Source organism: Microtus pennsylvanicus, chromosome 19 (assembly GCF_037038515.1).
Source record: "Microtus pennsylvanicus isolate mMicPen1 chromosome 19, mMicPen1.hap1, whole genome shotgun sequence".
Lineage (NCBI taxonomy): Eukaryota > Metazoa > Chordata > Mammalia > Rodentia > Cricetidae > Microtus > Microtus pennsylvanicus.
Window position 1 is genome coordinate 40472858 of NC_134597.1, and position 72089 is coordinate 40544946.

The following is a 72089-nucleotide window of genomic DNA, read 5'->3' on the forward strand; positions in this document are numbered from 1 at the left end:
TGTTCAGTTCAGTGCCCCATTTTTTAATTGGGTTAATTAGCATTTTAAAGTCTGAGTTCTCTATATATTTTGGAGATCAGACCTTTGTCTGTTGCAGGGTGGGTGAAGATCTTCTCCCAGTCAGTAGGTTGCCTTTTTGTCTTAGTGACAGTGTCCTTTGCTTTACAGAAGCTTCTCAGTTTTAGTAGATCCCATTTATTCAATGTTGCCCTTGATGTCTGTGCTGCTGGGGTTACACATAGGAAGCGATCTTCTGTGCCCATCTGTTGGAGGGTACTTCCCACTTTCTCTTCTATCAAGTTCAGTGTGTTCAGACAGATATTGAGGTCTTCAATCCATTTGGACTTGAGTTTTGTGCATGGTGATAGATATGGGTCTATTTTCATTCTTCTACAGGTTGACATCCAGTTGTGCCAGCACCATTTGTTGAAGATGCTTTCTTTCTTCCATTGTATACTTTTAGCTCTTTTATCGAAAATGAGGTGATCATAGGTTTGTGGATTAAAATTCGGGTCTTCTATACGAATCCATTGGTCGACTTCTCTGTTTTTATGCCAGTCCCACACTGTTTTCGTTACTGTAGCTCTGTAATAGAGTTTGAAGTCAGGGATGGTAATGCCTCCGGAAATCCTTTATTGTACAGGATTGTTTTGGCTATCCTGGGTTTTTTGTTTTTCCATATAAAGTTGATTATTGTCCTCTCAAGATCTGTGAAGAATTTTGAAGGGACCTTGATGATTGCATTGAATTTATAAATTGCCGTTGGTAGAATTGCCATTTTTACTGTGTTGATCCTCCCAATCCAAGAGCAAGGGAGGTCCTTCCATTTTCTGGTATCTTCTTCAATTTCTTTCTTCAATGCCTTAAAGTTCTTGTCAAATAGATCCTTCACTTCCTTGGTTAGAGTTACCCCAAGATATTTTATGCTGTTTGTGGCTATTGTGAAAGGTGAAGCTTCTCTGATTTCCCTCTCTGCTTCCATATCCTTTGTGTATAAGAGGGCAACTGATTTTTTGGAGTTGCCCTTGTATCTTGCCACATTACTAAAGGTGTTTATCAGTTGTAAAAGTTCTTTGGTGGAGTTTTGGGGGTCGCTTATGTACACTATCATATCATCTGCAAATAACGAAAGTTTAACTTCTTCCTTTCCAATTCGAATCCCCTTGATCCCATTATGTTGTCTTATTGCTATTGCTAGAACTTCAAGCACTATATTGAAGAGGTATGGCGAGAGTGGACAGCTTTGTCATGTTCCTGAGTTTAATGGAATAGCTTTGAGTTTCTCTCCATTTAATTTGATGTTAGCTGTCGGCTTGCTGTATATAGCTTTTATTATATATAGGTATGACCCTTGTATCCCTAATCTCTCCAATACTTTTATCATAAAGGGATGTTTTATTTTGTCAAATGCTTTTTCAGCATCTAATGAAATGATCATATGGTTTTTTTTCTTTCAGTTTATTTATATGATGGATTACATTAATAGATTTTCGTATGTTGAACCAGCCCTGCATCTCTGGGATGAAGCCTACTTGATCATAATGGATATTTTTTCTAATGTGTTCTTGGATTCGGTTTGCCAATATTTTGTTAAGGATTTTTGAGTCGATGTTCATGAGTGAGATTGGCCTGTAATTCTCTTTCCTGGTTGAGTCTTTGTGTGGTTTTGGTATCAGAGTAACTGTAGCTTCATAAAGGGAATTTGGTAATGACTCTTGGGTTTCTATGTTGTGAAATACATTAAGGAGTACAGGTATTAGGTTTTCTTGGAAGTTCTGATAGAATTCTGCATTGAAACCATCTGGTCCTGGGCTTTTTTTGGTAGGGAGGTTTTTGATAACAGCTTCTAATTCTTCATGACTAACAGGTCTATTTAGATTGTTCACCTGGTCCTGGTTCAGCTTTGGTATATGGTACTTATCTAAAAAAGTGTCCATTTCTTTTACATCTTCCAGTTTTGTGGCATACAGGCTTTTGTAGTAAGATCTAATGATTCTCTGAATTTCCTCTGTGTCTGTGGTTATGTCCCCCTTTTCATTTCTGATCTTATTAATTTGCATATTCTCTCTCTGCCGTTTGATTAGTTTGGATAGGAGTTTATCAATCTTGTTGATTTTCTCCAGGAACCAGCTTTTTGTTTCATTGATTCTTTGGATTGTTTTCTGTGTTTCTATTTTGTTGATTTCAGCCCTCGGTTTGATTATTTCCAGTCTTCTACTCCTCCTAGGTGAGTCTGCTTCTTTTTTTCCTAGAGCTTTCAGGTGGGCTGTTAAGTCTCCAATATGTGCTTTCTCTGTTTTCTTTAAGTGGGCACTTAGTGCGATGAACTTTCCTCTTAGGACTGATTTCATAGTGTCCCATAAGTTTGAGTATGTTGTTTGTTTATTTTCATTGAATTCCAGGAAGACTTTAATTTCTTTCTTTCTTTCTTCCTTAATCCAGGTATGGCTCAGTAGTTGACTGTTCAGTTTCCATGAGTTTGTAGGCTTTCTGGGGGTAGCATTGTTGTTGAATTCTAACTTTAATCCATGGTGATCTGATAAGACACAGTTGGTTACTAATATTTTTTTGTAACTGTGGAAGTTTGCTTTGTTACCGAGTATGTGGTCAATTTTTGAGAAGGTTCCATGAGCTGCAGAGAAGAGGTTATATTCTTTCCTATTTCGGTGGAATATTCTATAGATGTCTGTTAAGTCCAATTGATTCATTACCTCTATTAATTCTCTAATTTCTCTGTTAGGTTTCTGTCTGATTGACCTGTCCATTGGTGAGAGAGGAGTGTTGAAGTCTCCTACTATTAGTGTGTGCGGTTTGATGGCTGCCTTGAGTTTTAGTAATGTTTCTTTTACGTATGTGGGTGCTTTTATATTAGGGGCATAGATATTCAGGATTGAGACTTCATCCTGATGAATTGTTCCTGTTATGAGTATAAAATGTCCCTCTCCATCTCTTCTGATTGATTTAAGTTTGAAGTCAACTTTGTTAGAAATTAGTATGGCCACACCTGCTTGTTTCTTAGGTCCATTTGCTTGATAAGCCTTTTCCCAGCCCTTTACTCTGAGTAGGTGCCTGTCTTTGTGGTTGAGGTGTGTTTCTTGTAAACAGCAGAATGTTGGATCCTGTTTTCGTATCCAATCTCTTAGCCTGTGCCTTTTTATAGGTGAGTTGAACCCATTGACATTAAGTGATATGAATGACCAGTGGTTGTTAACTCCGGTCACTTTTTTAGTAGTAGAGTTTGTGTGTTTCCCTTCTTTGAGTTGCGCTGGTGAAGGGTCTCTAGATGTCTGAGTTATTGTGGTCATTGTTGGACTCCTCGGTTAGTGATTTTTCTTCTATTACATTCTGTAAGGCTGGATTTGTGGCTATGTATTGTTTAAATTTGTTTTTATCCTGGAAAATTTTGTTTTCTCCATTTATAGTGAACGAAAGCTTGGCTGGGTATAGTAGTCTGGGCTTGCATCCATGGTCTCTTAGTTTTTGCAGTACATCTATCCAGGACCTTCTAGCTTTCATGGTTTCCATAGAGAAGTCAGGTGTAAGTCTGATAGGTTTACCTTTATAAGTAACTTGGCCTTTTTCCTTTGCGGCTCTTAATATTCTTTCTTTATTCTGTATGCTTTGTGTTTTGATTATTATATGGCGAGGGGATGTTTTTTTTTTTTGATCCAGCCTCTTCGGTGTTCTGTATGCTTCTTGAACCTTCATAGGTACATCTTTCTTTAGGTTGGGAAAGTTTTCTTCTTTAATTTTATTAAATATATTTTCTGGACCGTTGAGCTGCACTTCTTCTCCTTCTTCTACTCCAATTATACTTAGGTTTGGTCTTTTTATTGTGTCCCATATTTCATGAATGTTTTGTGATGAGAGTTTGTTGGACTCGCTGTTTTCTTTGATCAGGACATTTATTTTCTCTATGTTATCTTCAGAATCTGAGATTCTTTCTTCTATCTCTTGTATTCTGCTGGTTATGCTTGTTTCTGTAGTCTCTATTTGTTTACCTAGATTTTCCATGTGCAGCTGGCCCTCTGTTTGTGTTTTCTTCTTTGCCTCCATTTTAGTTTTCAAGTCTTGAACTGTTTCCATTATCTGTTTGATTGTTTTTCCTTGGTTTCCTAGGGTAGCATTCACTGATTTATTCAATTCTTCAAACTTTCTGTTATACTTCTCATCCATTTCTATAAGGGCTTTTTTTACATGCTGTTTAAGGGCCTCTATCACTTTCATAAAGTCAATTTTTTCTACTTCTTCTTGATTAAGGTGTTCCTGTCCTCCTGTTGTGAGGTCTCTGGGTTCTGGTGGTTTCATGTTGTTTTTCAGATTGTTGGGTGAATTCTTGCACTGGTGCCTGCCCATCTCTTCCTCCGAATGCTCCCCTATGGATCTTCTTTTACAGGATCAGGTCTCCTTGCCCACTGATGTACCTTCCCATTGATGTCACTCCCCAGTGATGGCTTTCCTGGTGCCTAGATCAGATCTCTGTGCTGCTTGGATAGCTCGTAAACAAAGGGCCTACCTTGCTTGCTGCAGGCAGGCTATTGAAACAAAGGAACTGCTGCCCTCCCGGTTGCCCTCCCGATTCAGATTCGGTCCCAGCACCCGAACAGGCTGAGCTGGGAGATGTTATGTGGCCAAAGAGGGGAGGGAGGCAAACAGGGTGGGGAGGGTTCTGGATGCAAGCTGGGTGGGATAGAAAGAGAGAGGAGGTATTGGGCAGTATAGCCCCTGCAGGATGACCAGGAAGTGTAGGAGGGATGAGGAACATCTGAGTTCCCTGTTCCGGGCTGCTGCTGCACTCACTTACCCCAATGATGGCTCTCCTGGAGCCCAGATCAGATCTCCGTGCTGCTTGGGTAGCTCGTAAACAAAGGCTAGTCTGGAATTCTTAGGGGTGTGCTTTTGAAACATTTAAATTGGAATTGAGTGTACAAATAATGAGATTCATGGTGACTTTTTAAAAACTTAACTACATTTTTATTCATTAGAGAAGGGTTCGGGCCAACTGTACATATGGTTACCAGAGGACAACCTGTGGGAATTGATTCTCACCTTCCACCACATGGGTCCTGCGCATCAATTTGGTTTGGCAATCTTGGTGGCAAGCACCTTTACACACTGGCCCAACTGCTGGGAGTTGAATCCAAGTTCTCCTCTTAACCAGCGAGTCAACTCTTCAGCTTCTGGTCACACTCAGTCCAGTTACCTTCACTGTGGGTTCTTCAGTATCTGACCCTAAACCCCACAGCCCTTGGCTGTTGTACCACCCGGGGTAGCCAGGTCTGCGTGAGTGTGTGGTCCCTTATGCAGATTGTTCTGAGGGGAGGGCACTGGCACAAGCAGTTGTAGAGCACGATGACCCCGAGTTCCGGAGCCAAGGCCACAGCAGTTCCTGTGCAATCGTGGCCAGGGTGGTCAAGAGCCCCACTGTCAGGCAGGTGAGAAGCAGAGCTTGCACTTTGTTCTTCACAGCTGATTCTCTTCGTGCCCTTGAGGGCCTGGCTGGCAGCACCTATGCAGGGTGGAGTCTGCTGCCTGCTGGCCTGACACCTAGGGCCATTGCAGGTGGTTGCCCAGAGTGACCCTCAGGCTTGGAAAACTTCTTTGCTCTAGTCTGAATAGGCTTGGGTAGTTTTGACAAGGAGTAGGTTTTAGTTTTCCTGTTCCATCCTGCTGCCTCCTTATTTCCTACAGAGGGTCCCCAGACCCAGTGGTGCATGAGAATGAACCACGACACAACCCCCACTGTGCTCCTTGCCTTTCTTGTACCTGACAGCTGGGCATCCACTGCTGCTGGTGGTGCAGCTGCTGTTTGTGAGCTTTGTAGACTTAGGCCAGGGAGAAGTCAGTGTCTCCTGAAGTCCAGAGTAACCTGTGTAGAAGTCAGCGCATCCTGAGAGTGCCATAGGAAGTCGGTCGCCAGCCCCTCCACAGCACACGCAAACACACACCCATCGAGATGGCAGTCCAGCACGTGTGCCGTTAATTCCCATGTCTGATGAACGTAGCTGTCCACTGTTTGACTCTCCCGTGTTCGCAGTCTCAAAACTCCTGCTTCTCTGTCTGACCTTTAAGCAAATGCATCAAAGGTCAAGTGGCCTGACCTCTGACTGTCTGTTTACATAACAGGCTTCTGCATCTGCTGGAGGGAAGTCACCAGAGGGAAGAAAGCCCAGCACATTGCAGAAGGTCAAAGGTGAGTCCTGGCTAGGGTTGGAAGGGTGGGACTCTGGCAGCAGGGAAGGAGCTGCCAGGCCTCCCTCAGGGCAATCAGGACAACCCATCACAGACTGTCCACAGTCCAGCCTGATCCAAAAGTCCCTCAATTCCCCGGTGATCCTAGATTGTGCCAGGTTGTGAGTGAAAACTTAGCATTAAGGGTCTCTGTCAGAAAGGATGTGGTTCAAGTGTGTGATGAGAGCATAGGCAGAGTGTCTGAGGCCCAACCATATGTCCACGGAACTACTTGCGGATCCAGGAGCTGCTACTTGCTGTCAGTTTAGGATGCTACAGAAATTATAACCAATGGGGTGCCTGACATTTGGACACTTGGGAGGTGGTGGCAAGATCAGAAGTTCAAAGTCATCCTTGGCCACGTGGGCTCCATTGAACCAGGGTGTGCATGAGACCCTATCTCAAAACACAGGAACAAAAATTTCTCTGTTCCCAGGCGGGGATGAGAGCAGCACATGGGCCTGGCTAGGGTATTCTCATGTGCGGCGTGAGCACCTCCTGAAGACGGGCCAGTCAGGAGTCAGGACCTGCCTGGCCTAAACAGGTGCTCACCAAAAGGGACTGACTAGGGTTAGGGTGTATGCAGACATTTTATTTGGATTTTGGCTTCTGATGGATGAACCACAGCTGCCGGTTGGCCCTTGGTGCACAGGATGCCCCTGGCTAGCATCTAGTTGGCCCAGAGGTCTGCAGTACCAAAGCTGAGGAATGTTGTTTGTTGGTTTTTGTTTTTGTCATTTTGTTGTCATTGGTTCTTGTTCCTGATGCCTTGGCACATTTGATGTCCGAGGACAACTCTGGAGTTCTCTCCCTCCAGCTTCCTGCGAGTTCAGGGATCGAGTGCGTCATCGGGCTTGCTAGGCAAGGAAGCATCTTTATGGGCTCAGCCAGCCAAACCATCCCATTTTTTTGACACAGGGCCTCATGTACCCTTGACTGGCCCAAAAGGAACGACACACCTTCCCCAGAAAAGACAGGTGAGCACTGGGGAGCAGACGGTGGGTAGGTCTGACTCCCGGCAGCCAGTCCTCCAGGATGGAGGCTAGGGCTGTGGTGTCCATGGGTCCTTGCTCAGGTCAGTGTGCCCATATACTGAGTGGGGAGACACCCATACACTTCTGGGCAAGGTGTGACCTGACTCCATCCTCAGCCCCGCGGACACCATTTGAACCTATAAAGTGCACAGAGGTTGGGGTTCTGCCATGCCCGGAAGAGCCAGGTCAACATGGCTTACTGGGAATTGAACAGCAGGACCCTTGCAGGATCTACAGGAGACCATGGACATGATGGAGTCGCAGACACTGCTGCTGACCCTGCTGTCTGTGAAGGTGAGCTTAACTGGGACTCACAAAACAGCGTGTGTCCTCTGTCACCTCCCCCACCCCACCTGAGTTGGTCTTGCGACCCACAGATGGAAAACAACCTGACTGTGCTGGAGGAGAAGGCTGAGAAGGACTTGGTGGCCTTATGCCATGAGAAGGAGCGTCTACAGCAGCGGGTGCTGGAGCTGCGGCGCCAGCTGCTGCTCCAGCAGAAGCATCAGGAGCTGGCTACCATCCTGGATGCCCAGGTGGGTTTGAGCATGCTCCTGAGGCTAGGGGTGCATGAGGGAGCCAGGATCAGGATGCCACCACTTACATTCTGCCCGCCCTGCTTAGGCTCCTGATACGAATGTAGTACTCTGTATGGGACACCTGTCTCTGCCACACAGTCTGCAGAATACTTGGCACCTGCCAGCATTGATGTATCCCACCGTGGAGCTTAGCATAGCAACAGGGCCCCATCCAGGGCAGGTCAGAGGGGGTCCTGTTACCTGGAAGCTGGCCCTTCTTGTGCGAGTGAGCGGTGTGTCTCACAGTGTCCCCTTCTGCCTGCAGATGGAGGTGCTGGGCCCTCTCGAGGCTGTAGTAAAGCGCTTCAAGGAGCAATACAAGACATTGGCCACAGCTTTGGACGCCACACGACATGAGCTTCCCGTGCAGGGCATCCACATGCAGGGAAGTGGGCAGGAACTCCTAGGTAAGAACAGCCTTGCTGTGTGGCATTGCCTCAGCAGGAAGGAGCCTCAAGTCTCACATGCACCATATTCTAGGTGCCTCTACCCTGGGGTGGTGTTGGAACCCGTGTGGACCAAGTAGGACACAGGCAGCTGAGTCACGATTCCAACCCCACGCTGGACCTCTCAGCTGGAAGACTCTGGGGGCAGGGTGACCTATCTACCGGCCCTGAGTCCTCTGGGAGCAGGGTGACCTATCTACCGGCCCTGAGCCCTGGGCCCTACCAACAGGGTGGAGGTGTTGAGAGGTCATTTGAGGGATTCTCTGGAGCAGACATCCTCCTTAGGACTTTTTAGCTGCACAGGGTTTACTCTGCCTGGGCTACGTAACAAATGAAAAAGGTATGGTGACCTACATTTATTGTCTGACTCTTGGGAGGCTGTGAGTTCCAGGCCAGCCTGAGCTACAACACAGTGAGACCCTGGCTCCATAAAAGAGCATAGTGTTGACCTGGAAGCTGTAGCGATCCTCCTAGCAAACTGCCCCTCGCAAGTCTGTACCCAGCAAAACCCCAGCACTGACGGTGAGGTGAGGACACGACACAGCAGGAACAGGTCCTTTAACCCTCATGACCTTGCTGGGTTGTGTGTGGTGCAGGTCTGTGCCTGGGACACACAGCTGCTACAGATACCAGAACCTCAGCTCTTTAGATCCGGAGGCCAGGAAGTGCAGGTCCAAGCCACATCTGGCAGGTGCATCCTGCTTGTCGCTCGTAGTGGAAGGACAGAGGATGAGAGAACAGAGCAGCGGCTTGCAGCCTGAAGCCCCAGCTCCCCTGGTCCACAGGAGTCTCCTGGGCAGCAGTCACAGAAGCACCTGTGCGCTCCCCACTGGGTTTGCCTTCCCAGCATGCACTTGGCACCCACACTCCAGGGACGAGTGAGATCTCCTAAGATCCCTCCCTTTGGCCCTGTTCCCTGAGTGTGAGAGAAGAGCCAACGCTGCACAGCTTAAACAGCTGCTGCTTTGGGCACCGGAGTTCTGCTAACAGCCTGTATCTCCACAGATGATCTGGAGCCGGCCCTAAAGACCACCCTGCAGCTCCTGGGCGAGCTGGGCATCTCCTCCCCGGACGCCAGCGGGCAGGTGCCAGACACCAGCGCGCAGGTGTCACACCTGCTGGAGGAACTCAGGGACTTGATTACCAAGAAGGACCAAGAGCTCTACAGGTGTGGGTCAGGCCTCCCCCTTTCCCCTCCATCCCTTCCCTCCTCTCTCCATCATCCCTTTCTTTTTAGTTGGGTTGCTGGAGGTGGAACCCCACCCAGCTGCTCTCTCAGGTGAAGACTGTTTGGGCTTTTGAGGACTCAGCTATTGAGTGCCTCACTACTACAGCACTGTTCCACTCCTAGCCCACTTCTGAGTTCTGAGACACTGGGACCTTGGGTGCAGTGAAGCCATCAATTCATACTGTGCCAGAGTCCAGCAGAGTAGGACTGGGGACCGTAGAGACCTGAGGTCACCACGGGCAAGGAAAGCATCCCACACTCAGTCTCATGCCCTAGATAGGGCAGCTCCAGGTCAGCAGGGGACAGAGAGAGCCTTTTCTGAGCCGGACAGTTGCTCAACACATGTTAAACGTCATTCAGAAGTCAGTCTTAGCAGGATGTTTGGGGGTTTCTTTTTGTATGTTTTGTTTTGTTTCTAGACAGAGTTTCTCACTCTGGAACTCGCTCTGTAGATCAGGCTGGTCTCGAACTCAGAGATTCGCCAGCCTCTGCCTGCCAAGAGCTGGGAGTGAAGCTGCACACCATCACTGCCTAGCCAGTCTCGTGGTTTCTTGAGGGACATTGTTGTTTTGTGTGTTTTCTAAGACAAGGTCTCAATCTGTAACACCGAGTGTGGCTTTGAACGTGCAGAAATCCTCCCACCTCAGCTTGCAGAGTTCTAGAATGGCAGGTGTGAACATCACACGTGTTGGGGTTTTGTTTTTGTTTTTTTACGTATTTTTATGTTTGGGCATGTGCATGCCAAGGCATGAGTGTAAAGGTCAGAGGACGGCTTTGGGGTCTGTTCTCTCTTTCCACTTTGTGGGCCCTAGGGATCAGACTGAGGTCATCAGGCAGGCTTGGCCATTTTGGCCACCTCCAAAAAAATGCATTTAAGGAGATGCCCATAGGAGTTCTCAGGGATTCTGAAGCGCCGTACCCAGCGCTGGCCTACAGAATGGGTCAGCCATCACTCATATGGAGCATAGACTGAGGATGTCTCCCTGTGCTTGTGACCACTGTATGGCCACAAGTTTTCCCAGTCAGTATCTGAGCAGTACAGATGTACCTGGTATTCACTCTTGGACACATGCCCTCCGTCATCTAGGGGCTCTTAAATTCTTCAGACACCTGGCCTTTGACCATGTGGTAATGGCTGAATCTCACATCTAGCTTGGCACCAACAAGGTCTCCTCACATCAAATTTGCCCACTGTTGAGGGTGTGGGGCACTGAGGTCCCAGGTGAACAGGAGGATGAAGGATGCATTCAAGGCTCACCACACAGCTCTTTCCTGCTAGGCCTCGGGGCACAGATCTGTCAGCTGTCTCAGATGCTTGGGGGCTGAGGCAGGAGGGTCATCAGTTTAGGGTCAGCCTAGGAATCTTAGGTGCTGTCTCCTTCAAAAGAGGGAGAGCTGGGGACGGAGGGAACTCAGTATACACAGGCCCTGCTTCTGTTTGCAGCACCATATGGACACATGCACACTTGCCCCCAAGTTGGCAGCCACCCTTGTTGACTTCCAAAGACACCATTAGGGTCCTGAGATCAGCCAGCAAGGAAAGTCTGGTGTCCTGAGTTCAGTCCCCAGGATCTGTATGGAAGGAGAGAACCTATTTCTCTAACAAGTTTGTTTTTCTAAGATCTCCTTTAGAGTTCTTGGCCAGAGGCGAAGTTGTCCCTTCTCTTTCTTCTGCCCACAGGATCTTCAGTCTGGCCATGGAGCTTTCTTCCCAGGCCAGCAAGGAGGCAGCCTTGATGAACCAGGAAGTCTGGGAAGAGGCCCAAGGCACCCCTTCGTGCAGCCAGTGGTACTTCGGTCCATAGGCAGCAGACATCACCAATGTCCACACTCCTGGTGGTGGGGTGTAGGGATAAGCCCAGCCCATTAGGGGGCGTGTTCGCCTTGGGCTAATGTTACCTATAAATCTGGCGAGCATGAGCCCCACAGCTCTCTTTGTCTGTATTTCCTGCTCATCACTGGATGGCTGGTGTTGTAAGTTCATTAAAATTTGCTGTTTCATATTAAGCTAGCCTGGTTATTATGCCGCCTACAGTGGGGGGCAATGAATGGAGAGGCTAGGCAGATTTGGATGGTCACTGAACACCCTTGGAGTCCCCACACCCAGTAAGGTCCACAAGGAAGTTCTGAAGATACTGCAGGGCCAGCAAGCCTGATCACCAAGTAAAGCTGATTGCTGCCATACCTACCCCAAGTTTCATCCCTGGAACCCACATGCACATGGAAGGAGAGGACTCACCCCTGCAAGTTGTCCTCCGGTCTTCACAATTGGGCTGGCTCACACACCCTGGACAGACATTTCCTAAAATACACAGCATCCTAGGCCAGCAATCAATCCCTGGCCTTTAAGGACAGCAGCAAATGCAGGCAAACACTCATACACATAAATATATGAAACGACAAGTATTGATGAGGCTGTAAAGAGACTGAAATCCTCTTCCATTGCTGGTAGAACTATAAGATGATAAACCCACCGTGAACATGTTCAACATCTTTAGCCATCAGGAAAATGAATATCAAAACTACTTTGAGATTTTATCTTACACCTGTTGATTTCTTAAGCTCCATAATACAAGGGACTGTTAATGCTGGTAAGGATATGTGGCAAGGACATGTACAAGTGCAAACTTGTACAGCCAATGTGGAAATCAACATGCAGTCCTCAGGAAGTTGTGAGTCAATTCACCTCAAGACCCAGCTATACCACTCTTGGACATATATCCAAAAGATCCTACCACAAGGACATTTGCTCAACTGTGTTCAGAGTGACGTGGTTCATAAAAGACACAGACTGCTGTATCTGGGAGAGATTGTGTTGATGATTGACGTGGGAAAGTTCCTCCAATGAGGGTGGCAATATCCCTAAGAAAGTGGGCTTGGGCTACAAAAGGGAGCTATCTTAGCATGAATGAAGGAGTGACTGGGCAAGAGAGAAAGCCAGGAAACAATCTTTGTCCATGGATTTTTGCATTCAACTATTAACATGATTTCCTATCCTAAGCTCTAAAAATGATGAAGTCAAATTACCCCACTCATTGTCTGAGCTGATTTTGGTTAGGGGATTTAATCAGAGCAACATAAATGTAAGTTAGGACAAAAAAATGGAAAACCAAAAGTAATATTGTTGCTAGGCAGAACCTGGGAATGATGTCTCTTGAAACAGTGTAGAAGATATCTAGATTTTAGGTGGTGAAAAAAATATAGAAATTAGTATACAGAACTAAATTGGCTGTTCTTATAGGACCAGGAATATGGAAATGTTAAGAAGAATGTCAGAAAGTAGAGATTGAGATCATAGCATTTCAGTTGGAAATGATACACTCCATAACCGATTAAGTTAGAGGTCATTTGTGTGATATTTTGGCTCCAAAATCTTCCTTTTATTTTCTTATTGAGTGTGGTTGAAAAGGTACTTACAAGGGTTTTGATTCTGTGGTTGTTTGAATCAAAATGGCCCCGAAAGTCTCATGGAGAGTGGCACTATTAGGAGGTGTGGCCTTGTTGAAGTATTTCATAGTCACTTTCTGCTGCCTGCTGATCTGGATGGAGATCTCTCAGCTCTTTCTCCAGCACCATTTCTGCTTGCATCCACCATGCTTTCTGCCATGTTGATAATGGACTAAATCCTCTGAAACTGTAAGCTTGCCTAAATCAAATGTTTTCCTTTATAAGTGTTGCTGTGGTCATGGTGTCTCTTCACAGCAATAGAAGCTTTAACTAAGATACCCAAAAGGCAGCCAAACAGACACGTCTCCATCTAGTATGTACAATGGCTCTCCCATAGCTGCATATGTGGAGCTTACCTTCTCTCTACTCTTCCACCGCTCATATGCTTTCCATTACAATACATTTCTCAGTGAACGTAGAAAGTAAGCCCGATAGCACTCAAGGTAAATCCCCACTTTTAAAAATGGCTTTCTCATAGGTGCATACAAAGAATGTACATCCTCCCAAGTCTTTTCCAGGCTGTGTACTCTAGTTCATCTCTGAAACCAGAAGGTCACATGTCATTAGGCATGATTTGCATATAGGTGACTGGAAAAGAGGCTGTGTACTCAGATGGAGGGGATACTTTCTTTCATGATGGAATATTAACAGTCAGCAAACCCGGTGGTGGTCATCCTTGGTAAGCAGTCACAAGTGATCACAGGAAGGTACCAATTGTTTGTCTTTAGATAGTGCTGAGTAACAACAAAAGAAATCTGAATAGAAACTGTATATGATAATGTAATAAATTAGTATTTCCTAGGTATAAACTGTTCAACTAAACCTTAGATAAAACACAATACATTATTCATATGATACTTGGCATTACTACTGAAAGACCCCCAGTTCTTGGGAGACTCTCACTCAAGTCTTGGGATAACACGACACCCCCCATAGTAACTCACAAAGGACCATCTTTGCTGCAATCACAGGAGGCTTTAATCAATGAGATGGGAACCAGTACACTGGGGCCAAGACTCATAACCCATGCAGGGGAAGAGTTTGACCCTGAGTGACTGGGAGAAGGAGTTTTTAAGGGAAGAAACCATAGCCCAGTAATCCAAAAGTGTCATAGAAAATTTCAAATTCCAGTGTTGGTCACAAGGGGGCAACTCCCTGCCTCTCAAGATCACTTCCAAGATTACAATCTAACTTTATCTTCAGCTAGTTCTTGAAACACAGTCACTGAACTGGCTAATCCTAGATTCTTGATTCTTCTTTTCTTGCTTAGATTTTTGGCTATTTTCTTCCTGCTGGGAGGGTCTGGATTTAACCAGGTATTTCACCACTATAACCATGCTTTTGGGTTTTAATGTATGTAGTTGATACCAAGAAACAGCAAACACATAACAAAATATCATGGAATTGATCCAGTCCAACACAACTAAGAAATCCCTCTTAAAACTGTGATGCTCCAGCTTACTCTAGAGAGTTACACAGGCAGACTCTCTATCCTTTCTATGGGTGAGTATCTCATTTGCTTTTTTCACTACAGACATGTATACAAAAAAGTTAAATAAACATTTACATCTTTGCATCCAAATCTCTAATAGTTCTGATTAACATACTACTTGTCTTTGGGTGTATTTCAAAGGCAGCCCTCCCTCAGCTAAATTCTATATTGTGTGGCTTACTCTCTAAGCATTGGTCAATCCTTTATATCACCAATTCTACATTGCGACTGAGTAGTAGAGTACTACACAGTACATGAGACCCCATTTACAACGTCCACAAATTAACTCCAAATGGACCTTACACCTAAATGTCAAGTGCTAAGTGCAGAACTTCTAGAAAATACTTGAAACTAGGCCTCTCTGACTTTGGCAACCCGCCTAGGCTTTGGGAGGTTTCCTTAAGGCAATGATGTATAGAGCAACAACAGAGCTCTGTCTCTGATCTCAGGAATACGCTTGGGTGGGAGAGCTGGCAAAGATGTGGGGACAGGGCCTTTGGAAAAGGGTTGTTTCAGATCCTCAGAACCCAAACCTTTACACAGAAGGGTGAAAGCTGTGGTTATCAGTTCCAACACCACTGTGGACTTTGTTTATAATGTTCTTGGTTTACCCAATGTTCTTCTCGTGCAACTTTTTCTGATTAGCCTCTTTCTGAATTTGTATACTTCCTTTTAAAACCAAACCCATTGATTTACATTAGCAAAAGACTTGCTGTTGAACTTGACTTAGATCTCCAACCAATCTGGGATTTGTTTCTGTAGATTAGCCGCCAGTGCTGGGAATGCTGTGCTGTGTCCCTTCTGCTTACCTGCTTCTGTCACTCAGACCTTACTAGCCAATGAGAGCCTCCACCAGTCAAATGGGAGGGTTCTTCCAGGAGCCAGACTTCCAGTTTAGCACTTCCTGAAGAAATCACAGTCTCTCTCATGCACTGCGCCTTGTGATCCCTTGTGGGGTTAAAGCTTGTCAGCTAGGCAGCTGCACCATGGTGAGTGAATGGTTGCTCTCCCGAATGGGAGGAGAGGCAAGCCAAGGAGAGCAAGGGGCCAATGTCCCCAGGTGGGGAGGAGTTGCTGGCCTTGGTGCACGTGGTTGCTCTTCCCACGTGTGGAGGAGTGGCTGGGCTTGGTGGGTTTGGGACTGCTGTCCCCAAACTAGGTGGAGCGGACTGCTGAGGCTCGTGGCTGATGTGATGCATCTTCACCTGGCTGGGCGGGAGCCAGTGGACAAACACAGAGTTTAGTGTGTTCCTGCCTCATCCTAAGTAGCCCTAAGTGATCCTTGCAACTCCCTGTGGCAGACTCTGAATAACTTCACTGCCTGGGTGGGTTGTGTCTGCACAGAGCAGAGCTTTGGGAGCTGCAAATGGTGGTGCCTGTAGTGCTTATGTTGTCGCATGTGGAGAGATATCACCAAATTTTCCAAACTCAGAGCCTACTGGTCTCTCCAGTATCTACAGAAGTTCTGCACTTTTAACATTTATGTTTAGGATCCATCTGTAGTTAATTTTGTGGAGCTCATAAATGGTTTCTCCTGTGTAGAGGCACTCCGCTGCTAAACTGTGAAGTAGGAGAGCATAATTGAGTATAGAATTAATAGTTTAAGGATTTGCCAGTTCTTAAGAGACATTAAGTCACACAAAGTAGAATTTAAGTGAGGGAGTACTGCATCCCAAATTCCCCAAAGATAAGTAGTATGCTGGCCATGCCTGTTAGAGATTAGTATCATGAGATGCAAATGTTTGTTCACCAGGATTAATAAGCGAGTAAGGTACATTTCTATAATAAATGAGACAACCATGATTTACAACCAGCCAAAAGACCCACTTCCCCATCAAAGACCTCTAACATGCTGCCCAAGGGGCCATTACAGGGTCACAACCTGTGTGCCATGAAAGTATAATAATTCTAGAACAGCTGCATTTTTCAGTTTTTAAAAAAGCAGTTTATAGTCAATGTCCCCTATACTGTTTGAGGTGGACTTGAATCCTGTCTGTAGCCCCACAGAGCGTTACCCTTGCTATCCTCTTGGTTAACTGCCATAAATTTTTGGATTAAAAGTATGCTGCACCACAGAGTTCTAAAATTACCACTTTGAGTCTTATCGTGGTGGTGTCCATTGCAATAACAATAAAAGGATTTGTGTGTGGAGCATGGCTTCTCCCTTCAGACCCGAAGTGTAGGAACAGTATACTGTGTACACTGGAAGGGGGAAAAACTGGACAATAACTAGATCACAGAATGAAGTTTAAGGGAGTGAGCTTCAGGGGTATCCATTACAAAGAAGGACCTGATAGACATAGTGTGTGACTTTTGGTGTGATTTCCCATCATACATTAATTTCTTGCATGTGAATGAAGACAGACACCAGTGGGTGTGCAGTTTAAGGAGGATAGCTTGAACAACTACATATTTAGTTTCCAATTAGTGAACTCTCCCATGCAGGTATATTTAATCCTGGTTGACACCGTGAATTCAGCTCAGATGTTTGAGACACAGGCCATTGGCTGTAACTCCATGTGTCAGCTTACAGCACTCAGAAGCTAACATTTTACATGGAACAAAGTCATGCTTTCTCTCACTAATGGCATTCTCCCTACCAGGGAAGTGCCTACTCTGTTTCAAAGTCATTATAACTTATCGAAAATCCAAAAAACAAAAAAAAAAAAAGAAAAACAAAGTCAGTATAACTAAGTGTTCAATTATTTTTTATTATTTTAAGAAATCAATTAATGGTTGTCATATTTTAGATTTCATTTTCTTCAAAGGCATAACTGCTATAATCTTGTATTTTCTAATGTTTCCCAGGTTTTGAATTTAATTTTAAGAGCTGTTTATTTATTCATCTTTTTATTTATTTCAGATTATAGCAGTGATTCTCAACCTGGTGGGTTATGACTCATTTTGGTGGATCAAATGAACCTATCACAGGACAGGCCTAAGACCATCAAAAAGTACAGATATTTATATTATGATTCATAACAGCAAAAATATAGTTATGAAGTAGTAGTGAAAATTGTTTTATAGGTGGGGAGAATACTACATCATGAGTAACTGTATTAAAGAGTCATAGCACTAGGAAGATTGCGAAAAACTGGTTTAGATCAGTGTCTCCTGTAGCTCGGGCTTGCATCATACTATGTAACTGAGAATTGCTATGAACTCCTAATCCTGCCTCTGCTACCTAGTGCTGCAAAAACAGTCCAGCAACTCCTACCATGCTGGACCTTGACTGGTCTGTGTGAAGGAGAAATAGATCAGTGAATGAGTATACTCCAACTTCTTTAGATTTTATTGTGAATTTACAAGTGAAGTAGGACCTGTGTAATAACTGAGTTCACGGACCAATTCTAAAGCCAGTATCGTCACATCAGAAAAAGGGATGGGAAAGAAGGAAGGTAAAAGCTTTCCTACTGTGACAATAGTTGGCATTTGCAGTGAGTAGTGAGGTAATCAATTTTAAATGTTCCATAAATGTGCTGACTGGCCATTTCATGGGTCCACAGACCATGCATACAAGAATCTATATAAAGAAATTAACTTATCATTAAACCAAATTACTGTAGTTACAGTAGTTCAAGTAAAATAGAAGAGCTGGATAAAATGGTGTGGCCCTGCCTACCATGATTTATTTTCTAGGTTTAAGATGTATACTGTGAGAGAAATGATGTGAGTAGCACTTCGTGTGCTCTGATACAAATCCCTGGTCTCTGGGGCACATGACCATAAAATCTGTTTCAACTTTTTAACAGAATTTTTCAGGATTATAAATACATTATTTCCACTATCTCTTTCCTGCCTCTAAGCCCTCCCATAGACCCTTTGTTGTGTTCTAATTCTCATGGCTTCTTTTTGTTTAATAACAATTACTGTTTGTGGCCTGTGTTTGTTTGCAAGACCTCCCAGCTATGAAGTAAGGGGTTGGCTACTCTGGACCTTGAGTGTGTAATGGAAAGTGTACATATAGGACCATGTGCCTTGGAGGAGGAACAGGAAGTGCTCTGGGAAAATGGAAGATTTTACTAAACTACAAAATTTCCAGATTAGTATCTTGTCTGACCATAGTGTGGAAGGACAAACCTGGAGGATTTTTGCTTTCTAAGACATTTGATTTCTGCTCTCCCAGTAGGGTAACTGCCAATGTCTGGAAGCCCAGCTGGGTGGTCCTAGCTAATGAGGGACTCTGGTTGGCAATTAGGAGCACCAGCAGGAGATAGTTTACAGGTTCTTTCCAGTATTGTATCCACATTCTCTTGCCTGTTCCCAAGACTTACCACAATCCCTCAGTGTCTTCTAATTCATGGCCCACTTGTCTTTAATAGCAGTTGTAAATGTGACCTGTGTTTGGCTGCAAGATTTCCCAGGTATGAGGCAATGTGTTGGCTGCAGTGCACATTGAGTGTGTAATAGGATGTGCACACAAAAGACCCTGTGCTTTGGATGAGGAACAGGATATGCTCTTTGAAAGTGGAGGATTATCTACTAAATTACTAACTTTCTATGTAGGGCCCTGACCACTGGGCTGGAAGGACAGAACAGGAAGTACTGTGCTATCTGAGTCATTTGATCTTTGATCACCCAGTAGGGGAGCTGACAATATTCTGAGGCCAAGATGAATGGCCCTAGCCAAGGAGAGATTCTTGAAAGTCTTAGCAATCAGGTATAATAGTGGCAGGTTTCTTGCAGGTTCTTTTCAGGATTCTTTTCTACTTTTATTGAAGTGAGTTTTTTTAACTATACTATTTTGTTTTTTAAAGATTTATTTATTTTTATTTTGCATACAAAAATCTGCCTCCATGTATGCCCACATGTCAGAAGAGGGCACCAGATCTCATTACAGATGGTTGTGAGCCACCATGTGGTTGCTGGGAATTGAACTCAGGACCTCTGGAAAAGCAGTCAGTGCTCTTAACCACTGAGCCATCTCTCCAGCCCTAGGAATACCACAAGCTATGCCATGGTGAGTATAGGGTGTTCAGAGAAGGTCTGTTGAACTGTCATTTCTGCTGGGATTTGGATGGACCATGAGCCAGGCTGTGGTTCTGTTGCCCTATGTAATGACCTGGGCAGTGGTTGTTGTCCTCTGTGCCTCCCTGTATATGGATTTCCTGGGAAGAGGGACACTCTGCAGCCCCGGCAAGGTAGAATATTATACTTGTAATATCACTGTCCAGTGTACACACAGAGTCATGCTTTTGGTGTGCAGTGGGAAGACAGATTTGAAAACTTATAGTTTTATTTCTAGAAGTTCTGAATATTACATTCTACTTTCAAGTTTGTCTTATAAATGTTTCAAATAATTTAAAAGCTGGCAGAACTATGGTGATGTTGACTGTCTTTTAGCAATACATGATTAAAATGTTTCTAATTTGTCTGATACTACTAGCCACAATGATGTCATTCAGTGATATTTAGTTCCAGGTGACAAAAAGAGTTTCTGAGCTGCAGAGGTTTCTTAGGTGTGTATGGTGTTGGGCAGGTAGATAGGGCAGAATCTATATCTTGTGCCATAATCCATGTGACAGGAAGCAGAAATTATACTATATTGCTTTGGTATTGGGCATCAGTGAGACTGGGTTTACCTGAAAACATAACAAGACCGAAGGAGAGGTCTCTAGAGCATGGGGCCTCGCTGTTTGGAACAAATACCAGTAGCTGTAGGGTCAGAAAGAAGAGTTTATGGGTCATTTTGAGGTAGTTTTGTGAAAATTGTGAAGTCTTTATTTATTTAATTTCTCTACACATAGAATCATAGGTAGGTGAGTAACATTTTTTAAGATCACATGTCTTCTAAGTTTTCTTTGGTCTTTTTATTAATAGTTAATGATATTTTTCTGCCTATTCTCTCTTCTTTTTCTCTCCATCTCCTTTATTCTTTCTCAAATATTGTACACATTCTTGATTGTTGTTGCTTTTTCCCCCCAAGACAGGGTTTCTCTGTAGCTTTGGAGCCTGTCCTGGAACTTGCTCTGTAGACCATCTGACTTTGAACTCACAAAGATCCACGTGTCTCTGCCTCCCGTGTGCTGAGATTAAAGTGTGCATCACCACAACCCAGCAAGAATTCATATTATGTCAATTTGTGTACTATTTTTTCATAATCCCACTGATTACTCTGGGTGTTTCCACTATGAATATAACTTTGTAATCAGTTTTCCTGTTATAAATTGTTTTGCATTGTCATTTTAATGTATTTATCATGCAAATTTACCACACACATCATCTTAATTTTGATGCATCATGTTTCCAAGGGTCATTTATTTACTTCTTTATTTATTTTGGTTTTGTTGCTATTATCGTTAATCTGAGAGACTTTTGGTTTATTTGATAAAAGCCATTATGGATGTTGGCAGATGGCTCATCACATACTCATTTTGGAGAAGACCTATGTTCAGATACCTAACGCAAGTTGTTAGGCTCATAACTCTTCCATTTCAGATCCAAAGCATCTGAACCCTTCTTTTTTGTATGTCACCTGCATACATATGGAAGATATTCTAACTCATGTAAAATATATGCAAAAAATAACAATAAACTTGTTTTCAAAAGTACTTTTGACTTATAAAGCAATTAAAGTAAAACAAGTTGCTTTAGGTGTACACTGATTCTTTAAAAAATCTGTTATCTTGCATTTTGTTTAAAAATGTTTTCATTTCCTCACTCTGATTGCAGACTTACAGGCAATTATCAATCATGGGATACAAATAGTGTCTAAGTGACCCTAGGAGACATCCTATTCCTTACTATAAGATAATGAGATCCTTTTAGTAGTCAAAACTATTTTCTACGAAGTTAAGACATGAGAAGGTTTCAAGGGAATCTCTCCAATTTTGGTGGAACATCCCTCCTCACCCAAGCCATTTTTTGTTATTGTTAAAGGAGAGAGAACTGAAGTCTATAGGATGAGTGCTGGTCAGTGATTTCTTAGAGTTTGATTTTGGTTAAAATCTTGTAGTTTTTATTTAAAGGAGCACAATATGTCTTTGTGTCTTTGTCATCTATGTTATTGATTTTATTAATTGTTATTTAAGAATATTCTTCATTTCTGGAAAATAATGGTCTCACTAACTTTGTATTCAAAAAATTTCTCATGTTATTAGTTCCTTGAGTTTTTATTGGTTTGGGAAGTTTCTGTGGAGAGACAGTACTAGTTTTTTCTTCTTTATCTTATATGTTTGCCATTTTCCATTTTCTGGCATATCTATCTTCATGTTTGTGTTTTTGCTGGTCAAGTGACTGATGCTATTAGTACATTGCCTTTAGATCTTTAAAATATTTTTGTATAATATTGTCTTTTTCTCTTAATTAGCCTCAGCTATCAGCATGACATAGCTTAGAGTGATCTGAGAAAACACCAATTAGGGCATTCCTAGATCAGAATGTCTGATTAAATTGTCTGAGAGAGATTGTGTTGGTTTTGATTGATATGGGAAGGTTTTTCCACTGTGTTGGCAATATCCCTGAGCAAGCAGCTCTGGGATAGATAGAAGAGCTAGCTAAGCACAAGACAGTGACAAAACAAGAGAGAAAGCCAGAAAATAATGGTTCCACATGTTTTGCCTTTAGCTATTATTTTTAGCTTGAGTATCCGCTTTAAGCTCCCATAATTAAGAATTGTGAAATAGGGTTAACAACCAAATAAACTTACTCATTACCTGAGTTGCTTTTGATTAGATAATGTAATAGCAGCAACAGAGAAGAAAGTTGGAACAAAAATGGGACTCAAGTGCTGCAAAAGACTTTGGAATGTTGACTGTTATAAGAATGCTACAGATATCATAAAACTGAACAAAAAGCCTAATCAGCTGTTCTTTTGGGACCTAGAAGATGGAAATGTTGAGAGTAATGGCAGAGAGTGGAGGTCAAAGTCATAAAATTTTTGTGGGTTGTAAGCTCTGCAGGGAACCATGGAGTTGGCCTGACCTAACTTCCTTGAGAGACCTGTGTCATAGGTTTTTCAGGTTAAAGTAAGCCCATGGTTCCTGGGTCACAATATACCTCCCAGTTCCAGTTGAATTCCCTCAGATAGTGAAACGTTCAGGCTGATTTGTGTTTCTTTGTATGATCCCTTAGTAGTCAAGGAATCATGAAAGTTTAACATGACAATTCAATTTAAACATTAATCTTGTGTACACTGTATAGCTTGCAAATTTTATTATATCCTGGTGTATACAGATGCCTAGGCTTGCAATAATTATAAAAATTATTTTAATTACAAGACTGCTTAGCCAATAGCTTAGGCTTTTTATTAAGTAACTCTTACATCTAAAATTAACCTATTTCTATTAATCTTTGTGTCATCACATGACTGTGGCCTACCAGTAAGGTTCCATCCAGCATCTTTCTCCTTCGGCAGCTACATGGCATCTCCCTGACTCTGTCTTCTTTTATCCTTTATCTCTGCTTGGAATTTCCACTTGTTCTATTCTGTGAAGCCATAAGCCCAAAGTAGCTTCTTTATTAACCAATGGTAATAAAACATCTTCATAGCATACAGGAGGAATCGCACATCACCTCCTATTTTCTGTCTAAATAAAAAGGAAGGTTTCGATTTTGACATAGCAAGATTACATATAATGAAACCATTATCCAGCAAGAATTAGAGTTACAATATTTAGTCCCTTTACACTTGGCAAGTTAAGAAAAATACTATATCATCTATTCCATCTTTTTGAGTCTAAGGTTTTATGTCTAATCTATTTTTTTATAATTATAAAACTGTCTCTTTCTTCAACTCCATCAAAGAATCCAGAAGGATATACTACTACCTAAGTAAACAGGAAGTACGTTGTAAGCAACTTCTAAAACTCTAGAATTGACAAAGACATCTTGCTGCCTGGACAGTCACCCAAAGTTCTTCTGTAACAGTGGGACGTCCATCTCCAGCCTATAGGCCCATAGTGTCTGGCAGGCTTTTCCATGAAGCAGGAAATTTCAAAGACAGTTCTGCCTATATTGGCAGTTTGTTAGTCACCTTTTTTTGTGGATCCTGCAGAATGTCTGGCAGACTCTTGCATGGAGCAGGAACTTTGAATGACTTTCTCACCTTCTTTAGGCAACTTTAGCAGTCATTTTTCTGTGGGTCCTGAGTGTCCAGTTTATAAAACATACCATGAAGCAATTCCAGCAGAAGTTTCTTGCCCAAATGGCTAGTCACATTGAAGGCAAATTCCATAATGAGATTCTTTAATGCCCATCAACCTCTCTGAAATAATATGTGCTGCCAGAGGCAGATGTGGCTCACTGTCATGAAAAGTCCTAAGTTTTTAAAACATTTTAAATGCCATATTATGTATGTCTCCATATTATATTATATTATATATAATATATTATATATATTATGTAAGTCTCCAATGTTTGCTTTCTCCATTTTCTTTAAGTGGGTATTTAGTGCTATGAACTTTCCTCTTAGCATTGCTTTCATAGTGTCCCATAGGTTTGAGTATGTTGAAAGCCTCTAGAAGACACATTTATTAAAACACTATGCTTGCCTGGCCTCCCTTGCCTACTCAGGCATCATCTGGCCTTTCTGTTGTGTGTATGCATCACTGCCTGTGGGCTGTATAGGTAGAGGCAGGTTTGGGGTTTCCTGGAATAAGCCTTAAATCAGTAGAGGCTTAGACTGATCATCTTCTCTAAGTCCATGATGAGGAAAGGGCTTCTCAGAGTGTTGCCACCTCACCTCCTGTTCCCCAGCAGCTGCCACCGGAGCCTGAACCCCTCCCTCCTCTTCATCCCCTTATGATGGCAGTGCTTTCTCTAAGCTTTCCAAGCTGTGACTGTCCAACTGGAACATGAGTAATAAAATCTTGGAGAAATTGGGGATATTATATTATATTATATTATATTATATTATATTATATTATATTATATTATATTATATTCCTTTCTAGGACTGGTTTCTATAGCAGCTAGTATGGCTACTGGGATTAAAGGTGTGTGTTACCACTGCCTGGTCAGTAAGACTGACCAGTGGGGCTGTTTTACTCTTTGAACTTCAGGCAAGCTTTATATATTACAACATAAATGAAATGCCACTACATCCAATACAGGATGAGCCTGTCTTCCCAAAACTACTTCAACTGCCTGCAGCTGTTCCTGGGGTAGGCTTTTATGTCAATGAGCTGTGTGTCTGGGAAGAACTTTTGTCACAGGAACATAGTCTAGGCTTGTATCCATGGTCTCTTAGTGTCTGCAGTACACCTATCTAGGACCTTCTGACTTTCATGGTTTCCATAGAGAAGTCAGGTGTAAGTCAAATAGGTTTACCTTTATAAGTAACTTGACCTTTTTCCTTTGCAGCTCTTAATATTCTTTTTTTATTCTGTATGTTTTGAGTTTTAATTCTTATATGGAGATTTTTTTTATCCAGTCTATTTCTCTATGCTTCTTGAACCTTTATTTTATTTTATTTTATTTCTTTATTTTATTTCTTTATTCTGTATGTTTTGAGTTTTAATTCTCATATGGAGATTTTTTTATCCAGTCTATTTCTCTATGCTTCTTGAACCTTCATAGGAATAACTTTCTTTAGGTTGGGAAAGTTTTCTTCTATAATTTTATTAAATATATTTTCTGGACCGTTAATCTGTACTTCTTCTACCCCTATTATTCTTTGATTTGGTCATTTTATTGTGACCCAGATTTCCTGAATGTTTTGTGATGCGAATTTGTTGGATTTGCTGTTTTCTTTGATCAGTGCATTTATTTTCTCTGTGGTATCATCAGTGTCTGAGATTCTTTCTTCTATCTCTTGTATTCTGTTGGTAATACTTGTCTTAGTAGTTCCTGTTCGTTTACCCAGATTTTCCATCTCCTGCCTTCCTTGGTTTGGTTTTCTTCATTACCTCCATTTCATTCTTCAAGTCTTGAACCGTTTCCCTTACCTGTTTGATTGCTTTTTCTTGTTTCTCTTGTTTTTCTTGGGTATCTTGGAGAGATTTATTCATTTCCTCTACCTTTTTGTTTGTCATCTCTATTTCTTTAGGGCAGTTTTTCACCTCCTGTTTAAAGTCCTCTATTATTTTCATATAGTTCCATTTAAAGTCGATTTCTTCTATTTCTTCTGGAGTAGGGTGTTCAGTTCTTCTTGTTTTGCGATCCCTGGATTCTGGTGATGTCATGTTGCCTTTCAGGTTGTTGGAGGAATTCTTGCATTGGTGCCTGCCCATCACTTCCTTCAAATGGAGCCAGGAGAGGCCTGGTGTCTTGGTTCAGTCTTTGCTGTGACTGAATCTCTGGGTGGATCTCCTCAGTGTAGAAGCAGGAACTGTTCCTGTCTGTATGGAACTCCTCAGCACTGAAACAGGGAAGCCTGGTAGCCTAAAGACCCACGGACAGAAGGGCTAACGTGGGAAGCAGGGCGGGGTCGAGTAGAACACAGGAGACCCTGCAGCACAAGGTGAAAGTGCCCTCGCTCCCTTGCAGGGGACCTTCAGGCCTGCCTGATAGGCAGGCATTCACCCCTCTGGGTGGGTAGCCTTGGTGCAGGAGCAGGAAACTATTCCTGAGCCAAGGACCTTGCAGACAACAGGGCAGGCTTGGGGGGGGGTCTAATTTTTATTGCATCTTTAAATGAGCTGCACAAATATAATACCTTAAACAAGAACATATATATATATATATATATATATATATATATATATATATATATATAACAAAATTGACCTTAAATTTTTATCAATAGGTCAAAATCTATGCAAATGCAAAGTATTATCTCTATTTCATGGCTCCTTTAAATGTAAACAAATGTTTATAAACAATATTTCGGAATTTGGTAGTAGTTCTCTCCATACTCCTTCCTACTTTTTGTTTGTAGGGATTTCTGCATGGGCTTGCATCAGCCCCTGAAAGAAGCCTCTTTAATAACAATTAAGCTAAACAGCAATCTATGATAATAGCAGAAAATAGTTATGAATCATTTCATTGATATTTTTTCTTGGTCAACTGTATTTGGTTCTACCCTTGTTCTCTGAGCCATTCAAGTTCCAGCTCCTGGCCATGTAGGCAGTGTCAGTTATGGACTTCCTCTCACAGTATGAGCTTCAAGTTAGACCAGTCATCTATTGGCCACTAAGCAAGTTCTGAGTCACCAGTGCCCCAGCGTATCTTGCAGGTAGTACAAGTGTGGGTTGAATGTTTTGTGGTTGGCTTGGTGTCGCAGTTCCACTGGTAGCCTTATGTGGTTACAGAAGATGGCTAGTTCAACCTCCTCTTGCATACTAGGAGTCCTCACTAGGGTTACCTTTATAGGTTCCAGAAAGTTTTCGCTACACTGTTTCCACATCCCCTGTTAAAAGTTCCCCTATTCCAGTTATCTCTCCCTGTCTTCTCCCCACCTGTCTTTTCTTCACTCACCTGATCCTTCCTGATCCCATCCCCACCTGCCTCCAGTGCACCCATAAAATCTGTTTTATTTCTTCTTACCAACGAGATGCATTCATCTCCCGTAGAGCTGTTCTTGTTACTTAGCCTTTCTGTGTCTATGGAGTGTACTGTGATTAACTGTGATTACTGTGATTATACTTTAACTGGTAATATCCACCCATAAGTAAATACATGCCATGTTTATCTATGTGATTCTGTGTTTCCTCACCTAGGATATTAAAGAACTCAAGAAACTAGACAACAACAAACCAAATAATCCAATTATAATGGGGAACACCTCTAAACAGAATTCTCAGTAAAGGAATCTAAAGTGACTGAGAAACACCTGAAGACATGTTCAACATCCTTAGCCATTAGGGAAATGAATATCAAAACTACTTTGAGATTTCATCTTACAAGTCTTAGAACTGTTAAGATCCATAACACAAGTGACAGCTAATGCTGGCAAGGGGATTCATTGCTGTTGCAAGTGCAAACTTGTACAGCCAATGTGGAAATTAATATGCAGTCCTCAGGAAATTGGGAGTCAATCTACCTCAAGACCAATGTATACCACTCTTGAACATATACCCAAAAGATCCTACCATAAGGACATTTGCTCAACTGTGTTCATGGTGGCTTTGTTCATAAAAGCCATAAACTACTATATCTGGGAGACAGTGTGTTGATTGATGATTGATGTGTGATGGCTCCTCCACTGTGGGTTGCAATATCTCTAAGAAAGTGGGCTTGGGATACAAAAGGCACCAATCTGACTAGGCAAGAGAGAAAGCCAGGAAACAATCTTTGTCCATGTATTTTTGCCTTCAACTATTAGCTTGCTTTTCTATCCTAGGCTCCCAAAATGATGAAGCCAAAATACCCCCACTCATTGCCTGAGCTGCTTTTCATTAAAAGATTTAATCAGAGCAACATAAATGCAAGTTAGAACAAAAAATGGAAAACCAAAAGTAATATTGTTGCTAGGCAGAACCTGGGAATGATGTCCCTTGGAAGAGTATAGAAGATATCAAAACTTTAGGTGGCAAAAAAATAGAAAGTAGTACACAGAATTAATTAGCTTTTCTTGTAGGATCAGAAAGATGGAAATGTTAAGAGAAATGATAGAAAGTGGAGATTGAAATCATAGAATTTCAGTTGAAATTGATTAAGGTAGAGGTCGTTTGTGTGATATTTTGGCTCCAAAATATGTCTTTTTCTGCCTGTGACCTGGAAATTTAGTAAAGCAGAATTTAAAAATATGAGCTAATTTCTTAAATGGAATATTGAATGTGGTGGATGGTTATTACTGATGATTCATTCAAGACCATAGTGGAAAAAAAACAAGTGGGGCAGAAATAAATGAAAATGAAAAGGCAGTTTCTTATGGCAGTCAATTACTGGAACAGGCTGGGATTTTCAAGGATTTTATCACCATTATAGAGAAGGACCTTGCTATGGAATGGAAGCCTAGCAAGGTGCTCTAAGGGTAAGACTCCATTCACATAAGCATTCAACTTATGGAAGGCGTAAGCAAAGTGATTCCCAACTGTAACCCTAAATGCATTTTTCTTCATTGGTGACCATGAGCCTATAGTGACCCAGGTCAGGATGTAATTGATTGAATAAAAACCTCCCATATAGGAAGATGTATTTGAACATGTCTCTTTTCTTGGCAACTTTCATTTGATTGCTTGTGAATCCAGTAGGAGGATGAGCCTTTCTGGATGAAATTCCTCATTGGACACGTGATATGAGTTTCTATAGCCTCAACCCATTCCCTGTTCTTTGTGCCTGCTATGTTGTGGTTGAAACTAATTGGTCAGCTTTCTTCTTTTGCTGTCATGACTTCCCTACCATTATAAACTCTATCACTAAATCACATTAGATTCAGTAGAATTACCTGCTATTTGATGCTAAGACAGTTTGGTAGCCTACAGTTTTCATTTTTGTTTGTTTATTTCTGAATACAAGATTTGTCTGTGTAGCCCTAGATGTCCTGAAAGTTGCTCTATATACCAGGCTGGCTTCAAACTCAGAGATCCCCTGAACCTGATTCCCAAGTACTGGGATTAAAAGTGGGCCTGGATTTTTTGTTTTTATATTGTTCTATGATGATTTTTGTTCCTATCAAGCATATGCTGTTGTACTGAGCTTCACCCATATCTTGAATTTTAAAATTTGACAGAGGGTATCATTATGTTTCCCAGGATGGCATGTATTCATGACATTGATACTGGTTGTGCTTTCTGAGCCATTGGATTGCAGGTGCATCACCTTCTTCTTCCTGCCTATTTTGTTTGGTTTGAATTTTTATTTTAATATGAGTATTTACTTGTACATGGATATGTACCATGTAAGTGCCTGATCCTTATATTGATTAAAAGATGGAACTAGAAACGCTGAACTTGGAATAATGAATAGTTGTGATCCCCCCATGTAATTCCTTGAGTCAGACCAGGAGTACTCTTTACTGTTGAAACATGTTTCCTGCTCAGTGTTGATTATTTGTGATCAACATAAATATTTGATGTTTTCATTTGTCCATTTATAAGAGTGGTATTGCTGGGTAGGTTGATCCCAAATTTCCTGAGACACCACACTGCTTTCCATAGTGGTTGCACAAGTTTGCATTCCCACCAGCAATGGATGAGTGTACCCTTTACTACACATCCTCTCCAGCAAAGGCTATCGGTGTTTTTGATTTTAGCCATTCTGACAGGTGTAAGATGGTATCTCAAAATTGTTTTGATTTGCAGTTTTCTGATCACTAAGGAGGTTGAGCATGACCTTAATTGTCTTTTGGCCATTTGAACTTCTTCTGTTGAGAATTCTCTGTTCAGTTCAGTACCCTATTTTTTAATTGGGTTAAGTAGCATTTTAACATCTAGTTTCTTGAGTTCTTTATATATTTTGGAGATCAGACCTTTGTCTGTTGCAGGGTTGGTGATGATCTTCTCACAGTCAGTGGGTTGACAGTGTCCTTTGCTTTACAGAAGATTCTCAGTTTCAGGAGGTCCCATTTATTCAATGAGGTCCTTAATGTCTGTGCTGCTGGGGTTATACGTAGGAAGTGGTCTCCTGTGCCCATATGTTGTAGAGTACTTCCCACTTTCTCTTCTATCAGGTTCAGTGTGTTTGGACTGATATTGAGGTCTTTAATCCATTTGGACTTGAGTTTTGTGCATGGTGATAGATATGGATCTATTTTCATTCTTCTACAGGTTGACATCCAGTTATGCCAGCACCATTTGTTGAAGATGCTTTCTTTCTTCCATTGTATACTTTTAGCTCCTTTATTGAATATCAGGTGTTCATAGGTCCGTCAGCATTTCTTGGTTTAGCAAGTTTCTGTGGAGAAACAGTTTTAGTTTTCTCCTCTTGATCTTAGAGGCTTACTTTTTCTCATTTCTTGACCTATCTGTGTTTTTCAGTTCTTCATGTTTGATATGGTTAATATATTGATTTTGTGTTAAAAAATCTTCTTCTCCTATATTATCATCTCTACCTTAATTAGCTTCAGCTGTCAACATGATGTAGATTAGAGTCATCTTGAGAGAACATCAGTTGAGGCTTTGCCCAGATCAAAATTGCTACTAACTATGGGAAAATTGTGTTGATTGATGATTCATGTGGGAAGGCTCTTCTCTTCCACTCATGGTTTCAATACCCTAAGAAAGTGGGACTGAGAGGGATAAGTAGGCTAGCTGAACAAGAGAGAGTGACTAAGCAAGAGCGAAAACCAGTAAATATTTTTCCTTAGTGTCTCTTGCCTTCATTTTGTAACTTGAATTTCTATCCTAAGCTTCCACAGTTGTGGGTTGTGATCTGGAAATATCAGTCAAAGAAACCCGTTTATTACCTCACATGCTTTTATTTAGGGAATTTAATCACAGCAAGAAATGAATAAATTAGGTCAAAATGTGGTACACCAAAAGTGATTTTGTTGCTGGGTAGAATGTGGAAACGTTGTCTTTTGGAGGAATGTGGAGGATATTAGGACTTTAGGTGGCAAAAGGAATAGAAAACTGTACAGAGCTTAATTAACAATTCCTGTAGGACTAGGAATATGGGGGTGTTGAAAGTAATGCACACAGTGGAGCTCATTGGATTTCAGTGGGAAATAGATTTCATGAAAAATTTATCTATGGGTCATTTGTATAATATTTTCTTCCCAAATCATTCCAATTTTCTCCATTCCCTGAGAAGTTGAGTAAGGCCAACTTAAAAAGTAGTTGGGAGATTTCTTAGACAAAGCATTGATTCGGTTGGGTATTTATTCCTGATGATTTATTTAGGTCTACAGTGGAAAAAAATGAGTGATGTGGATAGAAACAAAAAGTCAGTTTTGTGGAGAAAAACAACACTAGGAAGATTCAAAGGGCAGTCCTGTCATGAAAAAGAGGACAAAATTACAAGAAGTTTAGAACCATTAAAGAGAAGGCCCTTCTTATTGTTTGAAGCCTAGGAAGGTAACTTAGGGAAAGATTTCATCTGTCCAAGTCTTCAATTTCTCAAAGGAATAGGCAACCTGATTCCTAATCTGAGAAAGCAACTTCATGCAGAAGCTGCTGGAACTCTGAACGAAGCATAGTAGCATCCACAACAACTTAGAAGCCAAATTGTGTGTGTTGTGGAGGGACCCATGTTGTATTGTTTCTGGAAAAAAGAAAGAAGCAAAATTTTAAAGTCATAAATTCTTCCTCTTTAGTTTCAGTTGAACATGGTTTTGTCCATCTGTGTTTGGCAGAGTCAGAAACCCACTGAAGAGACTGTGAAACTTTTTATTGCATGAAGCTGTGAAGATGAAGACAGAGTTGTATTTTTAGATGATAGGATGTTGTAATACCCAAGCTATGAGATATCTGCCATGGAGAACTACATATAGGAGGTAGATATATACATATATATAATAAATATATAAGGATATATATATATATATAATTTTTCATGAATAGTGCTATCTAAGCTCTTTGAAAATGAATCCCTACCTGTCTGAGGCACAGCTAAAGGATTTGTTGTTTGCCCTACTGAGTTTTCGTGTTACCATGAACCAATCTTCCCTCACTGTGTCCACATTTCTCTCTCTCTCTTTTCAAAATTTATTCTTCTTGTAAACACAGGCTGCTTATTCATTTCCCAGGCACCCAGACCCGAAGAATCACAGAGAAACTATATTAATTACAGCACTGTTTGGCCTACTAGCTCAGGCTTCTTAGTAACTTGCTCTTTCATCTTAACCCACGTCTATTAATCTCTGTGTCACCACGAGGCTGTGGCCTACTGATAAGGTTCTGGGGCGTCTTTCTGCTTTGGCAGCTACATGGCCTCTCTTACATTCTGCCTACTCTCTATATATCTCTTCCAACCTGGCTATATTCTGCCTTGCCAAAGCAGCTTTATTCATTAACCAATAAAAGCAACACTTATACAGAAGGACATCACACATCACTTTTCTTATAATATATCCCAACTGCAGTTTTTCTGTTCTCCATTTCTCTCAGTCCTCTCCACAACTCCCTTCTCCACCAGATCCACTCAATCTTCATTTCCCTTCAGAATAGAGCAGACACACAAGAGATATCAATAAAGCCATATATAGCAAATTGAAATTAGACTAGGCACATATCAAAGACTGCATGGATCAATCTAGTAGGAGAAAAAGGGTTCCAAGAGCAGGCAAAAGAGTCAGAGACATTCCCCACTCCCACTGTTAGGAGTTGCACAAAAATAGCATGCTACAAATGATAACACATATAGAGAGGAATTGGGGCAAACTCCTACAGGCTCCATGATTGCTATTTCAGCCTCTGTGAGCTCCTAAGAGCCCTGCTTAGTTGATTCTGTGGCCTGCGTTCTCCTGTATTATTTTAGTTAGAAAAGATTTTGACTATGAATTTTTTTGATATTTTTTTCTGTGTTTTTCGGGTGAGATAGTTCTCCATTTCCTGTTATTATTAGGGTTGGTATTTTTCTAGTGTTTCAGATTTCCTGGATGTTATGTTTCAGGAAATTTTTGGTTTAACATTTTCTTTGATCAATATGTCCATTTCTTTGATCATGCCTTTAAAGTCTGAAATTCTCTGTTCAATATCTTATTTGATTATTTAGATTTTCATTTTCATAATTATTTCAGTTCATATTTTTAATTGCTCCTATTTCTATTTTAAGGTCTTGAACAGCTTCATTTCTGCCAACTGTTTCTTTGTTTGTTTTTGGTTTTCTTTAAGGGATATATTAATTTTCTCCAATACTGCATTTATCTTTTCTCTACTTTTTTTAAAAAGGGATTCATTTACTTCTTTAAGGACTTCTGTCATCTTCGTAAAGTTGGTCTTAATTGTGCTTCAACTCTATTGGAATATTCAGAGCTTGCAGCAGTAGGATACCTGGAATCTGGTAGTGACTTATTGCTCTGGCTGTTGTTGATTGTGTTTTTATGTTGGTGTCCAAGTATCTGGGTTTTAGGAATTTGTGGATCTAGGTACTCATCTCTCAGTTTGTCTTTGTTGCATGGGTGTTATTTTGCTTGGTTTCTATTTGCTTTCTAATTTTCTGCTTTATGTGGCCTATGGTTGAGCAGGTGCTCTCATCCCAAGTTAGAGCTGGAAATCTTACAAATGGTGTTCACCCAATGTTTGGGCATGAAAGGAGAGGAGACCATAGGGAATTTGGAGATAGTGTTGATGGGGACTGAGAGACAGAGGAAGGCCATTTGGAAGGTGGCCTACATAGACTTCTTGCAGATAGTTGAAGTTGAAGGCTACAACACAGAGAAGAGGAGGGAAGTGGGATTGGGGATAGTGTTGTGGAATTATTAAAAGAATGGAGGTGCACAGATAAACCCATGTGAATTTCTGGTGACTTCCATAGGTTCTGGTCCAGCAGAGAGTCTTTACCTCTGTTTTCCTACCTGTTTTTTTTATTTTGGCTCATGTGGCCTGCACTTGAGCAGAGGCTATGCATCTGATATAGGGGTGGGTACATGGTTTTGAGGGTAGCAGCTGTAGGGTTGCTGAAAGATCATGTCTGTGGGAATGTAGGGAGTGTGGAAATTTCATGGGTTTGTGGTCTGCCTATCTGTTCTCACTGGTGTGACATACACATGAGTCTGCCTAAGATGGGAGGTGTAACACAGTCATATTCCTGTTTTTATGAATGGGACTATGCCCTGTGCCATTATATGTTGTAAATCTTTATTTTTTTTATTTTACAACATGTGACAGTCAAGAGATTGTCTAAAATGTCAGAAGAGACTTTGGACATTTGTGATGTTTGGGCTGCTACCGATTATAAGGATCATTGAACTTACACTAAATGCATTTTATTTTTATTTGTATTTATTCTTCTCGTATTCTATATATCCTGATTCAATTCTCACCCTCCTCTACTCATTCCAGTTCCTCCCCCACCAAATCCCATTGTCCCAGCCCCACTGCTTCCTTTTCCCTTAAAAAAAAAAAGAGCAGACCTCCCAGGGAAATCAACAAAATAAATCATACCAAGGTGCAATAAGACTAGGCACAGACTCTTATTTCAAGGCTAGACAAGGCCAATGCAATAGAAGGAAAAGGGTCCTAAGAACAGACAAAAGAGTCAGAGATGCCATGACTCCTACAGTTAGGAGTTTCACAAACACCCCAAGCTGAACTATAGCATGTATGCAGAGGACCTGGCACAGAGCCATGAAGACTCTGTGATTGCTACATCAGTTTTCTTTGAGCCACTATATGCCCTACTTAGTTGATTGTGTGGGCCATGTTCTCCTGATTTCCTCAACCACTGAATGCTACAATCCTCACACCCTCCTTCTACAAGATCAATACAGCTCAAGCTTATGTTTGGGTAAGGATCTCTGATGGGCTTCCATCAGCCCCTGGAAGAAGCCTCTTTAATAACAAGTAGGCCAGGTGTCAACCTATGATTATAGCAAGAAATAGTTAAGAATCATTTTATTGATATCTTTTCTTGGTCAGCTGTTATTTGGTTCTACCCCTGTTCTCTGAGCCATTCAAGTTCTGGTTCCTGGCCATCTAGGCAGTTTTCAGTTATGGGTTTCCTCTCATAGTATGAGCTTCAAGTTAGACCAGTCATTTTTTGGCCATTAAGAAATCTCAGAGTCACCAGTGTCCCAGCATATCTTGCAGGTGGTACAAGTGGGTTGAATATTTTGTGGCTGGCTTGGTGTCCCAGTCCCACTGGGAGCTTTATGTGGTTACAGAAAACGGCTAGTTCAACCTCCATATTCTTGATTACTAGGAACAGTCACTAGGGTCACCTTTATAGTTTCCAGAATGTTTTCACTACAGTTTCCACATCCCCTGTTAAAAGCTTCTCTATTCCCATCATCTTTCCCTGTCTTCTCCACATCTGTCTCTTCCTCGCTCACCTGATCCTTCCTCTTCCCATCCTCCCTGCCTCCAGGATACCCACAAGATCTGTTCTATTTCTGCTTACCAGGGAGATCCATGCATCTCCCCTAGAGCTGTTGTTACTTAGCCTGTCTGTGTCTATGGATTGTACTGTGATTAACTGTGATTACTGTGATTATACTTTACTTAACTGCTAATATCCACCTATAAGTGAGTAAATATCATATTTTTCCACGTGATTATGGGCTTCCTCACCTAGGATATTAAAGAATTCAAGAAACTAGACAAGAACAAAGCAAATAATCCAACTATAATGGGGAACACCTCTAAACAGAATTCTCAGTAAAAGAATCTAAAGTGACTGAGAAACACTTGAAGACATGTTCAACATCTTTAGCCATCAGGAAAATGAATATCAAAACTACTTTGAGATTTTATCTTACACCTGTTAGATTTGTTAAGCTCCATAAATCAAGGGGCAGCTAATACTGGCAAGGACATGTAGCAAGGGGATTCATTTTACAAGTGCAAACTTGTACAGCCAATGTGGAAATCAACATGCAGTCCTCAGGAAGTTGTGAGTCAATTCACCTCAAGACCCAGCTATATCCATATATATATCCAAAAGATCCTACCACAAGGACATTTGCTCAACTGTGTTCAGAGTGGCGTGGTTCATAAAAGCCATGACTGCTGTATCTGGGAGAGATTGTGTTGATGATTCACGTGGGAAGGCTCCTCCAATGAGGGTGGCAATATCCCTAAGAAAGTGGGCTTGGGCTACAAAAGGGAGCTATCTTAGCATGAATGAAGGAGTGACTGGGCAAGAGAGAAAGCCAGGAAACAATCTTTGTCCATGGATTTTTGCATTCAACTATTAACATGATTTTCTATCCTAAGCTCTAAAAATGATGAAGTCAAATTACCCCACTCATTGTCTGAGCTGATTTTGGTTAGAGGATTTAATCAGAGCAACATAAATGCAAGTTAGGACAAAGAAATGGAAAACCAAAAGTAATATTGTTGCTAGGCAGAACCTGGGAATGATGCCTCTTGAAACAGTGTAGAAGATATCTAGACTTTAGGTGGTGAAAAAAATATAGAAAGTTTTACACAGAACTAAATTGGCTGTTCTTATAGGACCAGGAAGACAGAAATGTTAAGAAGAATGCCAGAAAGTAGAGACTGAGATCATAGGATTTCAGTTGGAAATTATAGACTCCATAACAGATTAAGCTAGAGGTCATTGTTTGATATTTTGGCTCCAAAATCTTTCTATTACCTCGATATTTAGTAAAGCACAATTTAAAAAAATGGGCTGATTCCTTAAATGAAATATTGGATCTGTTGGATGGTTATTACTGATGATTCATTCAGGTCTACAGTAAAAAGAAAACACGTGGGGCTGAAATAAATGAAAATGAAAAGGTAGTTTCAGGTGGCCACCAATTACTGAAAGAAGCAGGGATTTTCAAGGAGTTTATTACTATTATAGACAGGCCCTTGCCATGGAATGGAAGTCTAGCAAGGTGCTCCAGGAGTAAGACTCCATCCACATAAACCTTCAATTTATGTAAGGAGTAAGCAAAGTGATTCCTAATCCTAGGAAGCAATTTCATACAAAATCTGCTACACCTGTGGTCCAAGTGTGTTAGTGTCTGTCAATTAAGAAGTTAAGCTTTTCAGGACCACTCATCATGTGCTGGTCCTGGAAACAAGAAAGAATCAAAATTGAGGGTACTGGGTTTTTAGTTTGTGGTTACAATTCAGCATTGTTACTGGCATCCATGTTTGGCAGAGACAGAAACCCAGTGAAGAGATTGTGAGAGTTCATACCATGAAGCTGTGAGGACAAAACCTGGTGTTGTTGTTTTTACTCTTTTGGAGGTCTGCCACCCAGCTCTCAAAAAGTGACATACACTGAGGCTTATTATTATTATTATTATTATTATTATTATTATTATTATTATTATTATTATAAATTTCTGGTCTTAGGCTGTCTTGTTTCTAGCCAGCGTTTCTAAACTAATTGTCCCATCTACCTTTTGCTTCTGGGCTTTTATCTTTCTCTATTCTGTATAAATTTTTATTTACTTCTTATTCTGTGGCTTGCTGTGTATCTGAGTCACTGGCCCATACTTTTCTCTCCTTTTCTTGGTCATCCTTCCTTTTTTTCCTCCAAGATTTCTCCTCCTGTTTATTGTTTCTGCTTGCCAGCCCTTCTTATACTTTTCTACCAAGCTACTGACTGTTCATTAGGCCAAATAGGTATTTTAGACCAGCCCAGTATCATAGCTTCACAGAATTATACACATGCAACATAAAAGAATGCAACACATATTTGTATCATTGAAACAATTGTTTCACAACATAAACAAATATAACACATCTTACAATAATATTCCACAACAGCCAGGGTTGTATTTTGATACAGCCTAGGTTGCATTTTGATAGCATAAGATATTGAGATGCCTAAACTATAAAACATCTTCTGTGGAGAACTAGCTGAATATAGGGAGTGAAATTAACCACAGAGATATATGAAAAGATGCAGGGCTGGGTGGTATGGTGCATGCCTTTAATCCCAGCACTCGGGAGGCAGAGCAGGTAGATGTCTATGAGTTCGAGGCCAGCCTGGTCTACAAGAGCTAGTTCCAGGACAGGCTCTAAAGCTACAGAAAAACCCTGTCTCAAAAAAAAAAAACGAAAACTAGATGCAGGGATAGGGCCATCTAAGCCCTTTGAAACTGAAGCCTTGTGTATCAGAGACAGAGCTACAGGATTTAATATTTGTCCTGCTATGCTTCAATCTTCTCTTGGTTCAATCTTCTCCCACTATGTCTCCATTTCTCTATTTTGCAGTGTAAATGGTGTTCCATATTCTATACCATTGTATGTTGGAAAGATGTAACTTGTTTTCTGATTTTTTAAATTTATTTATTTATTAAAGATTTCTGTCTCTTCCCCGCCACCGCCTCCCATTTCTCTCCCCCTCCCCCAATTAAGTCTCCCCCCAGCCCGAAAAGCAATCAGGGTTCCCTGTCCTGTGGGAAGTCCAAGGAACCCCCACCTCCATCCAGGTCTAGTAATTTGAGCATCCAAACTGCCTAGGCTCCCACAAAGCCAGTGCGTGCAGTAGGATCAGAAACCCATTGCCATTGTTCTTGAGTTCTCAGTAGTCCTCATTGTCCGCTATGTTCAGAGAGTCCGGTTTTATCCCAGGCTTTTCCAGACTCAGGGCAGCTGGCCTTGCTGAGTTCCCAATAGAACATCCCCATTGTCTCAGTGTGTGGGTGCACCCTTCGCGGTCCTGAGTTCCATGCTCGTGCTCTCTCTCCTTCTGCTCCTGATTTGGACCTTGAGATTTCAGTCCTGTGCTCCAATTTGGGTCTCTGTCTCTGTCTCCTTTCATTGCTTGCTGAAGGTTAATATTCAGGAGGATGCCTATATGTTTTTCTTTGGGTTCTCCTTATTTAGCTTCTCTAGGATCACTAATTATAAGCTCAATGTCCTTCGTTTATGGCTAGAAACTAAATATGAGTGAGTACATCCCATGTTCCTCTTTTTGGGTCTGGCTTACCTCACTCAGGATAGTGTTTTCTATTTCCATCCATTTGTATGCAAAATTCATGAAGTCCTTGTTTTTTATTGCTGAGTAGTACTCTAATATGTATAAATTCCATACTTTCTTCTTCCATTCTTCCATTGAAGGGCATCTAGGTTGTTTCCAGGTTCTGGCTATCACAAACAATGCTGCTATGAACATTGTAGAGCATATACTTTTGTTGTATGATAAGGCCTCTCTTGGGTATATTCCCAAGAGTGGTATTGCTGGGTCCAGGGGTAAGTTGATCCCGAATTTCCTGAGAAACCGCCATACTGCCTTCCAAAGTGGTTGCACAAGTTTGCATTCCCACCAGCAATGGATGAGTGTACCCCTTTCTCCACAACCTCTCCAACAAAGGCTATCATTGGTGTTTTTGATTTTAGCCATTCTGACAGGTGTAAGATGGTGTCTTAAAGTTGTCTTGATTTGCATTTCCCTGATCGCTAAAGAAGTTGAGTATGACCTTAAGTGCCTTTTGGCCATTTGAACTTCTTCTGTTGAGAATTCTCTGTTCAGCTCAGTACCCCATTTTATAATTGTGTTGATTAGCCTTTTATGGTCTAGTTTCTTGAGTTCTTTATATATTTTGGAGATCAGACCTTTGTCAGTTGTGGGGTTGGTGAAGATCTTCTCCCAGTCAGTGGGTTGCCTGTGTGTCTTAGCGACAGTGTCCTTTGCTTTACAGAAGCTTCTCAGTCTCAGGAGGTCCCATTTATTCAATGAGGTCCTTAATGTCTGTGCTGCTGGGGTTATACGTAGGAAGTGGTCTCCTGTGCCCATACATTGTAGAGTACTTCCCACTTTCTCTTCTATCAGGTTCAGTGTGTTCAGACTGATATTGAGGTCTTTAATCCATTTGGACTTGAGTTTTGTGCATGGTGATAGATATGGATCTATTTTCATTCTTCTACAGGTTGACATCCAGTTTTGCCAGCACAATTTGTTGAAGATGCTCTCTTTTTTCCATTGTATACTTTTAAGCTCCTTTATCGAAAATCAGGTGTTCTTACATTTGTGGGTTAATGTCAGGGTCTTCTATTCGATTCCATTGGTCGACTTCTCTGTTTTTATGTCAATACCAAGCTGTTTTCAATACTGTAGCTCTGTAGCAGTATTTGAAGTCAGGGATGGTAATGCCTCCAGACGCTCCTTTGTTGTATAAGATTGTTTTGGCTACCCTGGGTTTTTTGTTTTTCCATATAAAGTTGATTTTGTCTTCTCCAGATCTGAGAAGAATTTTGATGGGATTTTGATGGGGATTGCATTGAATCTATAGATTGCTTTTGGTAAATTGCCATTTTTACTATGTTGATCCTCCCAATCCAGGAGCAAGGGAGATCCTTCCATTTTCTGGTGTCCTCTTCAATTTCTTTCTTCAAAGACTTAAAGTTCTTGTCAAATAGATCTTTCACATCCTTTTTCAGAGTTACCCCAAGATATTTTATGCTATTTGTGGCTATCGTGAAAGGTGATGCTTCTCTAACTTCCTTCTCTGTTTCCTTATCCTTATTGTATAGAAAGGCCACTGTTTTTTTGGAGTTGATCTTGTATCCTGCCACAATACTAAAGGTGTTTATCAGCTGTAGGAGTTCTTTGGTAGAGTTTTTGGGGTCGCTTATGTATACTATCATATCATCTGCAAATAACGAGATCTTAACTTCTTCTTTTCTGATACAAATCCCCTTGATCCCCTTATGTTGTCTTATTGTAATTGCTAGAATTTCAAGCATTATATTGAAGAGGTATGGAGAGAGTGGACATCCTTGTCGTGTCCTGATTTTAGTGGGATGGCTTTGAGTTATTCTCCATTTAATTTGATGTCAGCTGTTGCCTTGCTGTAAATAGCTTTTATTATTTTTAGGTATGACCCTTGTATCCCTAATCTCTCCAATACTTTTATCATAAAGGGATATTGAATTTTGTCGAATGCTTTTTCAGCATCTAATGAAATGATCATATGGTTTTTTCTTTCAGTTTATTTATATGATGGATTACATTGATAGATTTTCGTATGTTGAACCAGCCCTGCATCTCTGGGATGAAGCCTACTTGATCATGATGGATAATTTTTCTAATGTGTTCTTGAATTCGGTTTGCCAGTATTTTATTGAGAATTTTTGTGTCGATATTCATGAGTGAGATAGGCCTGTAATTCTCTTTCTTGGTTGGGTCTTTGTGTGGTTTTGGTATCAAGGTAACTGTAGCTTCATAAAAGGAATTTGGCAATGCCTCTTCTGTTTCTATATTGTGAAATACATTAAGGACTATAGGTATTAGCTCTTCTTGGAAGTTCTGATAGAATTCTGCAATGAAACAATATGGTCCTGGGCTCTTTTTGGAGGGGAGATTTTTGATAACAGTTTCTAGTTCTTTGTGAGTAACAAGTCTATTTAGATTGTTCACCTGGTCTTGGTTCAGCTTTGGTATATGGTACTTATCTAAAAAAATGTCCATTTCTTTTGCATTTTCTAGTTTTGTGGCATATTGGCTTTTGTAGTAAGATATAATGAGTCTCTGAATTTCCTCTGTGTCTGTGGTTATGTTCCCCTTTTCATTTCTGATCTTATTTATTTGCGTGTTCTCTCTCTATTGTTTAATTATTTTGGATAGGGGTTTGTCGATCTTGTTGATTTTCTCCAGGAACCAACTTTTTGTTTCATTCATTCTTTGGACTGTTTTCTCTGTGTTTCTATTTTGTTGATTTCAGCCCTCAGTTTAATTATTTCCAGTCTTCTACTCCTCCTGGGCACGTCTGCTTCTTTATTTTCTAAAGCTTTCAGGTGTGCTGTTAAGTCTCCAATGTATGCTTTCTCCGTTTTCTTTAAGTGGGCACTTAGTGCTATGAACTTTCCTCTTAGCATTGCTTTGATAGTGTCCCATTGGTTTGATTATGTTGTCCCTTTATTTTCATTAAATTCAAGGAAGACTTTAATTTCTTTCTTGATTTCTTCCTTGACCCAGGAGGTATGGTTCAGTAATTGACTGTTCAGTTTCCATGAGTTTGTTGGTTTTCTGGAGGTAGCGTGGTTTTTGCCTTCTAACTGTAATCCATGGTGATCTGATAAGACACAGGTGGACACTGATATTTTTTTGTATCTGTGGAGGTTTCCTTTGTTTCCAAGTATGTGGTCAATTTTCGAGAAGGTTCCATGAGCTGCAGAGAAGAAGGTATATTCTTTCCTATTTGGGTGGAATGTTCTATAGATGTCTGTTAAGTCTATTTGCTTCATTACCTCCAGTAGTTCTCTTAATTCTCTTAGGTTTCTGTCTGATTGACCTGTCCATTGCTGAAAGAGGTTTATTGAAGTTTCCTACTACTAGTGTGTGTGGTTTAATGTCTGCCTTGAGTTTTAGTAATATTTCTTTTACATAAGTGGGTGCTTTTATATGAGGGGCATAGATATTCAGGATTGAGACGTCATCCTGAAGAATTGTTCCTGTTATGAGTATAAAGTGTCCATCTCAATCTCTTCTGATTGATTTTAGTTTGAAGTCAGTTTTGTTAGAAATTAATATGGCCACACCTGCTTTTTTCTTAGGACCATTTGCTTGAAAGACCTTTTCTCAACCCTTTACTCTGAGTAGATGCCTGTCTTTGTGGTTGAGATGTGTTTCTTGCAAACAGCAGAATGTTGGATCCTGTTTTCGTATCCAATCTCTTAGCCTGTGCCTTTTTATAGGTGAATTGAGACCATTAATATTAAGTGATATTAATGACCAGTGGTTGTTAATTCTGGATATTCTTATTGTTTTTGGAAGTAGAATTTGTGTGTCTCCCTTCTTTGAGTTGTGCTAGTGAAGGGTCGCTAGATGCATCAGTTATTGTAGGCAGTGTTGGCAATGTTGGATTCCTTGGTTGCGATTTTCCTTCTATTATTTTCTGTAGGGCTGGATTCGTGGCTATGTATTGTTTAAATTTGTTCTTATTTTGGAATGTCTTGTTTTCTCCATTTATAGTGAACGAAAGCTTGGCTGGGTATAGTAGTCTGGGCTTGCATCCACGGTCTCTTAGCTTCTGCAGTACTTCTATCCAGGACCTTCTGGCTTTCATTGTTTCCATAGAGAAGTCAGGTGTAAGTCTGATCGGTTTACCTTTATAAGTTACCTGGCCTTTTTCCTTTGCAGCTCTTAATATTCTTTCTTTAACCTGTATATTTTGTGTTTTGATTATTATATGGCGAGGGGATGTTTTTCTTTGATCCAGTCTGTTTGGTGTTCTGTATGCTTCTTGAATATTCAAAGGAATATCTTTCTTTATGTTGGGAAAGTTTTCTTCCAATATTTTGTTAAAAATATTTTCTGGCCCTTTGAGCTGCGACTCTTCTCCTTCTTCTATTCCTATTATTCTTGGGTTTGGTCTTTTTATTGTGTCCCATAATTCCTGAATGTTTTGTGATGAGAATTTGTTGGCTTTGCAGTTTTCTTTGATCATTGCATTTATTTTCTCTATGGTGTCCTCAGAATCTGAGATTCTTTCTTCTATTTCTTGTATTCTATTGATTATGCTTGTTTCTGTAGGCTCTGCTCGTTGACCTAGATTTTCCATATCCAGCTGGTCTTCAGTTTGTGTTTTCTTCCTTGCTTCCATTTCAGTTTTCAAATCTTGAACTGTTTCCATTACCTGTTTGATTGTTCTTTCTTGGTTTCCCAGGGTATTATGTACGTATTTACTCATTTCTTCAAACTTTTGGTTATACTTCTCATCCATTTCTATAAGGGCATTTTTCACATGTTGTTTAAGGGACTCTATTGCTTTCATAAAGTCAATTTTTTCCACTTCTTTTGTGTTAGGGTGTTGAAGACCTTCTGTTGTAAGATCGTTGGGTTCTGGTGTTTTCATGCTGTTTTTCAGATTATTGGGTGAATTCTTGCCTTGGAGCCTGCCCATCTCCTCCTATGGATGCTATCTAATGGGTCTTTTAAAACTGGTTCAGGTTTCCCTGCTGGCCAGGGGCTCCTCTTACAAAATGCCCTCACTCTGTTTCCTGGTTCCTGCCGGGGGGCCATGGTCCCTCTCACCCCTCAGAAGGGTCTTCAGGAATAGGGCCTGGCTCCTCCTTTGCCAGGGACTTCACCAACCAAAGGCCTACCTCTTTGATTTAATTGATGTGGGGCGATCTGGTCTCGGTGTGTGGTCCTTGCAGCCTGTTTCTGCTGCCACAATGGTTCCCGTTTCCTGTGGCCTGCGTCTTCTGCTGCCGCTGGTCCGCCTCTGCGACCATGTTCCGTCCGCCTCTGCGACCGGGTTCCATCCCTGTTTTCTGATTTTTACAAGATGTTATTTGCTGTGGGACACTGGTCTTGTACCTTGCAAAGATTTGTCACTTGTATTAGTTTAATAAAATGCTGATTACCAGTAACCAGGCAGGAAGGATATGTGGGGTGACCAGAACAGGAGAATTCTGGGAAGAGGAAAGGCTAAGTCTGCAGTCATCACCCAGACATAGAGGAAACAAGATGAGAATGCCTCACTGATTAAAGGTACCAAACCCTGTGGCTAACACAGACAAAAATTATGTACTAATGCAAGATGTGAGAATTAGTTAATAAAAAGCCTGAGCTAATAGGCCAACCAGTTTATAATTAATGTAGACCTCTGTGTGTTTCTCTGGGATTGAATGACTGAGACCAGGTAGGACAGAAACCTCTGTCCACAAGTCACTGTCAAGTGATTGTTTTGAGCATCAGAAGAGATTTTAACATTTGAAAAGTGTAGGGGCTATTGCAGACTATGAGTATCATTGAAATGACCAAATTAATTTTCTTCTTGGATGAACATAAGCCTCTAGTGACCCAGGTTAGAATTTAATTGATTGAATGAAAACCTCCCAGATAAGAAGATGTATTTTAACATGTGCCTCTTCTTGGTAACTTTCATTTGATTGCTTGTGAAATCATTAGTAGGAGGAGCCTCTCTGGATAAAATCTCTCATTGGGGCTGTGATATGATGTAGTAAAGAGGGCTACTTGTTTGTTCTCAGCTGCTCAGCCCTGAAATAATCACACAGAAACTGTATTAATTAAATCACTGCTTGGCCTTTTAGCTTTAGCTTCTTATTTAAGGCTAACTCTTACATTTTAATTTAACCCATTTCTATTAATCTGTATAACACTATGTGGCTGTGGCTTACCAGCTAATGTTCCCAGAATCTGTCTCTGGCAAGGCTACATAACTTCTTTCTGACTCCGCATTCTTCCTCCCAGCATTCAGTTTAGTTACCCCCACCCCACCTAAGTTCTGCCCTATAGCTCTGCTATAGGTCCAAAACAGTTCCCTTATTAAACAATGATAATCACAGCATAGAGAGAGGAATTCCATATCACCTCCCAATTCTTCAACTCCAACAGAGACTCCAGAAGGATATAATATTACCTAGGTAAACAGGAAGTATATTGTAAGCAACTTCCAAAACTCTAGAAATGACAAAGACATCTTGTTGCCTGGATAGTCACCCAAAGTTCTTCTGTGTTGTTGGGGGCATTCAATCTTCAGCTCACAGGTCCATACTATCAAGCAGACTTTTCCATAAAGTAGGAAATTTGAAGACCTGTTCTGCCTTGCAATGGAAAAGTCCATCAGTTGCCTTCTTCTGTGTCCTGCAGAATGTCTGGCAGACGCTTTCATGAATCAGGAACCCTGTGAGTCCTGCATGTCTAGTTCATCAAGCAGTCCAGCCTAGAGCAGTTTCTTGCCCAAATGGCTAACCAACTCCATAAGGAGCCTCTTCGATGCTGATTATCCTCTTGAAGTAGATTGCTGCTGCCAGGAGCAGATGTGTCTCATTGTCATGAAAAGTCTTAAGCTCTTAAAACATTTTAAAGGTCATATTCTGAAAGTCTATGAAAGATTTGAAGAATCCCTATCTATCTGAAATACATTTCTATACATCGAGGAAATCTAATATGCTACTAACTATTACTATTATAGATGACTCTCTATTTACCTATATTTTAATTATACATTACATTTTTAAATGAGCTAAACAAATACAATGACTTAATCAAGAGCAGAAATGCACAAATAAAATTGACCTTAAAATAGTATCAATGAACCAAGATCCATACCAATGCAAATCTCTATAGCATATTCCCTTTTAAATGTAAACAAACATTTATGAACAGTATTTGGGAATATGGGCATAGTTCTCTTCAAACTGCTTCCTGCTCTTTATTTGGTGAAGTAATTTTTTGGGTGTGATCATAGTGACTTTTTGGGCAGTCTTGCTTCATCAAACCACATTAGTCTGGAGGGATTCCACAGGTTCTCATCCTTTGTGGGAAAAAAAGAGAACCTCTTTTGCAAAGCAACAAATCCTTAGACCCAAATCCTGAAGACATGATACCTTTAAAATATATATGTTGGTTACTTAGCTCCTTTACAGCCAAAAAAAATTAAAGAAAACACAATAATATACATAATCCAGAGACTCTGTATATAGTCCATGTTTATGTGGCTTATTTTTTTATTCTATTACTTTTTAATATTTATTTTATTATCTTTACTCCTTTAATTTATGATTTTCTATACTCTGTCTCTCTAAAGACTTTTGTTTCATTTTTATAAACCATTTACTTCTTTTTATAACTTTCTATAGTTTTCTTCTCTCTCCCAAGCCTATGTACATTTTTTAAACACACCATGTCTCATTTAGAGATCTTTTAGGTATGAATCTGTCCTATTGTGTGTCTGTAATTCTTTACTGTTTAGGAGCACTTCTTAAAATGCTAAGCACTGTGGAACTTATGCTGTGCCATTGGTAGAGCAAATACGGCCTGCCTGCTTGCTCCATCCAGTCCATTGCCCCATTTTCAGGCATATAGGGGATCTAAGTTGCCGGTAGCAATCTGCTCACAGAGCCCATAGCTGGTCCTCCAGAAAGTCAAGAGTTCACGGTGGCAGCACAGTCCAGAAAGCCGGCATTTCAAAATGGTGCAGGTTTTTTTCCTGCTATCTCTAAATCAGAAAAACTCTCTTAAAGGAACCGCAGCATGTCACCAGTAAGCAAACCCCATTTGGGGAAATAAATGTGGCTAAACTTTATTTTTTTAGTGTCTAGAATCCTTTTCCAAGCTCTCTAAGATTTTAAGTGGATTTTAGTTGGCCACACAAGCACCAGTTTGTTGTGGGAAGCCACTTGTTAGTTCCCAGCTGCTCAGCCCTGAAAGAATCACACAGAAACTGTATTAATAAATCACTGCTTTGCCCATTAGCTCTAGCTTCTTACTGGCTAACAGTTACATATTAATTTAACCAATTTTTATTAATCTGTGTATTGCTATGTGACTGTGGCCTAGTAAAGTTCTCAGCATCTGTCTCTGGTGGGGCTCCATGACTTCTCCCTGACTCCACTTTCTTTCTCCTAGCATTCAGTTTAGTTTTCCCCACCTAGCTAAGTTCTTTCCCATAGCTCTGCTTAAGCCCAAAGCAGTTCCTGTATTAACTAATGATAATCACAGCATACAGAAGGGAATCCCACAATATGAGTTTCTGTAGCCTCAACCCATTTCCTGTTTTTTGTGCCTACCATGTTGTGGTTGAAACTAATCAGTCAGCTTTCTTCTTTTGCTGTCATAACTTCCCCACCATCATAAATTCTAACACTAAATCACACAAGATTCAGTAGAATTAGCTGCTATTTGGTGCCTAGGTGGTTTAATAGCCCACTGTTTTCATTTTTATTTGTTTATTTTTGGAGACAAGGTTTGTCTTTGTAGCCCTAGCTGTCCTGAAACTAGCTCTATATACCAGGCTGGTTTCAAACTCACAGATCTTTTGACTCTGACTCCCAAGTGCTGGGATTAAAAGTGGGCCAGCATTCCTGGCTTTTGTTTTAATATTGTTGTATGATGGTTCCTATCAAGCATATGCTATTGTACTGAGCTTCGCCCATATCTTGAATTTTAAAATTTGTCAGAAGGTTTCATTATGTTTCCCAGAATGGCATGTATTCATGACATTAATACTGCCTGTGCCTTCTGAGTCATTGGATTGCAGGTGCATAAACTTCTTCCTGCCTGTTTTGTTTGTTTTGAATTTTTATTTTAAAAAGAATATTTTTGTAGGAGGAGGAGGGTGGCCCTTTGTTCCCTTCTTGGCGACAAAGATGGGATTGCTTGTCGTCCTGGCTAGCTTACACCCAAAATAATCACACAGAAGCTGTATTAACTTAAATACTACCTGGTTCATTATCTGTAGCCTCTTATTGGCTAACTCTCATATATTGATTTAACCCATTTCTAGTAATCTGGATATCACCACAAGGTTGTGGCTTACCGGGAAAGATGCAGCATGTCTGATATTGGCACCTCCATGGTGGTTCTCTATGACTCTGCCTTCTTCCTTCCAGAATTCAATCCTGTCTACTCTGCCTACCTCTACGTATTTTACCGGTATGCATGGATATGCACCATGTGAGTACCTGGTCTTTACACTGATCAAAAGATGGTATTAGAAACCCTAAGCTGGGAACAATGGATAGTTATGATCCCCCATGTAAGTCCTTGAGCCCACCTGTATGCAAGACCAGGAGGACTATTTACTGTTGATCTATCTTTTTTGCTCTGTGTTGATTATTTATAATCAGCATATTCATTGCTATTGTTTTCATTTGTCAATTTGTAACTTTAAACACACAGTGCTTTTAGTAAAATCTTATTTACATTGCAGTTAAAATTGGGACACTTCAGGTTTCTGGTAGATGAATAAAGAGTTCAAGTGAATGCATAACTCTTTGTAGAAACCAGTAAAAACCTGTGAGTTATTTCTTTTATATTTGTTTGATATTTTTCATGTGAAACAGATATTTAATATGTATTTCTTGCTGTCCTAGAAGTGATTGCATAGACTAGGCTGGTATTCAACTCAGAGGAAGATAGATATACATGCCTCTGCCTTTTGAGTATAAGGATTAGAGGTATGATTCAATACATCTGGCTTTTTCATCTTATTTTTCTTTTTGTAGGTAGGTATTAACCTTTCATACAGTTTCTCTTATCTGTACTCTGTACTCTTGATCTGTTTACATATCTTTCATTGTTGGTCAGTAGGCATTTCTCTTGTAAGGTGATATCCCATTCAAAGGGTCAGAAATGACAGAGGTGAGCCTCCTATTCATTTTGCTTCTAAAGTGACTTGGTGATTAAATTATGATGTCTGTGTCATGGAGTAAGTATGGGGAGCACCAGAATTATATGACTATACTGTCAAAGAAGTATACATTTACAGTGTTGTCAGAATCGTGCTTTTGGTTGTACACATGTATGGCATATTTTAGAATACAGTGACCCATGATGATGTGCATGTCGACTTCAATTGGGAAGAATGGACTTTGCTGGATCCTTCCCAGAAGAATCTCTACAAAGATGTGATGGTGAAGACCTACAGAAACCTCACTACTATAGGTAGGGCTGAATTATCTTTCATGTTTCAAATAAGGGGACAACTGTTCATTGGTTAATGGTGCTCTTTTGTAATATGATTGAGAAAGTAGAATGGGGTAAATAAATCAGGCATGGTTGTAAGGTTTACTACAAATGGTGGCTAAATTTTTTTTACAATTTTTAATATATAATGTCTGGCACTATATTTTAGGATACAGTTGGGAAGACCATAATGTTGAAGAACATTGTCAAAGTTCTAGAAGACATGAAAGGTAATTTTCATTTATATATATACAAATATACCTCTGAAGAATTGTAATACATCCTATATGTTTTAAACAACAGCAGCAGTGTATATAATAACATGCATTGATAATTATTAAATTCTCACAAAATCATATACCTTAATTTCAGATAGGTGAACTGCATTTGCAAGTCATTCTTTTAAGAAAGAAGTCAAGGAAACAATGTCTTAACTTATATTACCATTTGAATCATAATACAATGAGAACTATACTGTAAAATTGTCTGTTTATTTCATATTATTCATATTATAAAAGATATACATGTTGAAAAGATGATAAGTATATCTCTAAAACTCTCTATTACACTAATAGTCCATAGAAAAGGTAGTTTAACCCATATACTTGTGACTGTGTTAAGTTCAGTGAGGGGGCAGTTAGAGTCATGAATCAAGGGGCAGCTGTTGTGGAGAGGCCTTAATCCAGATGCCACAAGTCTATGAGGACATAAAGTGTGATCTCAATGTGGAAATCTTGTATTTGTTATTCTTCCTTTACTAGGTATATCATATGTTACTCTGGATACAAGCCACATGAGCATAGGGATGTGAAAAGATATAGCATACCTCTCTCTCAGAACAAACAGAAGATGTGTAGCAGTCTCCATGTTGAGTATACATGTTGAATTTGATATAAAAGTATACAAGTAATTAGTTTTATAGCCTCATTGTTAATATATCAACAATCTCACATTTCAGAAAAGCACCATGAGTACTAGGACTGTACAAATATTTCTCTTTGTCCTACTTTACTTAGCAAATGTAGTATCACTCACAGTAGAGGACACATGAATGCAATAAGAGTGGTAAAGCTCTGAGTTTTTTCAGTTCTCTTCAAATACATGAAAATTCTCATGTAGAAAAAAGATTCTGTAAATGTGAATCATGTATCTTCAAAGATGAAAAGCAAGCCTTAATAATGGGGAAAAACAAAATTGTAAACATGGTAATAAAACATTAACATTTAATTCCTCTTTAAAAAAGGACTAAATTGTAAAATTAATTCATACGGATAAAAAATTCAACAATGTATTAAATGTAGTAATGCTTTCACATGTACCATTATCATTGTAGGCATGAAAAAAGTCAAACTAGAGAGAAAACTTCTGCATATACTCAATGTATTAAAGCCATTACATGTGGCAGTCATCTTCACATGCCTGAAAAAACACCTACTAGATTAAAACCCTATAAAGGAAATGAGTGTGGTCAAGCCTTTTCACATCACAGTCATCTTTAAATGCATAAAAAGACATACACTGAAAAGAAACGCTATGAATGTAACCAGTGTGGTAAAGCCTTTGCATGTCACAGTTACCTCGAAAGCATAAAAGAACTCATACTGGAGAGAAACCCTATGAATGTAATCAATGTTTTAAAACCTTTGCACATAACAGTACTCTTCAAACACATGAAAAAAGGCATATTGGAGAGAAACCCTATGAATGTAACCAGTGTGGTAAAGCCTTTGTATGTCACAGTGATCTACAAAGGCATGAAAGAACCCATACTGGAGAGAAACCTTATGAATGTAACCAGTGTGGTAAAGCCTTTGCATGTCACAGTAATCTACAAAGGCATGAAAGAACCCATACTGGAGAGAGGCCCTATGAATGTAACCAGTGTGGTAAGGGCTTTGCATGTCACAGTGATCTAAAAAGGCATGAAAGAAGCCATACTGGAGAGAAACTCTATGAATGTAATCAGTGTGGTAAAGCCTTTGCATGTCATAGTTACCTCAGAAAGCATAAAAGAACCCATACAGGAGAGAAACCCTATGAATGTAACCAGTGTCGTAAAGCTTTTGCACGTCACAGTAATCTACAAAGGCATGAAAGAACCCATACTGGAGAGAAACCCTATGAATGTAATCAGTGTGGTAAAGCCTTTCCATGTCACAGTTACCTCAGAAAGCATAAAAGAACTCATACTGGAGGGAAACCCTATGAATGTAACCAGTGTGGTAAAGCCTTTGCATGTCACAGTAATCTACAAAGGCATGAAAGAAGCCATACTGGAGAGAAACCCTATGAATGTTGATGGAGGAAGGTCATTGGCTAATAAAGGAACTGCCTTGGCCCATTTTATTGGTTAGAAGATAGGTGGGTGGAGTAAACAGAACAGAACGCTGGGAGGAAGAGGAAGTGAGCTCAGACTCGACAGCTCTCCTCTCAGGGCAGACACCTCAGAGAGATGCCATGCCCCGCTCCTGGGCAGACACGCCATGAAGCTCAGACCCAGGATGGACTAGGCTAGAATCTTCCCGGTAAGACCGGTTCTCACAGATTATTAGAGATGGGTTGATCAGGATGTGAGAATTAGCCTATAAGTGCTAGAGCTAAAGGGCCAAGCAGTGTTTAAAAGAATACAGTGTCCCTGTAATTATTTTGGGGCATAAGCTAGCAGTGCAGGCGGCCGGGGTGCTGGGAATGCAGCCCCACCGCCCTTATTACTACAGAATGTAATCAGTGTGGTAAAGCCTTTGCATGTCACAGTAACCTCCGAAAGCATAAAAGAACCTATATTGGAGAGAAACATTGTGTTTGTAATTAGTGTGGTAAAGGCTTTGTTTATTATAGTCATTTTCAAAGACATACTAACACATACTGGAGACAAACCCTATGAATGTAATGAGTGTGGTAAAGCCTTTGTACATCACAGTACACTTCAAATGCATAAAAGATCACACACTGGGGATAAACTCTATGAATGTAATCAGTGTGATAAAGCATTTGCATGTATGAATAATCTAAATCATGAGAAAAAAAATCATACTGCAGAGAAACCCTATAAATGTACTCAGTGTGGAAAAATTTGTGCTTTATATAGGAGTAAAATTTTTATTTGCAGCAATCTTTTAAAATCTTTGCATATTACAGTAGACATTGACTACCTGAAATAAAAAAGAGGACTTCTTATTATACAGTATTTGGTCAGATCTTTAGCCAAAATATTTATAATCAGCTACAAAGTGATTTGGTATTCCCCTCTGTATGCTGTGAATATATTTTGTTGCCTTTGTTTAATAAAAAAAAAAAAGCTGCTTTGGGTCTATAGCAGGGCAGAATAGAGCAAGGCAGGAATTCCAAGCAGAGATAGAGGAGAAAAGAAAGTGGAGTCAGACTCCATGTATCTGGAGTCTGGAGACAGATGCCCTGGAATCTTACTGGTAAATCACAAGTCTTGTGGTAAAATACAAAATAATAGGAATGGGTTAATTTAAGATGTCAGAGTTAGCCAGGCGATGGTGGCACACGCCTTTAATCCCAGCACTCGGGAGGCAGAGGCAGGCAGATCTCTGTGAGTTCGAGACCAGCCTGGTCTACAAGAGCTAGTTCCAGGACAGGCTCCAAAACCACAGAGAAACCCTGTCTCGAAAAACCAAAAAAAAAAAAAGATGTCAGAGTTAGTTAATAAGAATTCTAAGCTAGCTGGGCGGTGGTGGTGCATGCCTTTAATCCCAGCACTAGGTAGGCAGAGACAGGCGGATCTCTGTGAGTGTGAGGTCAGCCTGGTCTACAAGAGCTAGTTCCAGGACAGACTCCAAAGCCACAGAGAAACCCTGTCTCAAAAAAAAAAAAAGAATTTTAAGCTAATAGGCCAAGCAGTGTTTTAATTAATATTGTTTCTGTGTCATTGTTTTGGGTCTAGGCAGCCAGGAATGAACAAGGATCTTCTGCCTACTACACAGAGCTATTTCTTCTGTAGAAATAAATTTGACAGTGTTAACAATCTTTTCAAGCATTATGATGTCATTTGTATACTGTTTGTACTTACAAACTCATGGTAAAATGAATTTATGAAGTCCTATGTGTAGGGTAAATGGGCCAGCCAAAAAAAAACACATCCTGACTCTGAAATCAGAGACAGTGAAATACATAATTTTGACTCTGAAACTGGAGACAAAGAAATACATCCTGACTCTAAAACCAAGACAAGGAAATACACTTTGTTTCTGAATCCAGAGCCAATGAAAGAAACACCTGACCCTGAAATCAGACTTAAAAGACTATAAAAGGCAAGTGATAGAACACACTTTGACTCTAAAACAAAAGCCAAAGAAACACACTCTACCCTTGACCAACTGAGCACAAAACCAGCTAATCCCTAAGCTCAAGATCTACCAACCCCTGAACATGAAATCCAGCCAATCTCTGCATTGTTCAAGATCAGAGATTGACATCTAACCAATTCCCACCATGAGAACCTTCTCCCTGGGAATACTCTGTGACTAAGAAGTCCTATATAAGTTCTGTACATGTTCAGCTGGCTTCTGCCCTGGCAGAGAGAGCCCCTCTCCTGGATTCTTCCCTTCCAATTAAGTTTCTTGAATGAGTTTTGGGTGAAAACCTTCACTGTAGTGGTAAGAAACTTTGTAGTGGATTGGAACAGAGAAGCTTTGGTCACCTCTCCTGGCAAACTCCCTTAAAGGAGCAGAGCAGAAGTAGCAACTCTTCACCAGCGACTTCAACATTTCTGCAAGTTTCCCATTAACTCCAGTGAAGCAGAGAAGTAACAATTTGGGCTGAAGCTGAGAAAAAAATTGGCATCTCTGTTAGGAAACTCCCTAGTGGGGTGAAACAGAGAAGCATTGAACATCTCTGCTAGGAAACTCCCTTAGGGAAGTGGAGTATAACAGCCATGGATATCTCTATTCTGAAGCTCTCTTAGCAGAATGAAGCAGGGCCCAGCTGTGATGGCTCTTTTGGAGAGGAGCAGTATTGCTACATCCTGCATGGAGAACATCTCCCACTGGAACACAGCCTCACATATAGCCGGACTTCCCAATAGCCAGTGTTTGTCAGGGACCATCTTTGACAAGTATACCAGTTACCAGGGTAGGGGCCTGGGGATTAGAAAAATAAGCAAAGAGAATGAAGACACAAGTGAAAATAATAAAGCAGAAGCATAGGATAGTACTGGCAGGGAGTTCCAGTGAATACTGTAAATCTGCCTGCATTTAATTTCCCATTATGTTTATACCCCAATACAATGGGGGGGGGAGACAGAAGACTGCTTTAACACAATGCCAAGGACAACTAGAACAGTTACTTGCTTCAATACTTTGATCCATCAAGTCCTTGATTATTGAGAAAAACATTCTGTTATTCAGGCAGTGAACCGACCCTAGACCAAGGATCCTAAAGGCAGTCATTCCTTAGGCCAAACATCTTAATTCAAAAGAAGGAGCAGAAGTATGTTTGAATTCTCTCACCTTTGCTCAAGGGGGAGTGGATTTATCTGCCTGGGCCCTCTTAAAGTCCAAAACACAAAACAACCACACCTTAGGAAACTCTGACCTTCAGACAAGGTGGAAATAGGCTCATGGATTGGGGCCTCTACAAGGATACCTTTTCTTGTCATAGCTCTAGGTATCCAGTACACTTTCCTTTCACAACTGTAGGTATGGCCTGACTTCTAACAATCAGGCTACCATTTTTTTCAGAGCCCTAGGTATCAGGCTACCTTCCCTCCACAGCTTCAGTTATAGCCAGATTTCCGGGAATCGAACCAGGGTTTTTATTTATTTATTTATTTTTTAATTTATTTATTTATTAAGGATTTCTGCCTCCTCCCCGCAACTGCTTCCCATTTCCCTCCCCCTCCCCCGATCAAGTCTCCCTCCCTCATCTGCTTGAAGAGCAATCAGGGTTCCCTGACCTGTGGGAAGCCCAAGGACTGCCCACCTCTATCCAGGTCTCGTAAGGTGAGCATCCAAACTGCCTAGGCTCCCACAAAGCCAGTACATGCAGTAGGATCAAAAACACACTGCGATTGTTCTTGAGTTCTCAGTATTCCTCATTGTCCGCTTTGTTCGGATTTATCCCATGCTTTTTCAGACCTAGGCCAGCTGGCCTTGGTGAGTTCCCGATAGAACATCCCCATTTTCTCAGTGTGTGGGTGCACCCCTCGTGGTCTTGAGTTCCAAGAGGAACATGGGGTGTACTCACTCATATTTGGTTTCTAGCCATAAATAAAGGACATTGAGCTTATAATTCATGTTCCTAGAGAAGCTAAATAAGAAGGTGAATCCAAAGACAAACACATAGGCATCCTCATGAATATTAACCTTCATCAGACGATGAAAGGAGATAGAGACAGAGACCCACATGGGAGCACCGGACAGAAATCTCAAGGTCCAAATCAGGAGCAGAAAGAGATAGCCAGACTTCTCAACAGTCAGGATTCCTTTCTCCTTATAGGTGTAGGTATCCAGTATACTTTCCCTTCACAGCTGTAGGTATGTCCTGACAGGACAGTGAGGGTACCTTTCTCTTTAGAGCTATAACTATTCAGAATACCTTTTCTCCACAGTTTCAGGCATAGCCTGACTTAATAACAGTCAGGGTAGCTTTCCTATCAGCTGTAGATATCCAGGATTGTAATTTGAGACTGTTCAGGAAGTTTCTGGCGCCATCTAGACCCAAATAGTCACACAGAAAATATATTAGTTACAACACTGTTTGGTCTGTTAGCTCAAGATTCTTATTGACTAATTCTTACATCTTAAATTAACCCATTTCTATTAATCTCACCACAGGCTGTGGCTTATCAGTAATGTTCTGTTCTGGCATCTTTCTGCTTGAACAACTACATCTCTTTTACTCCACCTATTCGCGCTCTCTCTCTCTCTCTCTCTCTCTCTCTCTCTCTCTCTCTCTTCCAGCCTGACTATATTCTGCCCTGCTGTAGGCCAAAGCAACTTTTTTTTTTTACCAATGGTAATAAATCATGTTCACAGCATACAGAGGAGAATCCCACATCCCAAGATACCTTCTCTTCACAACTGTAGGTATAGCCTGACTTCTGACAGTCAGTGTTGTAGGGAGGTTGCTTGTTTGGTTCCCAGGCACCTGGCTAGCTTAGATCTGAAATAATCACACAAACACTGTATAAATTAAACAACTGCTTGGCCCATTAGCTCTGGCTTCTTATTGGCTAAGTCTTACATATAAATTTAACCCATTTCTATTAATCTATGTATGGTCTTGTGGCTGTGACTTACTGGGTAAAATTCCCAGCATCTGTCTTCAGCATCTCCATGGCATCTCACTTACTCTTCCCTTCTTTCTCCCAGCATTCAGTTCAGTTATCCCTGCCAACCTAAGTTCTGCCCTATCAACAAGCCAAGGCAGTTTCGTTATTCATTAATGGTAATCACATCACACAGAGGGGAATCCCACATCAGATCAGGGTATCTTTCTCTACACAGCTATAAATATCCAGACTACCTTCCTTTCATAGCTGTAGGTATAGTCTGACTTCTGGCAGTCAGCATAACTCCCCCCCCCGAGCTGTAACACTTGCACTATGAATTTAAACAGTAATGTAACCCTTTTAGATTTTATATTTCTCCTCAATTGAATGGAATTACTGATTCAAGTGTAAAATTTTATTGATTTATATTTGTTCCTTTTCTGTTGTGATATAATGTCTAGGTCAACTTATAAAAATTAAGTTGGCCTTTGGCTCCAGCGGGATACATACAGGATCACCATGAAAGTGACATGACAGCTGGACAGTGGTGGTGCATACTTTGATCCCACACTCAGGAGGCAGAGGCAGGTGGGTCTCTGTGAGTTTGAGGCCAGTCTGGTCTACAAAGCTAGTTCTAGGACAGACTTCAAAGCTACAGAGAAACACTTTCTCAAAAAAGAAAGAAAGAAAGTGTTATTGCTACAACTGTCTAACATGACAGCTAAAACAGGTTAAGAACTCAAATCCTTAACTTACAGCATGAAGCAGAGGGTGTAAACTAGAAAAGCCTACCCACAGTGACTTATTTCCTCCAGCAGGACAGCATTTCATAAGTCTTCCCAAATGATTCCATCAACTTAGAAGGATTGATTTCTCAGACTTCAAGCCTGCCTGATTGCTTCATGGTGAAGAAAAACTCTGTAAGCCATTAGGTGCCTTAACACCTATATTATAGGAATGAATTCTTACATGAGAAAAACTTTCATGACTGAAAATATGTTTAAAGAGTTGTTTTAATTGTGATTATGTGATATCAGTGTGCTTTGTGTGGGTATGTGAATGTGCATGCTGGTTTCTGATATATTAGATCCTAGGATTTTATTGCAGAAATTACAGGAGGTTGTCAAAAAATCAGACCTTGGGCCACGTAGCAAACATTTCTTAACTGCCCAGCCATGTTTCTAGTGCTCTAAATATTTTAAAGCCTATGTGTATCAATTAAAAGACAGAAATATGAATAAACTCACATAAAAGAAAACGCTTTCTGAAAGTGATTTTGTAAAGGCTTTAGACATTACAGTTGTCTTCAGCTTCAAGAAAAAAATGATGATCCATTTATTTTTCATTATAGCCTTGAAGGAAGTAAATTATTTACCATGCTCACTGAAGACTGATGGTAGAGATCACTGCCTTGTGGTTTCTACTTTGAAACATTTGAGGTAGATACTAAAGTGTGCTCCATGTGTGACAAATCCATTTAGTAAAGTTTATTTTGTGGTCCTTATTTTTCTTCCGTGACTTTTGTTAATCTGTATTTTTCTACTATAATGTGTAGAATGGTAACCCCATCATCTAATTGATTCATTTTTTTATCTAAATATCAGGCAGTGTGTGATCATACTTTTTAAGTAAGAGTATCTATGAAATGGTGGTGGGTTGTTGCTCCTGGTTTTGTTTTTCATATTTCCACAAATTCCCTTGAGATTTTCTTATTTGTTATTCAGTTTTGCCTAAATGTTAGTAATGATTCAGGGATATATTTGAACTCTTGATCCTCATGAGTCTACCTCCTTAGTACAAGTCTAAGGGTAGATGAAGTACTCACAACATTTGCTCTTTGGTCAACACAATTTAACAATGTTAATGTTAAAAATGCTTAATAGAAGAGAATATAAGAAACATTAATGATCTCGTGTGTACTCAAAACAGTATTTTCATTTATCTGGTAGAGATGTAATAAAGTAGGATAATGAACATTCAACTGTGTATCTCATACCATAGCTTGATGTTTTATATGTGTGTTGTAAATATATATTAGAATATATATACATAATACTGATGTTCCATGCTTCCCTGCTGCCAATTAGTTAACCATTTTATCTTGAAGAATTGCCTTCTAAGGAAATTATCCAAAGATGTCAGGTAATGTAAGGGCACTAAGATTTATTTTGTAACAAAGATTTACGGTGTGTGTGCGATGTGATTATGGGTTTTTAGGACCAATGCAGATATTTGGAGACCAGAAGACCACTTTGCAGTTTCTACTTTTGGTCCTCTTAATATGATAATCAAGGTCAGTTTTCCATCCTTGCACACCACAGACCTTTCCCATGGAGCCATTTCCCTGGTCCTCAAATAAGATTATGAGGAATATTATAATAGTAAACTATTGTCCTCTTTTCAGATTGTAAACAAGACAGATGAACACTGTATAATTTGAATGCAAAATCCTCTTTGCATAGGAAAATATTTGTATGATCAAACTGCCACACCAACTCCAGTGTCGTCTGTGTGACATGACATATGTCATTATACCGGATGGGAGCTACGTATCCTATGGGACTAGCCTTCCTGGAGGTCAATGGAAGACAGCCTGGAATTAGCCAACACTGAGGCATAGACGGGTTTCTCGATTAGATGGCTATGCGGGATATGAACTTTGCACAAATTCTTTCATAATAATGATAGTTTTTATATATATTCAAGACAAGGATCATTCTCTTCAGAAACAGCTCTGGGATAAGGAAGCACAGTATGGGAATGTATAAGACTACAGCAGAACCTTTGTTATACACAGGGTGTATGATGAGCAAGGGAATAGATGAGTTAATGTTGATGGACAAAAACTGTTATATAATACTTTGAACTTTATGGATAGGCTTGCTAGATCCCAACCCCCATGATGTCTGCTGCATAAGAAGGTATTAAAAAGTATAGTTCAACAGGTGCAGAGAACTGATTAGGTATATTTGGTCACTAGATGAAATAAAGGGTTAGGAAGAGGAAGGGCCATGATAGCGATAATGAGACAGAAACTTTCTATTCTTAACATGAAACCACTTGTCTGAGGTTTACAGTCCCAAGGACAAGATTTCCTCTTCTAAGGATGCTTTATGTCTAACACCTGTTCCTGATAAAGTACTTTTCTTAGATATTGCTGATGTGACTAAAAGAAGCTTTCATACTGTGTCAACCAATGACACATGACCTTCTGATTTGTTCTTTGTTTGAATACTATATAATGAAAACATGAATTCAGTAAAATCGCAGCAGATTCCAACCACTCTCTTGTGTGTTGTGTCTTACATCAAGAGAACTGTGTTAACAATAAAACTCAGAAACAATATGGAGAGGTAAAGAAATCCATTAAATTCTTTGACAACCATCAAGAGGGGACTTTCCTCACCTTCAAGTGATAGGAGACAGAAGGAATAGTAGCTCATCTTCATCTTTAGCATTATTATGACCTGGAGAGTTGGCTCAGTAGTGCTGCTCCTCTTGGATACTGAAGTTTAATTCCTGGCACCTATATCTGATTCTTCAGAATGACTTGTATTTCCCAGTCTTGGTGATCTGGTGCATTCATGTGGCCTCCTAGGGAACCAGATATGCAAATGGTGGAAAGACATCTATATATATGATTACATATTGTTAAAAGGGTTTTCTTCATGTGTCTATTACCTTAGAAAAGAATAAAATTTAATTTAAGTGTATAAGTTTTGCCAGTGAGTATACCAATGGCATGCCAGGAACCAGTAGTGACTAGAAGATGTTGTCTGATCCCCTGTGACTAGAGTTACTGACAATTGTAAGCTGTCTTTTGGGTGCTGGAAATCAAAAGTCAGGCCCTGTGGGTGAGCAGCCAGTGTTTTAAGTGCTGAGCCTTCTATTCAGTCCCATGAACATGCCATTAATAGCAATAAGGTGTGACTGGTTGATCTAAGTAACAGTTGACTCCCATCAAATGCAGCCTTCCTGTCTTAAGGTCCACTGTCTTCCAACTATGAGCAAAATTGTTTTTCTTTATCTTTGTATTATAATTCATCAAGGGACTAGAGCACAGTACTGTCTTTATTCTACAGATGGTTGAAACCCAGGCTCATGGAGATTGGTGGAGTTTTAATATAATTAAGTGTAACTGCTCATCTTACTCACCCCAACTTTCTAACGAATGATTAAATGGAGTTAAAGCCAACTAAGTCAAGCATGGTTACAGATGTATAACCATGGTACTTAGAAAGTGGAGGCAGGAATTTCAGGATTTCAAAGTCATCTAAAATGAGAATGGTCAGTAGGGTATGGTGGAAGGCCCATTGAACCCAGGGAGCCTGTGGTTTGCTCAGGACAGTGTCCATAGTCTTTCCTGCAGCCCTACAACTTCAGGGCTGTGGCACTAGCAAATGTTAGATGAGGTATTTGCCAATCTAAGTTTTTTATTCTTGATAATGTTTTCTGTCCAAGTCAGCCTAGGTCACTTAAGGGTCAGAATTATGTTGCTCAATAAAGATTGCAATTCTCCTACAATTGGGTGAATTGGCCTCAGGCGGGGATGAGGTCCCTATTTATGTATCTGAAATAACATGTTCAGTTCTGAAACAATAACACAAAACCAACAGAAATGGACCCAGCAGGTTTTATTAATATAGTTGCACATCCTTATTCATACAGACTTAAGGAAGGAATTAGAAAAGAAAATTTTGGGAATAAATTTTAAATAAAAATGCAGCTTGCAAGATAGCTTAGCAATTAAGAACACTGGGTGTTGTTGCAGTTGGCACAGGTTACATTGCCAAAAATCATGGTTGCTAACCATCTCCTGCAACTCCAGTTCCAAGGGATCTGATTCACTTATCTGGCTTCTGCGGGTACTGCACAGAGACACCTGTGGGTAAACACCCATATACATAAAATAAAACTTAAAAAATGAGATTCTCTACAGTAATGTCACAGACTTGAAATAAACACCAATCAGGGCTGTTCATCAAAAAAGCATCTGTGGCCTTTCTCTGAGACATCTAGCTTGGAGGCAAAAGAAGGATTATTTTGAGGTTAGAATGGCTCAGAACAGCTGTTGACTTAAGAACAATCACAGTGTGGATAGGTGACTTTCCCATAACATTGTTTTAATTTGTATTCTATGTCCTTTGTATATGTGAGGATTGTAGCATCAATACATCTTAAATATATCATTTAGATCATATATTAAGATCTATTTCTCTTTTAAGTCATACATTGTGATATATTTTATTTTTATCATAATGCATAATCTCAAAGATAGTTTTGTTCTGTAAATCTCCATCTGCCTAAGTGGCTAGACTTGCATTCTCCTGTCCCTATTTACACTGTTCAATGTATAACCTCAGGCCTGAACCTAAAAAAAAGACTTAAGGATGACAGCATATGTGGAATGCAAAATCTGGACCAGGTGGTCTCCTCTTTTAGCATTAACCACCATGAATGCATACTGTTACTAACGGAATTTATGTCTATTAAACTTTAAGTGTGTGAATGATTTATCACTGGGAAGACATATTAATTCTAGAATAGCAGTACCTCAAGCATTGTAGAAAAATGTTTCTGAGAAAAACATTTCTTTGTTGGATTAGGTAGCCTTGATCCCACACCATTGCTCCCCAGAGCAATGACCTTGTTGTCCTTGTAATTAAACTAAATTCTTGGATGAAAACACAATGACCACTGAGCTCTAAAATTGAAAATTTAAGACATGTAGTCAACTGTCCATTACAGTAACAGGAAAAGGATTTGTATGCGGAGCATGGCTTCCACTTTCAGACCAGAATAGGAGGAATAGTTTATTGCATACACTGTAGGTAGGCAAACAGCTGCTGGAGTCACCATTATGAAATAGGACCTGATCATGACAGGATCAGTGATTTTGTAATTTCCCAGCATATGTTAATCTGTCATGAGAATGAAGGCAGGCTAGATTTGGGCTGTATAATTCGGGAAGGTTAGCTTGAGTCAATAAATATTGACTTTCTAACAAGGGAACTCTCCTATGCTTATATGTCCAATCCTGCCTGTCATGATTCTATCCATTAGCTGCAGCTGTGTGTTTCAGGTCACAGGTCTCAGCAGCTGACACTGCACATGGGGCATGGTGAAGTAATGCCTTTTTAATGTCAGTCTCTTTACCAGGGAGTGTTTTTCTCTTGTCCAAAGTCAGTATAACTGTGTTTTTAAAAAATTATATTTATGTTTTTTAAAAGATAATTGCTATTTTCACTTTTTAAATTTTATTTACTTTAAATGCTCTAGTTTCTGCTCTAATCTATTTGTTTCTATTCCCTATTATTTCCAGGTCATTAAGAATTTCTTTCCATTTTTTCTCAAATTCTGTTGATTATTTATTTCTGTCTCCTGTAGCTTAGGCTTATCTCACACTACATATTTGAGAATTGCTTTGAACACCTAATCCTACTCCTGCTGCCCAGAAAGCAAGTTCTGCAATTGCTTCAAGACTGGGCCTTAACTGCTCAGTGAGAAGGATAATAGATGAGTAAATGAGTGTCCTCCAGCTTCTCTGGATTTTATTGTGAGTTCTAAAATTATCAGTTTGAGTCATATAGAGCATGGCTCCTCCCTTCAGACCAGAAGAGTAGGAAGAGTGTACTGTGTGCACTGCAGGGGATGCACTGGACAGTAGCTAGATCACAGGCTGAAGTCGAAGGTCATGAGCTTCAGACCAGAAGAGTAGGAACAGTGTACTGTGTGCACTGCAGGGGACACACTGGACAATACCTAGATCACAGACTGAAGTTTAAGGCCATGGGCTTCAGACCAGAAGAGTAGGAACAGTGTACAGTGTGCACTGCAGCAGACACACTGGACAATAGATCACAGACTGAAGTTTAAGGTCATGGGTGGCAGGGGTGTCCATTACATAGAAGGATCTGATGGGTCACAGTGTGTGGTTTTCCATCATATATTAATTCCTTCCATGTGAATGAAGACAGACACCGGTGGGTGTACAGTTTAGGAAGGAGAGCTTGAACTACTAAGCATTTAGTTTCCATTAGTGAACTCTCCCATGCAGATATGTTCAGTCCTGCTTGACACAGTTAATCAGCTCAGATGATTGAGACATAGCCATTGGCTGTAACTCCATGTGTCAGCTCACAGCACCCAGCAGCTAACATTTTACATGAGACAAAGTCATACATTTTCTTATTAATGATGGCGGAGGAGTAGTGATTCTTTGCTCAGCTGAACCAATTTGCAACAGGAAGTAAATTTCTAAAAATTAAACAACAAATGACAAAAATTATTTAAAATCATACAATTTGAAATATATCTCTCTCTTCACATTTAAACAGTGTAAAGCTGGTAGCACATACTTAAGTCCTGGCATTGGTGAAGGCCAAAGCAAAGGGATCATGAGCTGATAATAAGACCCTATCCTAAAAAACACAAAACTAAACGATGAACTGAGATACTATGGAGCTGAACATGTAGCTCCATGGTAGAGTACTTGTCTAGCATGTATGAAGCTTGGGTTTGATACCAACCGATGGAAAGATAAATAACTAAATTTAAAAATTAAGTAAAAATAAGAGGAAATCATTTATATAAAAGTAAGCAAATACTTTGAAAATAGAAGTGAAAGTCAATTTTTCAACAGGATCACAACATAAACAGAGAAGTATATACCTAAGGCATCAACATCAAATTTATTTTTAACTGAGATAAACCAGACATTACTTTTATGAATCAATAAGTCTTTTTGATGGGTATTTTTGTTTGTCTGGTTTTTGGTTTTGTTTTTTCAAGTTGAATTTTTTTTTTTTGCTTTTGTTTTGGAGCATGTCCTGGAACTAGCTCTTGTAGACCAGGCTGGCCTTGAACTCACAAATATCCACCTGCCTCTGCCTCCTGAGTGTTGGATTTACTACTGTGTGGCAATGGGCATTATTTTTAAAAGTTAAAAGAGCTTTACTATTATCTAAAATAGAGATAATTACTTTTCCCCTACAAAATTTATTGAGTATTATGTAACAGTATAATGTTAATTAAAAGCTACCTTCAATAGTCATGATGAGAAATAAGAAACTTACTAGGAAAATCATTCTGACAAATATTCTACTTCATCTAGATGACTTTCTTAAATTAGCCAATCTCAAAAAGCTTTTCTAACCTGTGTGGAGAATAAAGCTTGAAGCTACTTCATCACTAGTTCATATTTCACAGAGATAGAAAAGTATATCATAGCATTTTAGGAAAATATTTACAATATATTTTCTAAATATTCTTAGGATTTTGCAATCAATTAGGGTCCTAAAAAACAAAGAAGCTACATATACTGACCTCATTCATGGCAGGGAATCTGAGAGGAGCAGAAACCTTTTGTTGTCCATTGTCATAGATATAGATGGTGCTCTGACAAAAGGACCTTTGCCCAGGCATGTGAACAATGGTTATGTTGTGCTAATGAAGTAAAGCACACATTAAAATGACTAAAATTACATCATGTCTTTGCAATGACATATGCTTACAGATTATTACTTCATAATTTGTGTGAAGAAAATATTAAGGAAAGCTAAAATGCTGACTCAATGATGTTCTCAAAACAAGTAACAATTTTCATGTACTGTAAAACAATTAAGTCTTTATCAGAGACTTACACAAATTGTTTCTTCTGCATTTTCTAAGGTTCTAAATATTCTTAAAATTATTTTCTTCAAGGAGAACCATTTTATGTTTTTGAAGTAAGCAACAAAAATACATTGATTTAACATTAATTCATTAGAAATGAATATTGGCAGACAAAACCGTCTCCTATAAATGCATCAAACTGTTATACTTCTTTTTTGAGACAGGGTTTCTTTGTAGCTTTGGAATCTGCCTTGAAAATAGCTTTTATAGACCAGGCTGTCCTTGAAACTCACAAAGTCACCTACCTCTGCCTCCTGAGTGCTGAGATTAAAGGCGAGAACTGTTATACATCTTAAAGGAAAGATAGAATGAAGAGTTTGAGGTGGCATCCTGAAGTCTTACCCAGAGAGAATCACAGAAACTGTGGTCAGGAACATAACTGTTGCTTATTCTCTTTTTGTGCACACTGCCACAACCAACATACCTAAGTGAGTAATAAAAGCTTCAAAACCCATTCCATTTCCTCTAAAAGAAAAAACTAACAAAAATATATGTTATCAGAACCTCTGAAATAAAGTAGACAAGTCTCTTCATCATTGAAGTTCACCATCGTGAACATATAATGTGATTACAAATATCTTTATCAACAATGCTGCAATCTTAATTTTATTGCTATACAACAGACTTGGTTTCAGTCATTTTTTAAATCCATTTTGGCATAAAAGTTAAAAAAATTATAAAAGGTAACACTGGAAGTGGGATTTCATTATCAAGCTAGAACAGTGGTTTTCTACCTTCCTGATGCTGTGTGCCTTTAATATACAGTTCCTGTTGTAGTGACCCCTAGCTATAAAATTATTTCAGTGATACTTCATAACTGTAATTTTGCTACTGTTACAAAGCAAATATAATTATCTGCGTTTTCTAATGGTTTTAGGTAACCCTTGTGAAAGGGTCCTTCGATGGCCCCCAAAGGACTCTCAGGTTGAGAACCTCTGAGCTAGAACAAAACCACAAATTTCAAATCTTTTAAAGTCTTCCAAATATCCAGAAAGCACACATAAAAGTTTTAATAATAAGGCATATTAAAAATTATTAGCTACCTGAGGCCTGAATGTTTTACATGAGAACACAACTCCTGCAGTGGAACAGTTTACTATTTCTTCTCCACTTTTATACTACTTTCATTTTTGTTTCCTAAAGTTACTCAGCATTTAGCCAGGAAAATATATAAGATACAGAACTATTTTAAAAGTAATAAAGCACTTCTAAACTATATACAGGCACAAAATAAAAATTTCATATAAACTGTTATAGATACTTTATCCTACTTAAGAATGTGACATCTTCATTTATATTCCACAATTTGTACCATTACCTATATAATTGTTTTCTTTTTCCTCCTTTGTTAGCAGTGTCAAGGGGTAATTGATCCTGATCTAAGCAAAACCAAGCAGAGAAGGAAAATGCAGACCCAGGCCATTTCTCAATGGCAGGCACAGAAATTCCAAATTAAAATACTGCAGTGCACTCTCAAGATTGAGTTTCCGTGCCATTGTCAGAATTGCATGAGTCACAGGAATGGCATATGGGTGAATAAACTCAGATTCATCTACTCTCAGCAATCGTAGTAGTTGATGGATTCAGCACAAGTTCGATGTAGGGAAGACTGGGATTCAAGGGTTTCAATGATTCTTATTCCCATGTTTGCATTCACACACATAGTTCGGCTCTGTTTATTAATACAACAATTTTTTTCAGCCAATCAGAGATGAATATTTGTAGGTCATGTGATTCTAGCTCTGGAATTCATTGGATAAGAACCAAGAGAGGATGGACATTACTAATGCCCAAAATACTAACTGAAGTATGATCACCTTCTACAGCCTGAAAAGTGACACAGAAGTAAAAGGTTAGTTACTATTCTTAAAGTTGAAACAAAGGAACTTCACATCATAATGGTTAAAAACTTACTATATTCTTAAGTTCTTTAAGCAGTTCTAGTGATGGGACCCAAAGATTTTAATCCTCAAACGTGCATATAGCCAATTCTTTCTTTAAATACTTCCTAAAGGGGAAGACAACATATCAAAGCACATTTTCAATGATTAAATTTGTTGGAATATTAAATATCAAAAACTATTTGGTTAATAAAATCCAAGAAAAGACTGAGATTATGTTTTTTTATTATTATTTTCATTGAGTTCTACATTTTTCCCTGCTCCCCTTCATACCTCTCCACTCCCCTTCAACCCTCTCCCAAGGTCCCCATGCTCCCAATTTACTCAGGAGATCTTGTCTTTTTCTACTTCCCATGTAGATTAGATCTATGTATGTCACTCTTAGGGTCCTCATTGTTGTCTAGGTTCTCTGAGATTGATTTGTGAGCTGGTTTTCTTTACTTTATGTTTACAAACCACCTATGAGTGTGTATATGTGATAATTGTCTTTCTGTATCTGGGTTACCTCACTCAAAATGATGTTTTCTAGCTCCATTCATTTGCCTGCAAAATTCAGGATATCATTATTTTTCTCTGTTTTATAGTACTCCATTGTGTCAATGTACCACATTTTCCTTATCCATTCTTTGGTCAAGGGGCATTTCAGTTGTTTCCAGGTTCTGGTTATGACAAACAATGCTGCTATGAACATAGTTGAGCACATGTCCTTGTGGCATGATTGAGCATCCTTTGAATAGATACCCAAAAGTGGTATTACTGGGTCTTGAGGAAGGATGTTTCCTAATTTTCTGAGAAATTGCCACATTGACAATGAGGGCAGTTTTGTTCTCTGATTACTATCTATGTGCATCTATATCCATCTCCTCCTACAACCCTAGGGTCTTTTCTATGTTGCCTAAGCTGCCCTTAAAATTGCAATCCTTCTATCTCTCACCTATCTCCGAAACTGGGATAACAGGCATATGCCCTTGAACCCGACTGTATTAATCTTAGAATAGATGCTATATTATTTTTGTAATAATAATAAAGGTACAAAAGTCCAGCAAAATGAAAAATAGACTAAATTAAAAACAACTGTGTTACAGAACTCTTTTCTGTATATTAACTTATATGACACTTTCTTTACCCTCATCTCTCTCCCTCTCCCTCTTTCTCCCCCACCCCAAAACAGGGTTTAACTATATATAGCTTTGGCTAGCCTGGAGCTCTATCTTGGGGGTGGGGAGAAGAAGGGAAAAACATCAAGAAAGGTCTAGATTAGACAGATTCCTGATTAGTGTGGTGGTCCAGAACTAGGAAGGTACAGACAGAAGAAATGAGTGTTCAAGGCCATCCCAGGCTATATACTAAGACCCAACTTAAATAACAAGGACTAGAGATGTAGCTCAGTAGCAGACTGGAGGCCCTGAGTTAGGTCTATAACAATGCTCAAATTTTAGTGGCCAAAGTACAAAGAATTTTCTCTCTGTTCTCTGTGTCTAAATGATCTAGAGCATCAATTTCACATAGTGTTCCTAAAATCATGCACATTTTTTAAACTCAAAGATTAAAAATAAAATATAAAGACTACCAAAAACATAGAAAATACAAAATCAGTCCATTAAATTAGGCAAAAATAGATACACCAACCACAAAAAGGTTTAAACAAAAAACCAGTTACCTATAAGAATAGATTGCATGCCAAGGGTAAGAATAATGTTGTTTTGATGGGGAATCTCTGTTAGCCAATGATCTTTAAGAGGGTGGACCAGGATAGGGAGTGACCTTTTGGGTACCTGGAGAAAACCACTGGCCTGCCCAGGGTTCTCTCTGTGGTTCCCATGTTACACAGCTGATGCTGGACTTCTCATTCCTGTTTTGTGAGTTTGCCCCTTATAATAAAGAAAAATATAATTAATATATCTTGGAGTTAGCCTGGGATTCTTTGACCCATGTCCTTCAACAATTGGCTTGGGGACCATTACATCCACTTTTTAGGACCCACGCAACTCCACCCAGCCACCACTGGATCACACGTAGGTATTTGGGCACTGATCCTCCTTGTGCATGGCTCTATAGCAATCTCTGGCCTCAGTGGCATCCCAGAGCTGCTCTGGGTCTGGCTTCCCGGGCACGTTGCAAAGGCACAGGTGGGGTGTGGGGTTCCCTGGATGTCTCTGTTGGCATTGCTGCCTTCCTGTCCCTCCAGTACCCATGCTGCGGCCACAGAGGGATCTTTGTGGAGTACAGGGTTTGTGATTTGTACTGATGGAAGGCTCTGGATTTTCTCTTTATCCTCGTCACCAACTCTCAAAATCACTTTGATCACTTTAATAACTGATCCTAAATTAAGCATATCTTTCAGTAACTAATGGGTTAAAACCAATTTGAAAAGTCCTTGGCTAGGATTTTCCTACCAGGCAAATACAACTGCGACACCTGCTGGCCGGTAACAGTTATTGCACATACTTCAATTCGATATACCTTATGACAGGTGAGATTTATAATGTCAACATAACAAGTAATTTGTCAATACAAGACAACAGCTTTTTAACTTATACCATGTATGGTATTATGCAAGGCTTATGTGATTTCCATCCTACATCCCTATATTTCATTCCAGGGATTAGCTTTGTATTTCATATTTTCACCTTTAAAAATGGTTTGATAACTAATGAGCCATGAATGAGGCACTTTAAGACTGATAATGACCAGCTGAAAGGAAAAATCGGCACTCTGGAGAAGGATACAACCAATTTGATGGCCCAAACCCAGTCAATGATGGAGGGTGAAGAGACACTGTCTGAGAGAATTCATGCTGTTGAATGTATTAAGCAAAATCTGTTAAACAGTTAGGATAGATTGATGGATAGGGTGTCTATCCACAAAGGTAATATGTATGCCATAAAAATTATGTCTAAGATCCAGAGTAAGCGATCTCCACTGAAACAGGTACTGGGGAGTAACCGCTGAGCAAGCGAGCCAGAGCCAGAGACTGCTGAGAGTCCCAACGTGAACCTGGGACCTTCAAGGGAGTAGACCTAAGCCAGGATCCCTGTGGGTCTCAGCATGAGTTCCTAGGACCTCCCAGGAACTAGGCCTGAGCCAGGACCTCTGCCAGTCTAGGCGTGCATATGGGACCTCCGAGGGAGTAGGCAGGAACCAGAGATCTCTTGGGGCCAGGCATGAGTCTGGGACGTCAGAGGGTCTGGGACATCAAAGGCAATAGGCAGAGACCTGGAACCTCTGCGAGTCCAAGCATGAGTCTGGGACCACTGAGGGAGTAAGCTTGAGCTAGGTCCTCTGCTGTTCTGGGTGCACCCAAGCCTGGGAACGCTGAGGCAGTAGACCAGAAACCTTAGCAGGAGCAACTCCAGGTAAGAGACATCTACAGGAGGGGATCCAGACCAGGATTTACAGAAACAGGTAAAAGCCAGCAACCTAGTAGGCCTGAGACAACAAACTCCAAGGGAGCAGAGAAAAACACAGGAGCACTGAGCTATCTCCAGGAACACAGAGTAACCAATGGGTAAACTAGAACTGTGGCACTGACTGTACCACAAGGAACAACCATCTGAGCTTTGGATTCTTTAGCACCTAAAAGATTAATCAACAGAATCTCAGACAGCCCCAACCACATCTATTAGAGGAAAAGATGAGTAGAAAAGGTAAGGTCACATGCTACACCACAAATAACAGCACAATACCAGTAAACCTAAAGACCCTACAACAACAAGACTTGAACAACCAAATATAGATGAAGCAGAAGAAAACGACCTAAAAAATAACTTCAAGAGAATGTTTAAAACTCTTAAAGAGGAAATGAGAAATTTCCTCAAAGAAATGGAGGAAAAGACAAACAAAATTTGGAAGACATCAGCAAATCCCTCAGGGAAAACAAGAAAAAGAAATCAAACATATGAAAGAAATTATTAAAGTCCACCCACCTCCCCCCCCACCCACCCACCCTACCCTCCCCACCCCCGCATCGAAGAGGGGCAGCCACGCCCCCCCCCCCCCCCCCCCGGGGCTCATGGAGCCTGGTCCAGGTTCTGGACTACGTCTCCCATGATTTCCTGCAGCAGCCATTTTGCCTGTATTCTGTCAATGGGCCGAATGCACAGGGAACTCGATTTCCCATGATGCCCAGGCCCCTGCCTTCCCTGCTTCCTTCCTGCTGGCCCGGGATAAGGTCACAGAGGCTGTCTGTGGCAAAAAGAGCTGAAATTATTAACAGAACAGTTGGTAAACAGCTTAGAAACCGCTGCCTGTGACCGGCAGCCTCTGTTGGAGCTGGTACGGGGCGCGGAGGGGGTGGACCCTTGGCTCCCACGCTTTCCCCGAGCTTCCCAGCTGGTCTCCATCAGGTTCCCGGGACGGGATATGGGGGCGAACTGGGGCTGGGGCGGAGAGGCTGGGAGGGTGGAGGGAAGGCCAGGAGAGAGGAGCGGACACATATGCTTTCTTCTCCTCTGATTTCAAATGGAATGAAAGTTTTTGCAGAGAGTGTGATCTGTGTATCAGATGGGGTTCCTGGTGTTGCCAGTCCGAACTCAGTGACCTTGGATGGGTCCCTTCTCGCACAAATGCCTTTGATGATTATGTGGCAATTACTTGCAAGCTGCAGGATATAGTACAGCTCGGTAAAGGAATCATGCCATGTTGTGTGTTGAGGATATTAATCCTCCTACCAAAAATCCTACTTGTAGAGGTTTCCTTCCAAGTCTTATGGGGCTATTATATTGTAATGCTAGTGTATCTATATTGAATTTATTACAATAATATTCAGGAGGCTGTAATATTGTTAAATCTATATCTAACGTTATTTTTCTTTTTCTTGGGTATAATATAACTCTAGAAATTATTGTTAAATCTGGGACCAATAGTGGAGCTGTAACTATGCCTGCCTTCCCGGGAGGTGGATTTAAATATCCTTTATGGTAATGGACTGTATACAGAGGGTACGTCTTGTTGTTATTATGGATTGCTCCTCTATATACTATTCTGGGGTCTGTTATTTTATAATCTGGCCAATGAGAAAATTTTAATGGTACATATATTACAAATTCCCAGTCC

The 72089-nt window shown here is 40.2% G+C and overlaps 1 protein-coding gene and 1 long non-coding RNA gene across 2 annotated transcripts in view; both read left to right on the forward strand.

The window, feature by feature from the left end:
• Window positions 1–11436, forward strand: part of LOC142838274 (HAUS augmin-like complex subunit 8) — a 24717-nt gene extending 13281 nt beyond the window's left edge. The window contains exons 4-10 of the mRNA XM_075953623.1: window positions 6127–6193; window positions 7150–7208; window positions 7494–7559; window positions 7643–7801; window positions 8109–8250; window positions 9295–9457; window positions 11199–11436. Coding sequence (XP_075809738.1) covers window positions 6127–6193; window positions 7150–7208; window positions 7494–7559; window positions 7643–7801; window positions 8109–8250; window positions 9295–9457; window positions 11199–11322 — 780 coding nt within the window. The 3' untranslated portion in view covers window positions 11323–11436. The remainder of the gene's footprint in view (window positions 1–6126; window positions 6194–7149; window positions 7209–7493; window positions 7560–7642; window positions 7802–8108; window positions 8251–9294; window positions 9458–11198) is intronic.
• A 7890-nt stretch (window positions 11437–19326) lies between these two features.
• On the forward strand, window positions 19327–50012 carry LOC142838410 (uncharacterized). The gene is made up of 4 exons (XR_012908565.1): window positions 19327–19416; window positions 49076–49202; window positions 49393–49453; window positions 49985–50012. It is a non-coding gene; the product is annotated as an uncharacterized LOC142838410 (long non-coding RNA).
• The last annotated feature ends 22077 nt before the right edge of the window (window positions 50013–72089 follow it).